Below are 72,089 nucleotides of genomic sequence, written 5' to 3'. Positions count from 1 at the left end.
CGTAGGGGGAGTGGGTCGAACCACTCAAGGGTAATTCTTGCACGAAGCCTGGCAGGAGGCCAGAACGGGCAAGAGAGCAGGAAAAAACCCCCTACAATGCGCTGGCCCCTTCTGGCCTGTGCTGCCTCAGGTGGCTGAGCCGCAGCCTGTCGCTCCTGCTAGTGCTGCTGTTGTTGTTGGTGCTGCTGTTGCTGGAGTTGCTCCAGCCTCCTCTGCTGTTGGAGATCCTCTAATGCCAGGAAGGGAAGGAACAAAAGGCCTCCCATGCTTCTGGCAGATGCCTCCGTTGAGGAGGCGCTGAGTTAGGGTGGTGAGAGTGGCTTCCCAGGAGCTCACACTGCAGAAGTGTGTGAGGCTCCAACCTTCCACAGCTGTGCCTAAGCCTTCAACAAGTTGCCCCAAGCCTTCAGCAACAAGGCCCTGCAGGCTACAAATGCTGGCTGATTAAATCTCTTCAGTCCTGATTGACTTGCAGCTGAAAGCAAGCAAGCCAACTTTGTTCATGCCAAGTTTCATCAGCAGTGTTCCCACCAGGCGTGTTTTACGTGGGGAAAGGCTGAAAATTGCAAGGGACCCTGAAAATAGGATTAAACATGCCAATAATTGATCATTAGGCTCCTGCCGACCATTCCCGCCTGCTGCGGGCGGGACTGATTCGGTTCGCGCTGAAACACGGGGGCGAAAGTTGGGCAGGGAATCGGGCGGGGGGGGGGGTCGTGACCCCCTATTTCTGCGATTTTCAGCCCCCGGCTGCCTGAAAACCCGCCCGACGGCTGGGGGAAAATCGGGGCCATGGCTGCAGGGTGACCAAGGCTGGGTGGGAGCTGAATATCCAAGGATGTTCAATATTTAGGAAGGACAGGCAAAAAGGAAAAGGAGGTGGGGTGGTGTTGTTTGTAAAGGATGAAATCCGAGCAATAGTAAGAAAGAATATTGGCTCAGAAAATCAAGATGTAGAATCAGTCTGGGTGGAGCTAAGAAACACTTCGGGGCAGCAAACATTGGTGGGAGTTGTCTATAGGCCTCCAAACAGTAGTGGTAATGTAGGGGATGGCATCAAACAGGTAATTAGAGATGCATGTAACAAGGGTATTACAGTAATCATGGGTGACTTTAATCTACATATAGACTGGCCAAACCAAATTAGCAATAATACTGTGGAGGATGAATTCCTGGAGTGTGTACGAGATAGTTTTTTAGATCAATACATTGAGGAGCCAACTCGGGAACAGGCTATCCTAGATTGGGTATTGTGCAATGAGAAGGGGTTAATTAATAATCTTGTTGTGTAGGGTCCTTTAGGGAAGAGTGACCATAACATGATAGAATTCTTCATTAAGATGGAAAGTGAAGTAGTCCAATCTGAAACTAGGGTCCTAAATCTAAACAAAGGAAACAACGAAGGTATGAGGAGTGAGTTGGCTATGATAGATTGGGGAGCTTCATTAAAAGGAACGAATGCATGAATTGCAACAGTTATACATTCCTTTCTGGCGCCAAAACACAAAAGGAAAAGCAGCCCAACCATGGCTAACAAAAGAAATTAAGGACAGTATTAGATCCAAAGAGGAGTAATATAAAGTTGCCAGAAAAAGTAGCAAGCCTGAGGATTGGGAGCAGTTTAGAGTTCAGCAAAAAAGGACCAAGAGATTGATTAAGAGGGGAAAAATAGAATATGTGAGTAAACTTGCAAGGAACATAAAATCGGACTGGTAAAAGCTTCTACAAGTATATAAAAAGAAAAAGATTAGTGAAGACAAATGTAGGTCCCTTACAGTCAGAAACGGGAGAATTTATAATGGGGAACAAGGAAGTGGCAGAGCATTAAACAAATACTTTGGTTCTGTCATCACGGAAAAAGACACAAATAACTTCCCAGAAATGCTAAGGAATCAAGGGTCCAATAAGAAGGAGGAATTAAAGGAAATTAGTATTAGTAAAAAAATAGTGCTGGAGAAATTAATGGGACTGAAAGCCGATAAATCCCCAGGGCCAGATAATCTGCATCCCAGAGTACTAAAAGAGGTAGCCATGGAAATAGTGGATGTATTGGTTGTCATCTTCCAAAATTCTACAGATTATGGAACAGTTCCTGCAGATTGGAGGGTGGCAAATGTAACCCCACTATTTAAAAAAGGAGGGAGAGAGAAAACAGGGAACGACAGACCGGTTAGCCTAATATCAGTTGTAGGGAAAATGCTAGATTCTATTATAAAGGATGTGATTACAGGACACTTAGAAAATATCAACGGGATTAGACAAAGTCAACATGGATTTATGAAAGGAAAATAGTGTTTGACAAACCTACTGGAGTTTTTTGAAGATGTAACTCGAAGAATAGATAAGGGAGAGCCAGTGGATGTGGTGTATTAAAAGGGGGTGGGAATGGCATTAAAAGGGAAATTAGAGAAGCGTGCAATAAGGGCACAGCAGTCATCATGGGTGACTTTAATCTACATATAGATTGGGCTAACCAAATTAGTAACAATACTGTGGAGGAGGAATTCCTGGAGTGTTTACGGGATGGTTTCCTGGACCAATATGTCGAGGAACCAACCAGAGATCAGGCCATCTTAGACTGGGTATTATGTAACAAGAAAGGATTAATTAGCAATCTTGTTGTACGAGGCCCCTTGGGTCGGAGCGATCATAATATGATAGGATTCTTCATTAAGATGGAGAATGAAGTAGTTGACTCAGAGACTAGGGTCCTGAATTTAAATAAAGGAAACTACGATGGTCTGAAGCGCGAGTTGGGTAGGATTGATTGGGGAATGTCATTCAAAGGGTTGACGGTGGATAGGCAATGGCAAACATTCAAAGACCGCATGGATGAACTACAGAATTTGTTCATCCCAGTTTGGTATAAAAATAAAACAAAAAAGGTGACTCAACCGTGGCTAACAAGGGAAATTAGGGATAGCATAAGATCCAAGGAGCGTATTATAAATTGGCCAGAAAAAGCAGTAAACCTGAGGATTGGGTGCAGTTTAGGATTCAACAAAGGAGGACAAAGGGATTAATTAAGAAGGGGAAAATAGAATATGAGAGTAAGCTTGCAGGGAACATAAAAACTGACTGTAAAAGCTTTTATAGATATTTGAAGAGAAAAAGATTGGTGAAGTCAAGCATAGGCCCCTTGCAGTTAGAATCAGGGGAATTTATAATGGGGAACAAAGAAATGGCAGACTGTAGGAGTCTATGCACTCCTAACAAAAACAGTGTGAACTAAACTGGTAGTTAACAAACTTAGTTTAATGCACTGAAAGTATTACAAAACAAGAAACGCAGGAGAAACTCCAAACAGGTCTGTACACTAGCTCACTCCACGAGGACTAACTGGGAACGCCCTCCAACCCTGACGTCATGACGTCATCACATTTCCCGCCATTGGGAATGTCACGTGACCCACGTGATGACGTCATCGCGTCAGATCGCGATTTTATCGATCCCACGCTGTTTAAACAGGGCAACATTAAAAGGTAACAATAATGATTAAAGACAATTGTACAAGTTACTGTGAGAGTCTCTTTGGTGGCTTTGCCACATACGCCCCCCCAGAATTGTCTTTAATGAGGAAAGTCAATCGCCGAGGAGGTCGGACAAGCCTGTTTGACCAACTCCTAAATTCCCGGAGTCGCCGATCGCCATCGTGGCCGCGGGGGACGCACCGGATCCGGTGTTCTTGACTCGCGGCGGTCTGTTCGACGGTCTGGGCATGAAACTACACGGTGGTCGGCAGCAGCGGGCCTTCGAGCCGAAACGAGTGTGGTAGTAACAGTAACCGGCCACACGGAGGCGCCGGGGGCGGGGCCGGGCCCCTCAGGGCGGGGCGTTGCGCAATGGCGCAGTATTGCTGCCGGACCGCGTAAATTTTATCTGCCTCTTTGGTGAGCGCGATGCAGTCCCCGGTGTCGGATCTGGCGAGGGCTGCCTAGATGTGTTCGGGCAGCTGCGTAAGGAACAGCTCGCGGAACAGGAAACATGGGGGTTCGGACCCCAGGAGTGTTAGCATGTGGCTCATTAGTTCCGAGGGTTTGGAGTCACCTAACCCTGGTAGTGTCAATAAGCGGCGAGCGCGCTCCGCCTTGGTAAGGCCAAATACCTGCAGCAGCCGAGTCTTGATGGCAACATACTTGTCAGCATTCGGGGTGTTCTCCAGAAGGCTGATGATCCTCGACGCCGTCGAGCTATCGAGGGCGGAGACCACGTACAAATATCGGGTCTGGTCCTGCACGATGTTGCGGAGTTCAAATTGCGCCTCGGCCTGCACAAACCAGGAGGCCGCCTGTTGTTCCCAGAATTGGGGGAGCATCAAGGCCACAGCGTTGGCATCCATCACTGGCCTGCGTTCCGTGTCCACCGCGAAAAACAATCGCGAGGATTCGGGGTCACCAATGTAGGAGTCTATGCACTCCTAACAAAAACACTGTTAACTAAACTGGTAGTTAACAAACTTAGCTCAATGCACTGAAAGTATTACAAAACAAGAAACGCAGGAGAAGCTCCAAACAGGTCTGTACACTAGCTCACTCCACGAGGACTAAATGGAAACGCCCTCCAACCCTGACGTCATCGCATTTCCCGCCGTTGGGAATGTCACGTGACCCACGTGATGACGTCATCGCGTCAGATTGCGATTTTATCGATCCCGCGCTGTTTAAACAGGGCAACATTAAAAGGTAACAATAATGATTAAAGACAATTGTACAAGTTACTGTGAGAGTCTCTTTGGTGGCTTTGCCACAAGACCAATTAAATACATATTTTGGTTCTGTCTTCACAAAGGAGGACACAAATAACCTCCCAGTGATGTCGGGGAACATAGGGTCTGATGAAAGGGAGGAACTGAAAGAAATCACTATTTGTAGGGAAATGGTGTTAGGGAAATTGATGGGATTGAAGGCTGATAAATCCCCAGGGCCTGATAATCTACATCCCAGGGTACTTAAGGAAGTGGCCCTAGAAATAGTAGATGCATTGCTGATCATCTTCCAACATTTGATGGAATCTGGAACAGTACCCATGGATTGGAGGGTAGCTAATGTTACCCCACTATTCAAAAAAGGTGGTAGAGAGAAAACGGGGAATTACAGACCGGTAAGCCTGACACCGGTAGTGGGGAAAATGCTAGAGTCCATTATAAAAGATGTAATAGCAGAGCACTTGGAAAACAGTGACAGGATCGGACAAAGTCAACATGGATTTACAAAAGGTAAATCGTGCTTGACTAATCTACTGGAATTTTTTGAGGATGTAACTGGCAAAATAGATAAGGGAGAACCAGTGGATGTGGTGTATTTGGACTTTCAGAAGGCTTTCGATAAGGTCCCGCATAAGAGCTTAGTGTGTAAAGTTAAGGCACATGGGATTGGGGGCAAGGTATTGACTTGGATAGAGAACTGGTTGGCAGACAGAAAGCAAAGAGTTGAAATAAACGGGCCTTTTTCCGAGTGGCAGGCAGTGACTAGTGGGGTACCGCAGGGGTCGGTCATTGGACCCCAGCTATTCACAATATATATTAATGATCTAGACAAAGGAACTAGATGTAATGTCTCCAAATTTGCAGACAACACAAAGCTGGGTGGGCGTGTGTGCTGTGAGGAGGATGCCGAGAAACTCCAGGATGATTTGGACAGGTTGGGTGATTGGGCAGAAGCATGGCAGATGCAATATAACGTGGATAAATGTGAGGTTATCCACTTTGGTGGCAAAAACAGGAAGGCAGATTATTATCTGAATGGCAATAGATTGGGAGAAGGGGAAGTGCAACGAGACCTGGGTGTCCTTGTGCACCAGTCGCTGAAGGTAAGCATGCAGGTGCAGCAGGCGGTTAAGAAGGCAAATGGTATGTTGGCCTTCGTAGCGAGAGGGTTTGAGTACAGGAACAAGGATGTCTTGCTGCAGTTGTACAGGGCCTTGGTGAGACCACATCTTTAGGATTGTGTGCAGTTTTGGTCGCCTTATCTGAGGAAGGATGTTCTTGCCATGGAAGGAGTTCAGCGAAGATTCACCAGGCTGATACCTGGGATGGCAGGAATGACGTATGAGGAGAGATTGGGTCGATTGGGCTTATACTCACTGGAGTTTAGAAGAATGAGAGGGGATCTCATTGAAACTTATAAAATTCTGACAGGACTGGACAGACTAGATGCAGGAAGGATGTTTCCGATGGTCGGGGTGTCCAGAACCAGGGGTCACAGTCTAAGGATAAGGGGTAGGCCATTTAGGACAGAAATGTGGAGGAATTTCTTCACCCAGAGAGTGGTGAACCTGTGGAGTTCTCTACCACAGAAGGCAGTAGAGGCCAATTCATTAAATATATTCAAGAAGGAGTTGGATATATTTCTTAAGGCTAAAGGGATCAAGGGGTATGAGGAGAAAGCAGGGACCGGGTACTGAATTTGGATGATCAGCCATGATCTCATTGAATGGCAGAGCAGGCTCGAGGGGCCGAATGGCCTACTCCTGCTCCTATCTTCTATGTTTCTATGTATTTGGATTTTTAGAAAGCATTTGATAAAGTCCCACATAAGAGGCTAGTGTGCAAAATTAAAGCATATGGGATTGAGGGTAATATACTGGTATGGATTGAAAATTGTTTAACAGACACGACACAGAGTAGGAATAAATGGGTCTTTTTCGGGGTGACAGGCAGTGACTGGTGGGGTACTGCAGGGATCAGTGCTTGGGCCCCAGCTATTCAAAATGTATATCAATGATTTGGTGAGGGAATCAAATGTAATATTTCCGAGTTTGCTGATGATACAAAACTAGGTGGGATTGTGAGTTGTGAGAAGGATGCTGATGCGCTATCAATTACTCATAAAAGACTGAGAGTTAAGAGAGTAACTAAAGGCTTTTATTAACAAAAGAATGAAGGTCTGCCTCGAGTGGTCGACCGGTCCAGAAATACAAAGGGCTGGGGAGCAGTCACCTTTATACTAGGACTTGTGGGAGGAGTCAGCCGAGGCATGTCCAGGCATGTACACAGTGGAATACAAACAGTGGTTTACCACATTCACCCCTTGTTTAAAATTGAGTCCGGCGGGGTGAAGTTTATTAAAAGTTAGTGTATTGGAGTCTCTCCGGAGGTCTTGTCTGCCGCTGTGATCGGCGTGGCGACGGCAGGGGTAGTGGAGCTTCCGGCGTCGAGTCCTGCGTGGGCTGTGGCACAGGCGTGTCGTCCTCGTAGATATCGAGCGGGTCGCGGGGCCCAGGCCTGCCGTCTGCTGGGGCTGGATATCGGATCGTGGGGGGGGGTGGTAGTGAGTAGTGGGTTACTGCGGCCCCCGAGGGTGCAAGGTCTCTTATGGAGACTGTGTCCTCCCGCCCGTCCGGGTATGCAATGTAAGCATACTGGGGGTTGGCGTGGAGGAGGTCGACCCGCTCGACCAGGGGATCCATTTTATGGGTCCTCACGTGCCTTCTCAGTAGGACCGGCCCTGGGGACGTCAGCCATGGCGGTAGCGATGTCCCCGATGTGGACTTCCTTGGGAAGACAAACATTTTCTCATGAGGGGTGGCATTAGTGGCAGTGCAGAGCAGTGACCGAATAGAGTGGAGCGCATCAGGGAGCACATCCTGCCAGCGGGAGGTTGGAAGGCCCCTAGACTTTAAGGCTAGCAGGGCGGCCTTCCAAACTGTCGCATTTTCTCTTTCCACCTATCCGTTCCCCCGGGGGTTGTAACTGGTGGTCCTGCTTGTGGCAATACCCCTAGTTAGCAGGTACTGACGGAGTTCGTCGCTCATAAACGATGAGCCCCGGTCGCTATGGATATAGCTGGGGAAATCGAACAGGGTGAAGAGGTCGTTCAGACATTTAATGACCGTGGCACTGGTCATGTCCGGGCAGGGGATGGCGAACGGGAAACGGGAGTACTCATCAATAATATTGAGGAAGTACACATTGCGGTCGGAGGAGGGGAGAGGCCCTTTAAAATCAACGCTCAGGCGCTCGAAGGGGCGAGTGGCTTTTATCAGGTGGGCCCTGTCTGGTCTATAAAAGTGCGGTTTGCACTCAGCGCAGACTTGGCAGTTCCTGGTCATGGTCCTGACCTCCTCAATAGAGTAAGGCAGGTTGTGGGCCTTGATGAAGTGGAAGAACCTGGTGACCCCCGGGTGGCAGAGGTCATTGTGGAGGGCCCGCAGTCTATCGATCTGCGCGCTGGCGCAGGTGCCACGCGATAGCGCATCCGGGGGTTCATTGAGCTTCCCGGGCCGGTACAAGATCTCGTAATTGTAGGTGGAAAGTTCGATTCTCCACCTCAAGATCTTGTCATTTTTGATTTTGCCCCTCTGCTTGTTGTTAAACATGAAAGCAACTGAACGTTGGTCAGTGAGCAGGGTAAATCGTTTTCCGGCCAGGTAGTGCCTCCAATGACGCACAGCCTCCACAATCGCCTGGGCCTCCTTCTCAACAGCGGAGTGTCTGGTCTCCGGGCCTTGGAGGGTTCGTGAAAAGAAGGCCACGGGTCTCCCCGCCTGATTGAGGGTAGCGGCCAGGGCAAAGTCGGACGCGCCGCTTTCCACCTGGAAGGGGATGGATTCGTCCACTGCGTGCATGGTGGCTTTGGCAATGTCTTCCTTGATACGGTGGAAGGCTAAGCGGGCCTCTGCCGTCAAGGGAAAAGAGGTGGACTTGATCAGCGGATGGGCCTTGTCCGCATAGTAGGGGACCCACTGGGCATAATAGGAGAAAAACCCTAGGCACCTCTTCAGGGCCTTGAGGCAGTGGGGCAGTGGGAGTTCCATAAGGGGACGCATCCGGTCGGGGTCGGGGCCGATGACTCCGTGTTCCACAACACAGCCAAGGATGGCGAGGCGGTTTGTGCGGAATATGCACTTCTCCTTGTTATATGTCAGGTTCAGGAGTTGGGCGGTGCGGAGGAATTTTTCGAGGTTTGCGTCATGGTCCTGCAAGTCACGGCCGCAGATGGTCACATTGCCCAGATATGGGAAAGTGGCCTGCAACGCATTTTGATCTACCATCCGGTCCATCTCCCTTTGGAAGACGGAGACCCCGTTGGTGACGCCAAAGGGAACCCTAAGGAAGTGGTAGAGGCGGCCGTTTGCCTCAAAGGCAGTATACTGGCGGTCCTCAGGGCGGATAGGGAGCTGGTGGTACGCTGATTTCAGGTCAATGGTCGAGAAGACGCGGTACTGCGCGATCTGGTTGACCATATCAGCTATGCGGGGGAGTGGGTAGGCGTCCAGCAGGGTGTAGCGATTTATTGTCTGGCTGTAGTCGATGACCAGGCGCTGCTTCTCGCCGGTCTTAACGACCACAACCTGGGCTCGCCAGGGGCTGATGCTGCCCTCAATAATCCCTTCCTTCAGGAGCCGCTCCACTTCGGTTTTAATGAAAACCCTGTCCCCGGCACTGTATCGCCTGCTCTTTGTGGCGATGGGCTTACAGTCGGGGGTGAGGTTAGCAAACAGTGGGGGGGGGGTGACTCTGAGTGTGGAGAGGTTGCATCTGGTGCGCGGCGGGCAATTTGGGAGCTGCTGGCTGCGGACTGTGAGTGGGGGTAGGGGTCCACCATACGCCATCGTAACACTTATAAGGTGGCACTGAAAATCTAACCCCAGCAGGACGGCAGCGCAGAGGTCGGGCAGGACCAGAAGTTTAAAATGATCGTACACGGTCCCGTCTACTACGAGTGTCACTACGCAGTAGCCGCCGATGTCCGCCGACTGGGACTCGGAGGCCATAGAAATCCGCTGGTGCGCAGGCAGGACTGGGAGAGAGCAACGCCGCACCGTGTCGGGGTGGATGAAGCTCTCCGTGCTCCCAGAGTCAAAAAGGCAGATTGTATCGTGGCCATTTACCTTAATGTCCATTGTGGAACTGGCCAGCTGGTGCGGTCTCGCTTGGTCCAGTGTAACGGATGCCAGCGTAGGGGTCGGTGTGTCGCTGCGGGTATCAGATGAGGCGGTGTTGGGGGTCTGCTGCGTTCCGGCTGTCGTCCAAGATGGCGGCGTCCATGCTCCCCATGTGGCTGGAGGCGTCCAAAATGGCTGCTGTACCGGTGGTTCGCACATGGCCGGGGAGGCCCAAGATGGCGGCCCGCATGGCCCACACGCGGCGCTGCTGGGGCTCGGGGTGGCTTTGGCCCTGCAGACGTTAGCGTAGTGTCCCTTCTTCCCGCAGCCCGAGCAGATCGCGTTTTTCGCCGGGCAGCGCGCTCTGGGGTGTTTTGCCTGGCCACAGAAGTAGCATTTCTGGCCTTGGGGCACTGCTGTCTGGCCTTGGGACACTGCTGCGGTAGTTGGGCCGTTGCTGGGATGTGGCTGGGGTGGCACGGCGCTATGAGGCGGTCCTACCGTGTCCCAGGCTGTCATTCCCCGCGGCGTCCACGGTGCAGAGGAGTAGGCATCCATGCCCCGGTAGGCTGCATCCAATGATAGTGCGAGTTCAGAGGCCTTGTTGAGGTCGAGGTCACTCTGCTCCAACAGTCGCTGTCGGGTGTAATTGGATCTGTGGCCCGCTACAAAAGCGTCCCGGATAAGTTCCTCTGTGTACACGGCGGCCTTTACATCCTTACAACCACAGGCCCGGCCAAGCACAGACAGTGCCTGAAGGTATTCCACGGTCGATTCCCCAGGTTGTTGTTTACGACTCCCCAGAAGGTGCCTGGCGTACACTTCGTTCACTGGGCGCGTGTACTGGTCCTTGAGGAGCTTGATAGCGTCCGCGTATGAGGTCGCGTCTTGGATGACCGAGTACACTCGGTGGTTCACTTTGGAGGTCAGGACATCCAGTTTGTCCTCGTCCGATTTGATTGCTGCGGAGGCGGTCAGGAATTTTTCAAAACACTTAAGCCAGTGAGTAAACTTGGTGGATGAGTCCGCCTCCCGATGATCTAAGTCCAGGCATGCTGGTGTGAGGATCTTCTCCATTATAAAAATTTTGTTAATAAAATTGATGCGCTATCAATTACTCATAAAAGACTGAGAGTTAAGAGAGTAACTAAAGGCTTTTATTAACAAAAGAATGAAGGTCTGCCTCGAGTGGTCGACCGGTCCAGAAATACAAAGGGCTGGGGAGCAGTCACCTTTATACTAGGACTTGTGGGAGGAGTCAGCCGAGGCATGTCCAGGCATGTACACAGTGGAATACAAACAGTGGTTTACCACAGATGCAAAGAGGCTTCAAGGCGATTTAGACAAGTTGAGTGAGTGGGCAAATACATGGCAGATGCAATATAAAGTGGATATATGTGAAGTTATCCACTTCGGTAGGAAAAACAGAAAGGCAGAGGTATTATTTAAATGGTGATAGATTGGGAAATGTTGATTTACAAAGGGACCTGGGTGTCCTTGTACACCAGTCACTGAAAGCAATCATGCAGCTGCAGGAAGCAGTTAGGAAGGCAAATGGTATGTTGGCCTTCATTGCAAGAGAATTTGAGTACAGGAGCAAGGATGTCTTACTACAGTTATACAGGGCCTTGATGAGGCCGCACCTGGAGTACTGTGTGCAGTTTTGGTCTCCTTACCTAAGAAAGGATATACTTGCCATAGGGGGAGTGCAGCGAAGGTTCACCAGACTGATTCCTGGGATGGTAGGACTGTCGTATGAGGAGAGATTGGATTGACTAGGCCTGTATTCACTAGAGTTTAGAAGAATGAGAGGGGATCTCATTGAAACGTATAAAATTCTGACAGGGCTAGACAGACTGGATGCAGGGAGGATGTTCCCCTGGCTAGGGGCTCTAGAACGAGGGGTCACAGTCTCAGAATACGGGGTAGGAGATTTAGGACTGAGATGAGGAGAAATTTCTTCACTCAGAGGGTGGTGAACCTGTGGAATTCTCTACCACAGAAGGTTGTGGAGGCCAAGTTACTGAATATATTTAAGAAGGAGATAGATAGATTTCTGGAAGCAAAAGGCATCAAGGGGTATGGGGAGAAAGCGGGAATATGGTATTGAGATAGAGAGTCAGCCATGATCATATTGAATGGCGGAGCAGGCTCGAAGGGCCGAATGGCCTACTCCTTCTCCTATTTTTCTATGTTTCTATGCTCCTCGGCATCATCATCTGAAAACCCAATGTCAGGTTCCGCATGTACGCTGACGACACCCAGCTCTACCTCACCACCACCACCTCTCTTGTCCCTTCCACTGTTTCTGATTTGTCAGACTTTGTGTCCAACATCCAGTACTGGATGAGCAGAAATGACCTCCAACTAAATATTGGGAAGACCGAAGCCATTGCCTTTGGTGCCCGCCACAAACTCCGTTCCTTAGCCACCGACTCCATCCTGGCAACTGCCTGAGACTGAAACAGACCGTTCTCAACCGTGGTGTCGTAACTGACCCCGACATGAGTTTCCAACCACATAACCGCTCCATCACCAAGCCCGCCTACTTCCACCTCCGTAACGTCACCCGTCTCCACCCCTACCTCAGCTTACCTGCTGCTGAAACCCTCTAGAGGCCGACATTAATGATCCGGAGACGTTAATTCAAATCCCGCCACAGGCAACTGGGGAATTTAAATTCAATTAATTAAATAAATCTGGAATTAAAAGGCTAGTATCAGTAATGGTGACCATAAAACTACTGGATTGTCGTAAAAACCCATCTGGTTCACTAATGTCCTTTAGGGAAGGAAATCTGTCGTCCTTACCCAGTCTGGCCGATATGTGACTTCAGACCTACAGCAATATGGTTGACTGTTAACTGCCCTCTGTGGTTCAAGAAGGTGGTTCACCACCTTCTCAAGGGCAATTAGGGATGGGCAATAAATGCCGGCCTTGCCAGCGACGCCCACATCCCGTGAATGAATTTAAAAAAATCTTCCTTTAAGTCGCTCCTTAAAACCTCCCTCTGTGACCAAGCTTTTGGTCATCTTTTGGCCCTAACATCTCCTTATGTGGCTCGATGTCAAATTTTGTTTGATAATCGCTCCTGTGAAGCGCTTTGAGACGCTTTACTACGTTAAAGGTGCTATATAAATGCAAGTTGTTGTTGTTGAGCCATTTCCCATACCCAATTTTTTGTAGATTTACTGTCGGTCAAAATGGGGATTTTATCTCAAAGCCAGACTGCAGTTCAATTGTGTATTCAGCAGTTGAGTTATCTGTACCTCACACAAGGTAAATATTATAAATCGTAATGCGAAACTCTTCTTTATATTCCACTCAATCAGCTGTTGTGTTTGCATAGCTTGATATTTTCCATTTAGCAGCAATTAAAGGCATCCAATTACTGAAGGACTCTTTTAAAGGAAGTATTTGCTCAAGCATGGTCTGTGTCTTATTCCTTCTGACAGAAAATCTGCAGGACGAAAAGGAACAGTGTGTACTGTGGGCAGTTGCTAAAATGTAATTAAACAAAAGCAATCGCAAGGTCGTTTAATCTTAATTAACCAACTACAATGCGACTCTGTGTGGTGAATGCCAATTAGGCTTTCTTCAAAGTGAAGGATAGTGTGAGGGACGATTCTCAGTGCAAATTACTCTCCACGCCCGAGACTTCTTCCCATCAGGTGGTTGCTCCTGTACAATATTACCAGACACGCTGCCAAGGGCTATCGATACTGTAAAACAACCTCAAAAAACACAATTTTGACCCCCTCTGTCCTTGCGAACTACTGCCCCATCTCCAACCTCCCTTTCCTCTCCAAGGATTGTGAACCTGTTGTCACCTCACAAATCTATGCCCCTCTTCCCTGCGTCTCCATGTTTCAACACCTCCAATCAGGTGTCCTCGCTTGCCACAGCACTGAAACGGCCCTTATCAAAGTCACAAACGACATCCTATATGACTGTGACCGTGGTAAGCTATTCCTCCTCATCAATACTCCTTCTAAAATAAGAACATAAGAAATAGGAGCAGGAGTAGGCCAATCGGCCCCTCGAGCCTGCTCCGCCATTCAATAAGATCATGGCTGACCTGATCCTAACCGCCAATCTACTATCACAGAACCATCTCCTGAATCTAACAGAATTAGACACACGAAATAGGAGGAGGATCGGGCTACACGGCCCCTGGGCCCGCTCCGCTACCCACAGGGCCATGACCGATCCGAACCTAGACTCATGTCCAAATTCCTGCCCGCTCCCCGTAACCCTTAATTCCCTTTACTTCTAGGAAACTGTCTATTTCTGTTTTAAATTTATGTAATGATGTAGCTTCTACAGCTTTTTGGGGCAGCATATTCCATGGACCTACCACCCTCTGAGTGAAGTAGTTCCTCCTCATCTCAGTTTTGAAAGAGCAGCCCCTTATTCTAAGACTATGCCCCCTAGTTCTAGTTTCACCCATCATCGGGAACATCCTCCCCGCATCCACCCGATCCAACCCCTTCACAATCTTATATGTTTCAATAAGATCGCCTCTCATTCTTCTGAACTCCAATGAGTAGAGTCCCAATCTACTCAACCTCTCCTCATATGTCCATCCCCTCAACCCTGGGATTAACCGAGTGAACCTTCTTTGTACTGACTCGAGAGCAAGTATGTCTTTTCTTAAGTATGGACACCAAAACTGTATGCAATATTTCAGGTGCGGTCTCACCAATACCTTGTACAACTGAAGCAATACCTCCCTATTTTTATATTCTATCCCCCTAGCAATGAAAGCCAACATTCCATTGGCCTTCTTAATCACTTGCTGCACCTGCATACTAACCTTTTGAGTTTCGTGCACCAGGACCCTCAGATCCCTTTGTACTTCAATACTTTCCAGTTTCTTGCCATTAAGATAATAACTTGCTCTACGATTTTTCCTGCCAAAGTGCATAACCTCACACTTTCCAGTATTGTATCCATCTGCCAAATCTCTGCCCACTTACTTAGCCTGTCTATGTCCCCTTGCAGGTTTTTTATGTCCTCCTCACTCACTACTTTCCCTCCCATCTTAGTATCATCTGCAAACTTTGATATGTTACACTCGGTCCCCTCCTCCAAATCATTAATATAGATTGTAAAGAGTTGGGGACCCAGCACTGGCCCCTGCGGAACACCACTAGTTACTGATTGCCAGTCTGAGAATGAACCATTTATCCCAACTCTCTGCCTTCTGTTAGATAGCCAATCCTCTATCCATGCCAGAATATTACCCCCAATCCCGTGATTTTTTATCTTAAGCAATAATCTTTTGTGTGGCACCTTGTCAAATGCCTTTTGGAAGTCTAAATACACTACGTCCACTGGTTCCCCTTTATCCACCCTATATGTTACTTCCTCAAAGAACTCCAGCAAATTTGTCAAACATGACTTCCCCTTCATAAAACCATGCTGAATTTGTCCTATTAAATTATGATTATCCAAATGTCCTGTTACTGTCTCCTTAATAATGGACTCCAATATTTTACCTACCACAGATGTTAGGCTAACCGGTCTATAGTTTCCAGCTTTCTGTCTACTGCCCTTTTTAAATAAGGGCGTTACATTAGCAGTTTTCCAGTCTGCCGGGACCTTTGCTGAGTCCAGGGAGTTTTGGAAAATTATTACCAATGCATCCACATTCCCTACCGCCACTTCCCTCAAGACCCTAGGATGTAAGCCATCAGGTCCAGGTGATTTATCCACCTTGAGTCCCATTATTTTACCGAGTACCACTTCCTTAGTGATTTTGATCGTGTTTAGCTCCTCCCCCCCTATAGCCCCCTGTTTGTCCAGTGTTGGGATATTCTTAGTGTCCTCTACTGTAAAGACTGATACAAAATATTCATTCAGTGTTTTTGCCATCTCCATATTTCCCACCATTAATTTCCCGGTCTCATCCTCTAAGGGACCAACATTTACTTTAGCCACCCTTTTTCTTTTTATATAACTATAAAAACTCTTACTATCTGTTTTTATATTTTTTGCTAATTTACTTTCATAATCTATCTTCCCTTTCTTAATCAATCTTTTTGTTATTTTTTGCTGTCTTTTAAAGTTTTCCCAATCCTCTATCCTCCCACTAGATTTGGCTACCTTATATGCCCTTGTTTTTAGTTTGTTGTTGTGCTCGGCCAGTTTTTTCAATGCGCGCTACCTTTAAACTTTTTGCGCACAGCTTCGAGGCAACATTGCTCCTCATCATTCTCGACCTCTCTGCAGCCTACGACATTGTCGACCACACCATCCTCCTCCATTGTCCAGCTGGCTGGGATGCCCTCGCCTGGTTCCATTCTTATCTATCCAGTCATTGCCAGAAAATCTCCGGGAACAGCTTCTCTACCCACTCCCGCACCGTTTCCTTGGCCCCCTCCTATTTCTCATCTACATGCTGCCCCTTGGTGACATCATCCGAAAACACGACATCAGATTCCACATGTACCCTGACGACACCCAGCTCTACCTCACCACCACCCCTCTCGATCCCTCCACTGCCTCCGATTTGAATGGGCAGAAATTTCCTCCAATTAAACATTGGGAAGATCAAAGCCATTTTGTCAAATTTTGTCTGATAATGCTCTTGTGAAGCGCCTTGGGATGTTTTACTACATTAAAGGCACTCTATAAATGCAAGTTGTTGTGGGCTGCTCTGTTGGTCCCCTAAATAAGAACATGTGAAAAGTAAGATGGATTCAAATGGGAAATGTAGGGATCTGACACTCACTCCCGAGGCTCACACATAAATAACGACCATTTGCGCGAGGGACTGGAGGGTAACCAGTAACACTGGAACCCGAACCCAAGTTTGCCTTGTGAGTGCCCCCGAACAAAGCATCAGTTTGGGGCCCTTACATTTTACTGGAGAATGTTAGATCCGTGTATCTTAATGTTGTGTCCTTCAATAATCAGACTGCAGGGAACGATTCAACAGGTGTTTACTGAATGAGGGTTACTCTAGAACTAACTGTACAGATCACTACTCAGGGTTTATATACAGGTGTGGTCACTGCCGGTACTACAGTATACAGGAGCTGTAAAAAGTAGTTCTCCCCTTAAAGGTACATACATTACAATTCCTCCCCTTTCAGATGAACAGTACCATAACACTCATTTAACAATTAAATATCAAACTAATTACAATTAACACTTTTAACATGCAACATTAGCTGAAAATAGTCTATTTATAAATTCAGTCTTTGGGGAGGCTTCCTGATCCTTTCTGGATAGCGCCTTTCCCGAGTGTCTTGCTCTTGGTGCGGAGGCGATTCTGGCACCCTGTCATCGGTGGGTTCATCAGCTTCCGATGCTACTGTTTCTGGGGTAGATGCGACCTGTACGTCGGGTTCATCACCAGGTACGTATGGGCGAGGCATGGGGTTGACTTGTTCCTGTGACTCTAGGATCTGGTCAGCATGGCGTCTCACGATGCTCTCCCCAACGTCCACTGTGTACATTAGTGGGCCCTGCCGTGTGCATATCGTTCCTGGCTGCCATTTTTCTGTTCGGTAGTCGCGGGCCAAGACTGGTTGCCCTACATTGAAGCTCCTTGTTGGCTTCTCATGGATGTGCTGGAATTGCTTACTCTCAACATCTCTTCGTATGTTTGGTCTGAGCAAATCCAGGCGAGATCTTAACCTTCGGTTAAAGAACATCATGGCTGGGGCCTGGTTGGTGACTGCATGTGTCGCATTCCGGTAGGCGAACAGGAAATTGTCCACCTTGTGCTGCAGCGGAATGTTGTCATTGTACATAGCCTTTATTGCCTTCTTAAAGGTTTGTACGAACCTCTCAGCCAATCCATTTGTGGCTGGATGATACGGGGCGGATGTGTAATGCCTTACCCCATTCCTTTTCATAAATCTTCGAAACTCTTCGGACACAAACTGTGGTCCGTTATCAGAGCAAATCTGCTCTGGCAAGCCGTTCCTAGCAAAAATGGTCCGTAGGACTGCAATAGTTTTCTCCGTGGTGGTGGAGGACATTTTGATCACCTCAGGCCATTTCGAGTGCGCATCCACGGCTATTAAAAACATTGAGTCCATGAATGGACCAGCAAAATCAATATGCACCTGTTGCCATGGAGATGAGGGCCACTCCCATGGGTGTAGAGGGGCATGTGGTGGTGCATTTTGGACCTTCTGGCATCCTGAGCAGCTCTTTGTCAGGTCCTTGATTTGCTGATCGATCCCCGGCCACCACACATAAGCCCTAGCAAGGCGTTTCATTTTCACCCCTTGCAGATGACCTTCGTGAAGCTCATTGAGCACTCTCTCCCTTAACTTGGGTGGAATTACCACTCGGGATCCACACATCAAGGTCCCCTGGCATACTGACAGCTGTTCTCTTCTGGAAGAGAATGCTGGCAACAGTGAGTCGCCATGTGCTGGCCATCCCTTCACCGTCAAATCATATACCCGAGACAGTGTCGGGTCATTTCGGGTCTCCTTCTCTACACCAGCGTTAGTTACTGGCAAGCATTCAATTATAGTCGAATGAAATATTTCGACAGGATCCACTGCTGGTGCTTCCTCCGCAGTAGGCAGTGGCAGGCGTGATAGCCCATCAGCGTTTCCATGCTGTTTCGTGCCCTTATACTCGATTTCATATTGGTGCGCCCCTAGAAAAAGGGGCCATCTTTGTAGCCGTTGCGCAGTCATCACCGGAACGCCCTTCTTTGGATTAAAGATGGAGACAAGTGGTTGGTGGTCAGTCAGCAAGGTGAACTTCTGGCCGTGCAGATAGTGATTGAACTTTTTCACTCCCCACACTAGACTGAGGGCCTCCCTGTCAATCTGGGCATTGTTACGCTCGGCTGAGGTTAGTGATCGTGACGCAAAGGCTATTGGCCTCTCTGAGCTGTCCGAGAATTTGTGCGACAGCACCGCTCCAATACCGTAGGGTGACGCATCACATGCCAACCGAATTGGTAATGCCGGGTTGTAATGGGCCAATACCTCTTTCGATGTGATTAGTGTTTTGCTCTTCTGGAAAGCTCGTCTACATTCGTCACTCCACTTCCATGGCACCCCAGTTTGCAGTAGGGTGTTCAGTGGGTGTAGTATTGTAGACAAATTTGGCAAGAACTTATGGTAGTAGTTTACCAGCCCGAGGAAGGACCTCAGTTGTGACACATTTTCCGGTGCTGGAGCCTTGACTACTGCCTCAATCTTCTCTGGGGACTTATGTAACCCCTCTTTATCGATAATGTGGCCACAATACGAGATCTGTTTTCTAAAAAACTCGCATTTGGGGCGGTTAGCTCGGAGCCCATATTCCTGCAATCTAGTGAGCACCTGCTCCAGGTTGGCAAGGTGATCACTGTCATTTTTGCCCGTGACCAGGATGTCGTCCAAATAACACTGGGTCCCTGGGATCCCTTGCAGGACTTGTTCCATTGCCCTTTGCCAAATAGCCGGAGCTGATGCTACCCCGAATACCAGCCGGTTGTATTGGTAGAGACCTCTATGGATGTTGATTGTGAGGTATTTTTTTGATGCTTCTTCTCCCTCCATTTGCAGATACGCCTGGGCCAGATCAATCTTAGTGAAGCGTTTCCCTCCAGATAGCGAGGCGAAAATATCTTCAATCCGCGGAAGCGGATATTGTACGGTGTGAAGGACCGGGTTCACTGTTACCTTAAAGTCCCCACAGATGCGAACCTTTCTTGGTTCCCCAGGTGTGCCGCTCAATGATTTTTTCATCACAGGGACGATAGGTGTAGCCCACTCGCTCCAGTCTACCTTGGACAGTACACCTGAACGTTCCAGATTCTCCAGCTCTGCTTCGACGGCTGGGCAGATCGCATAAGGTACTGGTCTGGCCTTAAAAAATTTTGGGCTTGCATTTTCTTCAATTTTAATCATCGCTGTCATGCCTTTTAGTGTTCCGAGTCCTTGCTGGAACACTTCTTTCGCGTCAGTTAGGATCTTTGACAGTCGTCCAGGTGTGATGTCGTCATCCTTTTTGTCAGCCACAGTCAGTGCCTTTATGGAATGCCAATCTAGCTGTAGCTTCCGGATCCATTCACGTCCTAGTAGTGGTGGTCCTCCATCTGGCAATACATATAGGTCCATTTTTGGTGTTTCCTTGCCGTTATATATAACGTTCACCCTTATTTTTCCTTTGGGGTAGACTTTTTGCCCCGTGTACGTCTTCAAGACAATCTTTGTATCTCTCAAGGGTATATGTGAGAATAGCTGCTTGTAGTCCCTTCGGTTTATGACTGTTAGGGCTGATCCTGTGTCCAATTCCATTTTCACTTGGACTCCTGCTATCTTGAGCGTGACCCAGATAGTTTGGTGATCCTCCGTTTTGATCACATTATGTAGTTTCAGACAACCCAGCTCCTTGCTTCCGGAGTCTGTATCACTCTTCTGTTCATCTGAACTACTCTCCGTCACCTTATGTACCTTCTTGTACTTCTCCTGTGGAGATTTCTTGCTGCTGGTTTTCTTTCCTGACCTGCAGACTCTTGCTATGTGTCCTACTTTTCCACACTGTCTGCACACTTTGTCCTTGAACCAGCAATCATTATGATCGTGTGTTGTTCTGCTGCAGCGATAGCACTTCACTGTTCCGTATGACATTTCATTTGTGCCATATTCTTGCGGTCTCTGTTGTATCTCTGCAGCGCCCCGTGCTGCTGCTTCATGTGATACTGCAATACTGAAAGCCTTGTCCAGCGTAAGATCCTTTTCTGATAGAAGCCATTTCTGGGTTCCTTCACTTTGAAGCCCACACACAAACTTGTCCCTTAAAGTATCTGCTAGTCCCGTTCCTAACTGGCAGTGTTTCGATAGCTTGCGCAGTTCCGTTAAATACTCAGCATTACTTTCATCTTTATGCTGGTTCCTTTTGTGAAACTTAAATCTTTCTGCTATCAGCAGCGGTGTGGGGTTTAAGTGGTCCTGTAGGATTGACACTATGTTTTCAAAATCCTTTTCTACTGGCTTCTCTGGGGTTACTAGGTTTCGTCGTAAGCCATATGTTTTGGCACCCATTGAATTCAACAATACCAGCGCTTTCTTGTCATCTGGCACTTCATTCGCCTTGCAGTATACTTCTATGCGTTGGACATATGTCGTCCAATCTTCGACTTCATTGTCGAACACTGTGATATTGCCACTCTTCGGCATTTTTGGGTGTGGTTAGACTGGCTTAAAATGGCATCTCCCGCGCTTTCCTTTCTTCCCCACTGCTGCTTAAAATGGCGTCTCCCGCGCTTTCCTTTCTTCCCCGCTGCGGATTAAAATGGCGTCTCCCACGCTGCTGCCAACACCGCTCTCGGCTGTCCTCGTGGCAAATGGCGACGCCCTGTGGGTTTCGTGTGCTGCTCCTGCGCTGCTGCCAACGCCGCTCTCTGCGGTCCTCATGGAAATGGCAGCGCCTCGCGTTTTCCTGCGCGCCTCTCTCCCCCATTGACGCTGCTCGGCCCTTGAACACCAGCTGCGCTCTGCTCTCGCTCGTCTCTCTCCCCCGTTGACGCTGCTCAGCCCTTGAACACCGGCTGCGCTCTGCTCTCTCTCGCCTCTCTCCCCCGTTGACACCGCTCGGTCCTGAACACCGGCTGCGCCCTGTGCGCTCTGCCTTCTCTCTCTCCCCCGTCGATGCTGCTCGGCCTTGTCCTGTGCCGCTCGGTCGGGCTCTAGCCCGTCGCTGTCCGGGAAGGGTCTGCGCAGTACCTGTTGCCAGCCCGTTTTGCTGGACCACCGTGACTGGAAAGCCAAGCCTGGCTCTCTACAGCCTCCCCTGCGATGCTCAAATCTCCGCTGGAAACTGGGCGGTTGTCCGTGGTCGACGCCCGTGCTTCTGGACTCGACCTTCTTCCACTGTTCTCCAGGAGCGAATCCCTGGGAGGTGATGCAGAGTTGCAGGTAGCTTCGAAGCTGCTCGTCGCCGATGTTAGATCCGTGTATCTTAATGTTGTGTCCTTCAATAATCAGACTGCAGGGATCGATTCAACAGGTGTTTACTGAATGAGGGTCACTCTAGAACTAACTATACAGATCACTACTCAGGGTTTATATACAGGTGTGGTCACTGCTGGTACTACAGTATACAGGAGCTGTAAAAAGTAGTTCTCCCCTTAAAGGTACATACATTACAGAGAATGACACTAAAATTTGTTACAATTGCTAAAATCAAAGATAAATGAGCGAAGGAAACTGATGCTGTTGCTGCGGTGACTGTAATTTGTATTGTAAATTGTATCTATTGATTTAAACTGTTACTCGGCGGGAAGCGCCGGCGTTACCTGGAGCGGGCTCACTGAGAGCGGGGAAACAGCGAGTGTGGGAGTCAGTGCAGATCCCGCTGGAGTACGAAGAGGTGGAAGTGATACTTCAGTTGTACAGAGCCCCCTCTGGAGCACTGCCTTCAGCTCTGGGCACCGCAGCTCAGGTAGGGAATATCGGCCTTGGAGGGGGAGCAACGCAGATTCACCAGAATGATGCTGGGGCTTAAAGGGTTAAAGCACGAGGACATGTTGCATAAACTGGGATTTTATTCGCTTGAGTTTAGAAAGTTGAGGGGTGAGCTAAATCAAGCGCTACCACTTCCCTTGGAGCGCTACAACAGGCCAGAGGGGCGATAGCGGCAGCGCGCTGCACAATGTCCAGTGCAGCGCCGCTGGGATCAGAGGCTCCTTCCCTCCCTTAAAGGGAAGGGCCATCGCTGCAGGCTCTGGAAGAAAATGAATCCTCTGATCACCGACGGTGTTAAATCCGTGAATCTTAATGTATGGTGTCCTGCAATAAATAGACAGAGACTGCAGAGGAACAATCAACGGTGTTTACTGGATGAGGGTTACTCTAAAACTAACAGCACAGATCCCTACTCAGGGTTTATATACAGGTGTGGTCACTGCCGGTACTACAGTATACAGGAGCTGTAAAAAGTAGTTCTCCCCTTAAAAGTACATACACTACAATTCCTCCCCTTTTAGATTAACAGTACCATAACATTCATTTAACAATTAACACTTTTAACATGCAACATTAACTGAAAATAGTCCATTTATAAATTCAGTCTTTGGGGCGGCTTCCTGATCCTTTCTGGATAGCGCCTTTCCTGAGTGTTTTGCTCTTGGTGCGGAGGCGATTCTGGCCCCCTGTCGTCGGTTGGTTCATCAGCTTCCGATGCTACTGTTTCTGGGGTAGATGCTACCTGTATATCGGGTTCATCACCAGGCACGCGAGACACGGGGTTGACTCATTCCTGTGACTCTAGGATCTGGTCAACATGGCGTCTCACAATGTTCTCCCCAACATCCACTGTGTACATTAGTGGCCCCTGCCGTGTGCATATCGTTCCTGGTTGCCATTTCTCTGTTCGGTAGTCGCGGGCCAAGACTGGTTGCCCTACATTGAAGCTCCTTGTCGGCTTCTCATTGATGTGCTGGAATTGCTTATTCTCAACATCTCTTCGTACATTTGGTCTGAGCAAATCCAGATGAGATCTCAACCTTCGGTTAAAGAACATCATGGCCGGGGTCTGGTTGGTGACTGCATGTGTCGCATTTCTGTGGGCTAACAGGAAATTGTCCACCTTGTGCTGCAGTGGAATGTCGTCATCGCACATGGCCCTTACTGCTTTCTTAAAGGTTTGTACGAACCTCTCAGCCAGTCCATTTGTGGCTGGATGATACGGGGCGGATGTGTAATGCTTTACCCCATTCCTCTTCATAAATCTTTGAAACTCCTCGGACACAAACTGTGGTCCGTTATCAGAGCAAATCTGCTCTGGCAAGCCGTTCCTGGCAAATATGGTCCATAGGACTGCAATAGTTTTCTCCGTGGTGGTGGAGGACATTTTGATCACCTCAGGCCATTTTGAGTGCGCATCCACGGCTATTAAAAACATTGAGTCCATGAATGGACCAGCAAAATCAATATGCACCCATTGCCATGGAGCTGAGGGCCACTCCCATGGGTGTAGAGGGGCATGTGGTGGTGCATTTTGGACCTTCTGGCATCCTGAGCAGCTCTTTGTCAGGTCCTCGATTTGCTGATCGATCCCCGGCCACCACACATAAGCCCTAGCAAGGCTTTTCATTTTCACCCCTCCCAGATGGCCTTCGTGAAGCTCATTGAGCACTCTCTCCCTTAACTTGGGTGGAATTACCACTCGGGATCCACACATCAAGGTCCCCTGGCATACTGACAGCTGTTCTCTTCTGGATGAGAATGCTGGCAACAGTGAGTCACCATGTGTTGGCCATCCCTTCACCGTCAAGTCATATACCCGAGACAGTGTCGGGTCATTTCGGGTCTCCTTCTCTATCTCAGCGTTAGTTACAGGCAAGCGTTCAATTATAGTCGAATGAAATATTTCGACAGGGTCCACTGCTGGTGCTTCCTCCGCAGTAGGCAGTGGCAGGCGTGATAGCCCATCGGCGTTTCCATGCTGCTTCGTGTCCTTATACTCGATTTCATATTGGTTCGCCCCTAGAAAAAGGGACCATCTTTGTAGCCGTTGCGCAGTCATTACCGGACCGCCCTTCTTTGGATTAAAGATGGAGACAAGTGGTTGGTGGTCAGTCAGCAAGGTGAACTTCTGCCCATGCAGATAGTGGTTGAACTTTTTCACTCCCCACACTAGGCTGAGGGCCTCCCTGTCAACCTGGGCGTAGTTACGCTCGGCTGAGGTTAGTGATCGTGACGCAAAGGCTATTGGCCACTCTGAGCCGTCCAAGAATTTGTGCTACAGCACCGCTCCAATGCCATAGGGTGATGCATCACACGCCAACCGAATTGGTAGTGCTGGGTTGAAATGAGCCAACACCTCTTTTGATGTGATCAATTCTTTGCTCTTCCGGAAAGCTCGTTTACATTTGTCATTCCACTTCTATGGTACCCCCGTTTGCAGTAGGGTGTTCAGTGGGTGTAGTACGGTAGACAAATTTGGCAAGAACTTATGGTAGTAGTTCACCAGCCCGAGGAACGACCTCAGTTGTGACACATTTTCCGGTGCTGGAGCCTTGACTACTGCCTCAATCTTTTCAGGGGACTTATGTAACCCCTCTTCATCAATAACGTGGCCACAATACGAGATCTGCTTCTGGAAAAACTGGCATTTGTGACGATTAGCTCGGAGCCCATATTCCTTCAATCTAGTGAGCACATGCTCCAGGTTGGCGAGGTGATCACTGTCATTTTCGCCCGTGACCAGGATGTCATCCAAATAACACTGGGTCCCTGGAATCCCTTGCAGGACTTGATCCATTGCCCTTTGCCAAATAGCCGGAGCTGATGCTACCCCGAACACCAGCCGGTTGTATTGGTAGAGACCTTTATGAGTGTTGATCGTGAGGTACTGTTTCGAGGCTTCTTCTACCTCCATTTGCAGGTACGCCTGGGCCAGATCAATCTTAGTGAAGCGTTTCCCTCCAGATAGCGAGGCGAAAATATCTTCAATCCGCGGAAGCGGATATTGTACCGTGTGAAGGATTGGGTTCACTGTCGCCTTAAAGTCCCCACAGATGCGAACCTTCCTTGGTTCCCCAGGCATATTACTCAATGACCTCTTCATTACAGGAACGATGGGTGTAGCCCACTCACTCCAGTCCACTTTGGACAGTACTCCTGAACGTTCCAAACCTTCCAGCTCTGCTTCGACGGCTGGGCGGATCGCATAAGGCACCGGTCTGGCCTTAAAAAACTTTGGGCTTGCATTTTCCTCTATTTTGATCATCGCTGTTATGCCTTTTAGTGTTCCGAGTTCCTCCTGGAACACTTCTTGTGCATCAGTTAGCATTTTTGACAGTCGTCCAGGTGTGACGTCGTCATCCTTTTTGGCATCTACAGTCAGTGCTTGTATGGAATGCCAATCTAGCTGTATCTTCCGGATCCATTCACGTCCTAGTAGTGGTGGTCCTCCATCTGGCAATACATATAGGTCCATTTTTGGTGTTTCCTTGCCGTTATATATAACGTTCACCCTTATTTTTCCTTTGGGGTAGACTTTTTGCCCCGTGTACATCTTCAAGACGATCTCTGTATCTCTCAAGGGTATATGTGAGAATAGTCCCTTCGGTTTATGACTGTTAGGGCTGATCCTGTGTCCAATTCCATTTTCACTTGGACTCCGGCTATCTTGAGCGTGACCCAGATAGTTTGGTGATCCTCCGTTTTGATCACATTATGTAGTTTCAGACAACCCAGCTCCTTGCTTCCGGAGTCTGTATCCCTTTTCTGTTCGTCTGAACTACTCTCCGTCACCTTATGTACCTTCTTGTACTTCTCCTGTGGAGATTTCTTGCTGCTGGTTTTCTTTTCCGACCTGCAGACTCTTGCTATGTGTCCTACTTTTACACACTGTCTGCACACTTGGTCCTTGAACCAGCAATCCTTATGGTCGTGTGTTGTTCTGCCGCAGCGATAGCACTTCACTGTTCCGTATGCCATTTCATTTGTGCCATATTCTTGCGGTCTCCATTGTATCTCCGCCGCGCCCCATGCTGCTGCTTCGTGTGATACTGCCATGCTGAAAGCCTTGTCCAGTGTAAGATCCTTTTCTGATAGAAGCCGTTTCTGGGTTCCTTCCCTTTGAAGCCCACACACGAACTTGTCCCTTAAAGTATCTGCTAGTCCCGTTCCAAACTGGCAGTGTTTCGATAGCTTGCGCAGTTCCGTTAAATACTCAGCATTACTTTCATCTTTATGCTGGTTCCTTTTGTGAAACTTAAATCTTTCTGTTATCAGCAGCGGTGTGGGGTTTAAGTGGTCCCGTAGGATTGACACTATGTTTTCAAAATCCTTTTCTACTGGCTTCTCTGGGGTTACTAGGTTTCGCAGTAAGCTATATGTTTTTGCACCCATGGAATTCAACAATACCAGTGCTTTCCTGGCATCTGGCTCTTCATTCGCCTTGCAGTACACTTCTATGCGTTCTACATATGTCGCTCAATCTTCGACTTCATTGTCGAATGCTTTGACACTGCCACTCTTCAGCATCCCTGGATGTGGTTAGACTGGCTAAAAATGGCGTCTCCCGTGCTCTCCCTTCTCCGCTGGCTCAAAATGGCATCTCCCGCGCTCTCCCTTCTTCTCTGCTGCGGCTCAAAAATGGCGTCTCCCGTACTCTCCCTTCTTCTCCACTATGGCTCAATTGGCGTCTCCCGCGCTTTCCTTTCTTCCCCCGAGGACGCTGCGCAGCCCTTGAACACCGGCCGCGCTCTGCGCGTTTTCCTGCGCGCCTCTCTTGTTAACGCCGCTCGGTCTTCAACCCCGGCTGCACCCTGTGCACTTTACCCTCTTTCTTACACTGTCGACGCTGCTCGGCCTTCCCCTGTGCCGTCGGTCGGCTCCAGCCGCCTCCGTCCGGGAAGGGTCTGCGCCGTACCTGCTGCCAGCCCATCTCGCTGGAGTCTCCGCCGGATGGTCGACGCCCGTGCCCCTGGAATCGGCCTTCTTCTGCAGAGTTGCAGGTCAGTTCGAATCGACTCGTCGCCAATGTTAAATCCGTGAATCTTGATGTATGGTGTCCTGCAATAAATAGACAGAGACTGCAAGGAACAATCAACGGTGTTTACTGGATGAGGGTTACTCTAAAACTAACAGTACAGATCTCTACTCAGGGTTTATATACAGGTGTGGTCACTGCCGGTACTACAGTATACAGGAGCTGTAAAAAGTAGTTCTCCCCTTAAAGGTACATACACTACAGATGGCACCTCCGATCAGCCCCAAGCTCTCTAACAGAGTGCAGGGCTGATCAATCGCGGCACCTGAAAAATAGAAAAAAATGCACAGAGCCTTGATGAAACATTTTTCGCCTACCTCACTGGCAATCCCGTTAACTACCGCTCCCCCAGCGGTCATCCGCGGTGACACTACCTCCTGCAGCTGCCAGTGTTGACGCCCAGCGCTGCTGCAGGGGGCGGAAGCCAAGTTCGCATCTGGGACGGTACTGGGGCGCAGCGCACCGGATGACGTCACGATCTCCGGGGCGCAGAAGATAGTGGCCTAGAGTTTACCGCCACCGCTAACCTGCAGGGGAAGTTCGCAGGCGTCGGTACTCTCGTCGCGCCCGGTCGCAAAGCCGGCAGCTCCCCGTTATCGTCTCCCAGAGGCGCCAACGGGAGGCGCAAACCAGAGGAATTTCCAGCCCTAGAACTCCCTGCCTAACAGTGCTGTGGGAGCACCTTCACCACATGGGCTTCAACGGTTCAAGAAGAAGGCCCACCACCTCAAGGGGCAACCAGGGACGGGCAATAAATGCTGGTCTTGCCAGCAATGCCCACATCCCGGGAATGAATAAAAATCAACCTTACAATCGGAGTAGCCTCACACACTGTGCTGTGTGGATGCACATGCCGAGAGCTGGGCTTTTCCCTGACTCGGGATTGGTCTGGGTGGGGCCCATCCACTGCCGCCACATAGTCCATGTAAGACCAATGCAGCATCACGCATCGTTATACCTGATGGAGCTGAGCTTGACCGGGATATTTCACGCTGCAGTCCATGGGAATGGATTGGTATAGGGGTTAGGTTGAATGTGACCTTCCCCTCTCTGACCCCGAGCGATCAGTCCTCAGGCAGCTGCAGAGTGGGAGCCTGATTTAAATATGTTAATGCGGTGAACCGGGCTCTCCCAGACAAAACACAAGCACGTCACACAACCCACCGCCGTAAAAATGGCGGCAGGCGCGTGCACAGCGGGTTGGGGTTACACCCCCGACCCTCTCCCACCCGCCGTGCGCCGTTTAGCATCGACCCCGTTAACTCTGTCTCTCGCTGTCTGCTGTCTGACCTGCTGAGTGTTTCCAGCATTTTCTGTTTCTATTTCAGATGTTCAGCCTCCCCAGTATTTTGCTTTTGATTTTTATTATTAATGCGGGAAAAGTTGCTTTTGGGCTCAATCATTCTATTGGTGTACCTTCCCGAGCAAGGCTTCTACAAATAAATAAACCTCAAATAGTTCATGAATAATGTGCATAACTATGTCTCATTTTCAAATAAATGCTGCTTTGCTTCGGAGAAATTTGCACTGACCAAAAGCGTAGCACGTTTTACAATCTTTCCTAATGACACAACACTGGCATCCAGTGATTTGACTAAATATAATCTTTTAGTGTATCGTAAGCTGTGTTGTTTAATATGATTTAGAAGCACATGAGTCAGTGTTGACTTAAACCTTGTGTTATTTGTGGGTATTCCTAATGGAGACACTTTTAACCACAGCGACTGGGGTCCTGCTTGGAGTGTTAACGTCTGCCTCGTGGGCTCTTCTGGTTCTCATCAGCCATCGTCCTACAATTTAATCCCAAAGAAAACATACCAATTTATACCTAATTACATTACATTTCGTGGGAATACCAACCATAGCTCTGCATCAAAAAGCCAGCAACACTCTGGCTGAATAACGTTAAATGATATTTCACACTAGCGCAAAGTGAGGACATTCACCATTATTTACACTAAATATTTAAAAAATATCCCGAACCTCTCTGGGAAAGGACAATTTTTTTTTTTACGTCCATTTTACTAAAGACGGAAAGTTGTGCTCCTGTATGGTTCCAGTTGTGCTCCTGTATGGTTCCAGTTGTGTTCCTGTATGGTCCCAGTTGTGTTCCTGTATGGTTCCAGTTGTGCTCCTGTATGGCCCCAGTTGTGCTCCTGTATGGTCCCAGTTGTGTTCCTGTATGGCCCCAGTTGTGTTCCTGTATGATTCCAGTTGTGTTCCTGTATGGTTCCAGTTGTGTTCCTGTATGGCCCCAGTTGTGTTCCTGTATGGCCCCAGTTGTGTTCCTGTATGATTCCAGTTGTGTTCCTGTATGGTTCCAGTTGTGTTCCTGTATGGTCCCAGTTGTGCTCCTGTATGGTTCCAGTTGTGCTCCTGTATGGTTCCAGTTGTGCTCCTGTATGGTTCCAGTTGTGCTCCTGTATGGTTCCAGTTGTGTTCCTGTTTGGTCCTAGTTGTGCTCCTGTATGGTTCCAGTTGTGCTCCTGTATGGTTCCAGTTGTGTTCCTGTATGGTTCCAGTTGTGCTCCTGTATGGTTCCAGTTGTGCTCCTGTATGGTTCCAGTTGTGCTCCTGTATGGTTCCAGTTGTGCTCCTGTATGGTTCCAGTTGTGCTCCTGTATGGTTCCAGTTGTGTTCCTGTATGGTTCCAGTCGTGTTCCTGTATGGTTCCAGTCATGTTCCTGTATGATTCCAGTTGTGTTCCTGTATGGTCCCAGTTGTGTTCCTGTATGGTCCCAGTTGTGTTCCTGTATGGTCCCAGTCGTGTTCCTGTATGGTCCCAGTCGTGTTCCTGTACGGTTCCAGTTGTGCTCCTGTACGGTTCCAGTCATGTTCCTGTATGGTCCCAGTCGTGTTCCTGTATGGTCCCAGTCGTGTTCCTGTATGGTCCCAGTTGTGTTCCTGTATGGTTCCAGTTGTGCTCCTGTATGGTTCCAGTTGTGTTCCTGTTTGGTCCTAGTTGTGTTCCTGTATGGTTCCAGTCATGTTCCTGTATGATTCCAGTTGTGTTCCTGTATGGTCCCAGTTGTGTTCCTGTATGGTCCCAGTTGTGTTCCTGTATGGTTCCAGGTGGATGTAAAAGATCCCATGGCACTGTTTCGAAGAAGAGCAGGGGAGTTCTCTCCCGTGTCCTGACCAATATTTATCCCTCAACTAACATCACTGAAACAGATTATCGCTAACTCACGCCGTATCACTTAATCCCCTGAACTTGCTGGTCGATTTGCGCATTAATAAAGGCATGCATCGTAAACACGCCTCTATATTTCCAGCAAGGTCTGGTCCATTGTTTTGTACAATAAGTAAAATTAGTGGAGGCTCCAACCAGAAGCAACAATAAGGAAGAAAGATTTGTTTTTGGGATGTGGGCAACACTGACAAGGCAGTATTTAATGCCCATCCCTGAGGGCATTAAGAGTCAACCACATAGTGTGGGACTGGAGTCACGTGTAGGTTGGGCCAGGTAGAGGGGGCCTGTCCTTTCCCTGAAGGTCATCAGTAAACTAGTTGAGGTTTGATGGCAACCTGGCAGTTTTCAGGAACATTTTATCCGCTGCTAGTCCACAAATGATCACATCTATTGACTTCACTTTCACAACTTGCTCATAGGCTTGGATTTGAAGTCCTGACGACTCACTACCGTTACCACCAGGCTACATACACACTATCTCATGAAACAGCAGCGGAAAACGCTGAAAACGCACAATGGGCCAGTCGGCCGCTGAAAGAGAAAGAGAAGTGTTTCGGCTGTGACCTTCGTCAGAATACCCGTTATTGGTTAGACTTGCCCTTGCCCGTTTAATCTCTATGATATTTCGCCCGGCAAGTTGCTGGAAGTGCAAGATGGAAATGGTGCTGCGCCCTCTACAGGGCATCTGGCATCTGAGTGAGCAGGTCAAGCGACTGTGTATCTCCTTAACCAATCAGATTGAAGAATTGTGAAATTAACAGTGGAAGGGCTGAGAAGGAAGTGTAAGTTAGAGTGGGTGAATTCAATGTCAAATCAGGTGCAGAAAGAGAAATAGAGAGTGAAAGTAAGATTGGATTAAGAGAGAGAGAAAAAAGAGACAGAAACAAAAAGCAAAGAAAAAGCATTTATTAATTAAATTTTTTATTAAATCTTCAACAACAATTAAAACCTGAAGGAATGAGACTCCACACTTGTAATAGTTAATTTTCAGTGCCAGAGAGGTTGACTGGCAGTAATTAACACTTATCACATTGTTAAAAGGGAACTTCGACTTGAAATGACTTGGCTTAACTTTCTGTGGCGAGATTAGTTCGTATCTACAGTGCAAGTACAGGAACTTCACGCTGCTCAATGGATTTGGATGGTGAGCTGGACAACGAGATGCCATTTTCACAAAGCTAATGGCGGAGTGGTGCATCTCGTACAGCAACTTTTCGATTTCCGCGTTTAATCGCGCATCTGACCTCATTTGGAGTTGCTGTGACATTTGCACATAAATAACGGCAAGCGCTATTAGCTTCGCCGTTATTTTGACAACAAATTTTGGGCAAAGTGTAAAAAGTTTGAAAAGCAAAGTGTGGTTTATATTAGATGCAGATGGAAGAGTCATTAATAGTGTGATATTGTCAGATTATAGACAGAGGTAAGGTTTCTCATATGATATTTAGGAAGTAGAGTTGGTTGGAGTGTGGGAGTTTCTCTGCAGGAAAGGCTGAAGAGTTGGGAAATGCAAAACTGTGGTACTACAGCACCACTACTGGTGGAGAGTGTAATAACAGCGTGACAAATTTTCTTGGCAGTTTACATTATAAATATGAATATAGGAATTTTTAATGGGAAAAATTGACTTAAAAGTGTAACAAAATGTGGCAAATTGAAGTAAAGTTTTGTAGGCAGGAAGTTTATGCATAGATAATACTTTTAATATATTGGAGATATATATATATAATTCAAATATTGTAATATTTCTTGGCACATCTGCACGTGAGCTAAATAGCAAATATCTGCACACTCCCGCCAACCTGCCCCTTGACCCCGCTGCCCAGACAGGTGAAGAGTCTGTCGCACCAGCTTGGGGAGCTCCAGCCAGCTGAGCTAAATGACCAATTTAATATAGAACAAAGAGAGCTCGCTGAAGACAAAATCTGTTTATATTTAAATTATATTTTTTATTAAAAGGGATTGGTAATCAATACACCTGAAGTTTCCTTCAGGAGATTAAAGGCTGGAAATGATACTGCGAATAAAACATTCATAGCCAATTCCTCACCACACTGTTTCAACAGAGTCATTAATTGCAAATTACTGCATGGCAGTTTAATTTACTTCACACACACACGCATGATTAAATAGAACAAGGATGTAGGCAGCACTTGAAACAACCAACAAATTTGGAATTAATTTTTTGTAACCTGTGTGACATATTTAGTGTCTGCAAACTCGCTGAACGTATCCAAAGAGTGAAATATCCAATTAATGCTGATCACTCATCCTGCAAAGTTAATTCTACTTTATCTACTGCAATGCTGCAGTTCAGGAATTTCAGCAAGACAGATATCTCCCTGAGAGAGAAGGACTGAGACCCCAGTCAGTGTACAGATATCTCCCTGAGAGAGAGGGACTGAGACCCCAGTCAGTGTACAGATATCTCGCTGAGAGAGAGGGACTGAGATACCAGTCAGTGTACAGATATCTCCCTGAGAGAGAAGGACTGAGACCCCAGTCAGTGCACAGATATCTCCCTGAGAGAGAAGGACCGGAGACCCCAGTCAGTGTACAGATATCTCCCTGAGAGAGAAGGACTGAGACCCCAGTCAGTGTACAGATATCTCCCTGAGAGAGAAGGACTGAGACCCCAGTCAGTGTACAGATATCTCCCTGAGAGAGAGGGGCTGAGACACCAGTCAGTGTACAGATATCTCCCTGAGAGAGGGACTGAGACCCCAGTCAGTGTACAGATATCTCCCTGAGAGAGGGACTGAGACACCAGTCAGTGTACAGATATCTCCCTGAGAGAGAAGGACTGAGACACCAGTCAGTGTAAAGATATCTCCCTGAGAGAGAGGGACTGAGACCCCAGTCTGCGTACAGATATCTCCCTGAGAGAGAAGGACTGAGACCCCAGTCAGTGTACAGATATCTCCCTGAGAGAGAAGGACTGAGACCCCAGTCAGTGTACAGATATCTCCCTGAGAGAGGGGCTGAGACCCCAGTCAGTGTACAGATATCTCCCTGAGAGAGAGGGACTGAGATACCAGTCAGTGTACAGATATCTCCCTGAGAGAGAGGGACTGAGACCCCAGTCAGTGTACAGATATCTCCCTGAGAGAGAAGGACTGAGACCCCAGTCAGTGTACAGATATCTCCCTGAGAGAGAGGGACTGAGACCCCAGTCAGTGTACAGATATCTCCCTGAGAGAGGGACTGAGATACCAGTCAGTGTACAGATATCTCCCTGAGAGAGGGACTGAGACCCCAGTCAGTGTACAGATATCTCCCTGAGAGAGAGGGACTGAGACCCCAGTCAGTGTACAGATATCTCCCTGAGAGAGAGGGACTGAGATACCAGTCAGTGTACAGATATCTCCCTGAGAGAGAAGGACTGAGACCCCAGTCAGTGTACAGATATCTCCCTGAGAGAAGGACTGAGACCCCAGTCAGTGTACAGATATCTCCCTGAGAGAGGGACTGAGACCCCAGTCAGTGTACAGATATCTCCCTGAGAGAGAGGGGCTGAGACCCCAGTCAGTGTACAGATATCTCCCTGAGAGAGAAGGACTGAGACACCAGTCAGTGTACAGATATCTCCCTGAGAGAGAAGGACTGAGACCCCAGTCAGTGTACAGATATCTCCCTGAGAGAGAGGGACTGAGAGACCCCAGTCAGTGTACAGATATCTCCCTGAGAGAGGGACTGAGACCCCAGTCAGTGCACAGATATCTCCCTGAGAGAGAAGGACTGAGACCCCAGTCAGTGTACAGATATCTCCCTGAGAGAGGGACTGAGATACCAGTCAGTGTACAGATATCTCCCTGAGAGAGAGGGACTGAGATACCAGTCAGTGTACAGATATCTCCCTGAGAGAGAAGGACTGAGACCCCAGTCAGTGTACAGATATCTCCCTGAGAGAGAGGGACTGAGATACCAGTCAGTGTACAGATATCTCCCTGAGAGAGAGGGACTGAGATACCAGTCAGTGTACAGATATCTCCCTGAGAGAGAGGGACTGAGATACCAGTCAGTGTACAGATATCTCCCTGAGAGAGAGGGACTGAGATACCAGTCAGTGTACAGATATCTCCCTGAGAAAGAGGGACTGAGATACCAGTCAGTGTACAGATATCTCCCTGAGAGAGGGACTGAGACACCAGTCAGTGTACAGATATCTATCTCAGACAGAGGGACTGGGGGACCCCAGTCAGTGTACAGATATCTCCCTGAGAGAGAGGGACTGGGGGACCCCAGTCATTACAGATATCTATCTCAGAGAGAGGGACTGGGGGACCCGAGTCAGTGTACAAATATCTCCCTGAGAGAGAGACTGAGAGACCCCAGTCAGTGTACAGATAGCTCCCTGAGAGAAGGACTGAGACACCAGTCAGTGTACAGATATCTATCTCTCTGAGAGGGACTGAGACACCCGTCAGTGCACAGATATCTCACTGAGGGAGAGGGACTGAGAGACCCTAGTCGGTGTACAGATATCTCCCTGAGAGAGAGGGACTGAGTCACCAGTCAGTGTACAGATATCTCCCTGAGAGACGGACTGAGACACCAGTCAGTGTACAGATATCTCCCTGAGAGAGGGACTGAGAGACCCCAGTCAGTGTACAGTTATCTCCCTGAGAAAGGGACTGAGAGGCCCCAGTCAGTGTACAGATATCTCCCTGAGAGAGGGACTGAGAGACCCCAGTCAGTATACAGTTATCTCCCTGAGAGAGGGACTGAGAGACCCCAGTCAGTGTACAGATATCTCCCTGGGAGAGGGACTGAGAGACACCAGTCTGTGTACAGATATCTCCCTGAGAGAGGGACTGAGAGACACCAGTCTGTGTACAGATATCTCCCTGAGAGAGGGACTGAGAGACACCAGTCTGTGTACAGATATCTCCCTGAGAGAGGGACTGAGAGACACTAGTCAGTGTACAGATATCTCCCTGAGAGAGGGACTGAGAGACCCCAGTCAGTGTACAGATATCTCCCTGAGAGAGGGACTGAGAGACCCGAGTCAGTGTACAGATATCTATCTGAGAGAGGGACTGAGACCCCAGTCAGTGTACAGATATCTCCCTGAGAGAGGGACCGGAGACCCTAGTCAGTGTACAGATATCTCCCTGAGAGAGGGGCTGAGACACCCCAGTCAGTGTACAGATATCTCCCTGAGAGAGGGGCTGAGACACCCCAGTCAGTGTACAGATATCTCCCTGAGAGAGGGGCTGAGACACCAGTCAGTGTACAGATATCTCCCTGAGAGAGGAACTGGAGACCCTGTAGTGTCCGGGTATCAATAATACTCGGACTGCAGGAGAACAATAAAACAGGTATTTACTGAACAGAGGGGAATGCAAGACTGAAATACAAAAGCCTGCTATGGCTTTATATACAGGGGTGGTCACTGTATAGAATCAGTTCTTCTCTTAAAGGTACATACACAACAATTCCTCCCCTTTTAGATAAACAGTACATAACATTCATTTAACAACTAAATAACAACTAATTACAATTACAATTTTCTCTGTACTATATACATCAACTGAAATAATCATTTATAAGTTCAGTCTTTGAGGAGGCTTCCTGATCCTGACTGGATAGCGCCTTTCTTGAGTATCCTGTTCTTGCGGCGGAGTTGATTCTGGCTCATTGTCATTGGTTGGTTCGTCAGCTTCCAATACCACTGCTTCTGAGGTAGACGCAATCTGTACTTTGGGTTGATTACCAGGTGCACCTGCTCGTGGTATGGGTTTGGCTTGTTCCTGTGACTCTAGAATCTGGTCAGCATGGCGTCTCACGATGCTCTCTCCAACGTCCACTGTGTACATTAGTGGTCCCTGCTGTGTGCATATCGTTCCTGGCTGCCATTTTTCTGTTCGGTAGTCGCGGGCCAAGACTGGTTGCCCGATCTTGAAGCTCCTGGTTGGCTTCTCATTTATGTGCTGGAATTGCTTATCCTCAACATCTCGTCTTATGTTTGGTTTGAGCAAATCCAGGCGACATCTTGGCCTTCGGTTGAAGAACATTATGGCTGGAGCTTGTTTAGTGACTGCATGTGTTGCATTCCGGTAAGCAAACAAGAAATTATCCACCTTGTGTTGTAGTGGTATGTCGTCATTATACATTGTCTTTATTGCCTTTTTAAAGGTCTGAACAAACCTCTCAGCCAATCCATTTGTGGCTGGATGATATGGGGCAGATGTGTAATGTTTCACCCCATTATTCCTCAGAAACCTCCGGAAATCCTCGGAAACAAACTGTGGCCCATTGTCGGAGCAAATCTGTTCTGGCAAGCCATTCCTGGCGAAGATGGTCAGTAGGACTGCAATAATTTTCTCCGTGGTGGTGGAGGACACTTTGATGACCTCTGGCCATTTCGAATGGGCGTCCACAACGATTAGGAACATTGAGTCCATAAATGGACCAGCAAAATCAATGTGTACCCATTGCCATGGAGATGAGGGCCACTCCCATGGATGTAGCGGGGCCTGTGGTGGAGCGTTTTGGATCTTCTGGCATCCTGTGCATCTCTTGGTCATATCCTCGATTTCTTTATCGATTCCCGGCCACCACACAAACGCCCTGGCTAGGCTCTTCATTTTTACCCCTCCCAGATGACCCTCATGAAGCTCATTGAGCACTCTATCTCTCAACTTGGGTGGAATTACCACTCGGGATCCACACATCAAGGTCTCCCGGCACACTGACAGCTGTTCTCTCCTTGGCGAGAATGCTGGCAACAGTGAGTCGCCATGTGCTGGCCATCCCTTCACCGTCAAATCATAGACCCGAGAGAGTGTCGGGTCATTTCGGGTTTCCTTCTCTATACTTGAGTTTGTAACAGGTAGACATTCGACTATGGTTGCATGGAATATCTCAACAGGGTCCACTGCAGGTGCTTCCTCTACCGTAGGCAACGGTAGGCGCGACAGCCCATCAGCGTTTCCGTGCTGTTTCGTACCCTTGTACTCTATGTCATACTGATGTGCCCCTAGAAAAAGTGACCATCTTTGCAGCCGTTGCGCTGTCATCACCGGAACGCCTTTCTTTGGGTTAAAAATGGAGACCAGGGGCTGATGATCGGTCAGTAGGGTGAATTTCTGCCCGTGCAGATAGTGATTGAACTTCTTCACCCCCCACACCAGGCTGAGGGCCTCCCTGTCAATCTGGGCGTAGTTACGCTCGGCTGTGGTTAACGAGCGCGACGCAAAGGCTATTGGCCTCTCTGAACCGTCAAGGAATTTGTGTGACAGCACCGCTCCGATGCCGTAGGGAGACGCATCACATGCTAACCGAATCGGTAGTGTTGGATTGTAGTGGGCCAATACTTCTTTTGAAGTGATTAGGCATTTACATTTCTGAAAGGCACGCTTACACTCATCACTCCATTTCCATGTTACTCCAGTTTGCAGCAGGGCGTTCAGTGGGTGCAGAATTGTAGATAAATTCGGCAAGAACTTATGGTAGTAGTTCACCAACCCGAGGAACGACCTCAGTTGTGACACATTTTCCGGTGCTGGAGCCTTGACTACAGCCTCAATCTTGTCTGGCGACTTACGCAACCCTTCCTCATCAATCATGTGGCCACAATACAAGATTTGTCTCCTGAAGAACTCGCATTTGGGGCGGTTGGCTCGTAGCCCATATTCCTGTAATCTCGTGAGCACCTGCTCCAGGTTGGCAAGGTGTTCACTGTCATTTTCGCCCGTAACCAGGATGTCGTCCAAATAACACTGGGTGCCCGGGATCCCTTGCAGGACTTGTTCCATCGCCCTCTGCCAAATAGCCGGGGCTGATGCTACCCCGAATACCAGTCGATTGTACTGGTAAAGGCCTTTGTGAGTGTTTATCGTGAGGTATTTCCTAGATGCTTCTTCCACCTCCATTTGTAGATATGCTTGGGCCAGATCACTCTTTGTAAAGCGTTTCCCTCCAGATAGTGAGGCGAAAATATCTTCTATCCGTGGAAGTGGATATTGTACTGTGTGCAGGACTGGGTTCGCAGTCACCTTGAAGTCCCCACAGATGCGAACCTTCTTCGGTTCCCCAGGCGTGCTGCTCAATGATTTCTTCATTACAGGAATGATGGGTGTGGCCCACTCGCTCCAGTCCACCTTGGACAGCACACCCGAACGCTCCAGACTCTCCAGCTCTGCTTCAACGGCTGGGCGGATCGCGTAAGGTACCGGTCTGGCCTTAAAAAATTTTGGGTTTGCATTATCTTCGATTTTTATCATTGCCGTTACTCCTTTTAGAGTCCCAAGTCCTTGTTGGAACACCTCTTTCGCGTCAGTTAGAATTTTTGACAGTCGTCCAGGTGTGACGTCATCATCCTTTTTATCAGTCACAGTTAGCGCCTGAATGGAATGCCAATCCAATTGTATTTTTCGGATCCATTCATGTCCCAATAATGGTGGTCCTCCATCTGGTAGTATATATAGATACAGTTTCTGTGTTTCCTTGCCGTTGTATTCAACTGGCACCCTTATTTTTCCTCTGGGGTAGACTTTTTGCCCCGTGTATGTCTTCAATGCAATGGACGTGTCCTTCAAGGGTATGTGTGAGAATAGCCGCTCATAGTCTCGTCGATTCATGACAGTTAGGGCTGATCCTGTGTCCAATTCCATCTTTACTGGGGACCCTGCTATCATGAGGGTGACCCAAATGGTTCGGTGATCCTCCTTTGCGATCACGTTGTGTAACTTTAGACAACTTAGTCTCCTGCTCCCGGAGTCCTTATCACTCTCCTGATCTTCCGAACTACTGTCTGTCAATTTCTTTACTTTCTTGTACTTTTCCTTAGTAGTTCTTGTAGTGCTGGTTTTCCTTCCCAACCTGCAGACTCTTGCTATGTGTCCCATTTTCCCACATTGCCTGCATACTTTGTCCTTAAACCAGCAGTCCTTCTGATCATGGGTTGTTCTGCCGCAGCGATAGCACTTTTCTGCTCCATACGCCATTTCGTTAGCGCTGTATTCTTGTGGTTTCTGTTGTATTTCCGCAGCTCCCCGTGCTGCTGCTTCGTAGGATACTGCCACGCTGAAAGCCTGTTCTAGCGTCAGGTCCTTTTCCGAAAGTAGTCGTTTCTGGGTTCCTTCACTCTGGAGCCCGCAGACAAACTTATCCCGTAAGATGTCTGCCAGTCCTGCTCCGAACTGGCAGTGCTTCGATAACTTGCGTAGTTCCGTAAGATAATCAGCATTGCTCTCATCTTTGTGCTGGTTTATGTTATGGAACTTGAATCTTTCTGCTATCAGCAGCGGTGTAGGGTTTAGGTGTTCCTGTAAGATATTAACAATCTCTTCAAAACTTTTCTCCATTGGTTTAGCTGGGGTAATTAAATTCCGCAATAGGCCGTACGTTCTCACGCCCATCATATTTAATAATACTGACGCCTTCTTTCCATCGGCCACCTCATTTGCCTCGCAGTACACTTCAATTCTTTCCACATACGTGGTCCAGTCTTCTACCTCATTGTCGAAAGCAGTGATACTGCCACTTTTCGGCATCTTGGGTGATTTAAAATGGCGCCTCCCGCGCTTTTTCTTCTTCACCAATGAATTAAAATGGCGCCTCCCACGCTTTTCCTTCTTCCCCAGTGGAATAAAATGGCGCCTCCCGCGCTTTTCCTTCTTCCCCTGGCTGCCACGCTGCTCCTAGCGTTCTACAGGGTAATGGCGGCGACCCGTGGCTTCGGCACGTATCACTTTTCCTTCCCCTCGTTCTATCCTCTCCACGCTGCCCGGTTCTTGAGCACCGACCGCGCCCTGTGCGCTCCACCCTCTCTCTCTCTCTTCCTCCCGACGACGCTGCACGGCCCCTTTGCAGAGCCGCGCGATCGAGCCCGAGCCCGCCGCAGTCCGGAAGGGTCAGCGCACTACCTGCTACCAGCACGACTTGCTGAACACCTCGACTGGGGAGCCAGGCCCAGCTCTCCACAGCCTCCCCTGCAACTCTCCGATGGATCCCTGGGCGGTTGCCCGCGGTCGACGCCCGCCGTTCTGACTTCGACCTCCAAGAAGCTTCTCTTCAGGGAAAAGATCCCCGTGAGGTGTTGCAGTGCTGCAGGTGTGTTCGAACCTGCCCGTCGCCAGTGTAGTGTCCGGGTATCAATAATACTCGGACTGCAGGAGAACAATAAAACAGGTATTTACTGAACAGAGGGGAATGCAAGACTGAAATACAGAAGCCTGCTATGGCTTTATATACAGGGGTGGTCACTGCCGGTACTGCAGTATAGAATCAGTTCTTCTCTTAAAGGTACATACACAACAACCCCAGTCAGTGTACAGATATCTCCCTGAGAGAGGGACTGAGACACCAGTCAGTGTACAGATATCTCCCTGAGAAAGGGACCGAGAGACCCCAGTCAGTGTACAGATATCTCCCTGAGAGAGGGACTGAGAGACCCCAGTCAGTGTACAGATATCTCCCTGAGAGAGGGACTGAGAGACCCCAGTCAGTGTTCAGATACCTCCCTGAGAAAGGGACCGAGAGACCCCAGTCAGTGTACAGATATCTCCCTGAGAGAGGGACTGAGAGACCCCAGTCAGTGTACAGATACCTCCCTGAGAGAGGGACTGAGAGACCCCAGTCAGTGTACAGATACCTCCCTGAGGGAGAGGGACTGAGAGACCCCAGTCAGTGTACAGATATCTCCCCGAGAGAGGGACTGAGAGACCCCAGTCAGTGTACAGATACCTCCCTGAGGGAGAGGGACTGAGAGACCCCAGTCAGTACACAGATACCTCCCTGAGAGAGGGACTGAGAGACCCCAGTCAGTGCACAGATATCTCCCTGAGAGAGGGACTGAGAGACCCCAGTCAGTGTACAGATATCTCCCTGAGAGAGGGACTGAGAGACCCCAGTCAGTGTACAGATACCTCCCTGAGAGAGGGACTGAGAGACCCCAGTCAGTGCACAGATATCTCCCTGAGAGAGAGTCTGAGAGACCCCAGTCAATGTACAGATATCTCCCCGAGAGAGGGACTGAGAGACCCCAGTCAGTGTACAGATACCTCCCTGAGAGAGGGACTGAGAGACCCCAGTCAGTGTACAGATACCTCCCTGAGAGAGGGACTGAGAGACCCCAGTCAGTGTACAGATATCTCCCTGAGAGAGGGACTGAGAGACCCCAGTCAGTACACAGATATCTCCCTGAGAGGGAGGGACCGGTGACCGTAGTCAGATTTTTTTTCGTCCCAACACATTTATGTGAAACACCTTCATTGTGCTTTCATGATAAGCATATTTGTTCGAATGCCAAGTTATGCCAAACAAAAGCTGTTTACTTTGCTTGATGTAACCTTCTGTGATTTTTCCACACTGTTGAATGACACAGAGCTGTCCCTTAGTGGCCTGAGTGCCTCGTGTAGTAATACTGGTGGAGTGCAGCCAGTCTCTCCTCTGTCTTGCCACATTATCCTTGATACATTCCCTTTTACCCCCAATCTTCCTCTTTTCTTTTAATAGGGTGCAGTGGGTAACGTTTGCAGGGAGCCCACTTTTGTTTAGAGTACTCTCCCCAGTGTCCATTTTTGGAAATAGAGCCTGGAAATGACCATGGGTGTCAGCCCGAGCACCACTGTTATTGGACGGTGGATGATGAGTCATTTTGCAAGTGTGGTGTTGTACCTATTTCCTGACCATTTAATGCTAGCTGCCCAATTGCTGTAGAGGAGGAGGCAGTAGTTAAGTTCTGCGCAAAGCTTGTTGGATATCAGCAGTGGCTCAGTGGGTAACACACTCAGCTTCTGAATCAGAAGGTTGTGGGTTCAAGCCCCACTCCAGAGACTGAGCACAGAATCCAGGCTGGCACTTTGGTGCAGTACTGAGGGAGTGCTCCACTGTCGGCGGTGCCATTGTTTGGATGAGACGTTAAATTGAGGCTCCTGCTGCCCTTTCAGTGGACAAAAAAGATCCCATGGTACTATGCCAAGAAGAGCTGGGGAATTGTCCTGGGCCAGCATTTATCCCTCAACCAACATCGCTTAAACAGATTATTTGGTTATTTATCTGATTGCAGTTTGTGGGATCTTGCTTTGTGCAAATTAGCTGCCGCATTTCTCTACAGTACAACAGTGACTACACTTCAAACGTGTTTAATTGGTTGTAAAGAGCTTTGAGGCATCAAGGTTGTGAAAGGTACGATGTAAATGCAAGTTCTTTCTTTGCTTCATTGCCATGATTATAGCTCATAAGAGGCAAGCAGACCACATTGCAAAGCTCAGGCAGCACATGCTTCCGAATGCACATGTATGGGATTGCAGATTGTTTCTGGTGATAACAACAATAACTTGCATTTATATAGCACCTTTAACATTGTGAAAAGTCCCAAGATGCTTCACAGGAGTGTTATCAAACAAAATTTGACACCGAACCACATCAGGAGATATTAGGACAGGTGACCAAAAGCTTGCTCAAAGAGGTAGGTTTTAAGGAGCATCTTAAAGGAGGATCCCAGAGTTTAGGGCCCAGGCAGCTGAAGGCATGGCCGCCAATGATGGAGCAATTAAAATCGAGGAGCGCAAGAGGTCAGAATTGGAGGAGCGCAGGGATCTTGGAGGGTTGTAGGGCCGGAGGAGGTTCCAGTGATAGACAAGAGAACTGGTGCAAATTCGAACCTCAAGATAGTGTAATCTGTCAAATGGACATTGAATTCAGTACTTCCCCGGCACTGAACTTAGGCTGACAAAGATCAGCAAGAGCAGGAAAGGGTTGCCAGAGATACTGGCCCAGAAATTCGGGTCTCCACGGGTGAGTACGCATGGAGTATTCACCCGTAAGCCCAATGGAAGTGCCAGTTTCCTGCATGCACTGCGGCACTTCCGTTCCCCTGAAAGCAGGGGTTCAGAGGTCGAACGCGTGCGCGGGAGAGGCTGCGCGTGCGCATCGAACTTAGGTTTTCTTTACAGGTTTTCCCGGGAGGGTAAGCCTCCAGAAGTTAGGCATTTAAAAAGCAGGCGTAAGGCCTGCTTTTTACAAGGTAAGTGATGAATTAATTAAAATTAAAACATTTTTTCCACAGGTTTATTATTTTTAAATACTTTAAAGCAAGGTAAGTTTATTTTTAGCCCTGTTAGAAAATAAAATTATTTTTTTCAAAAATTTAAATTATTGTTTAAAATAGTTATTTCATGTAATTTATAGTTTATTTTAAAAATGTGATGTTTTTAAAAAATGTATTTGAAGATTTAGTGATTTTTGGGGCCCGTAGTATTTCTAAGTTTTTACAGCTCTTCCTGTCAGACTTATGAATGGAGCATTCCCTGCTCCGATTGGCTCCCCATGGCCCACGTGATCCCAGGGGACGCATCGAACTAACTGCGCCCCTGGGATATGCAAGCACTACGCGCCGGCAGTTGGAGCAGGCCCCGGATCGGAATCCCACGGGGGCCCACAGCTCAACGGCTGGCGCGCAAGGTAAGTGCAGGTCGGGAGCTTACACCCGCGGGAAGCCCCCGACCCGAATTTCTGGGCCATTAAGTGACGTGCAAGGTGTAGGCCGTAACGAGCTGTTTCACCTCGTCCAGATCAGCAGAACCAGAGAACATAGCCTGCGCTTGAAGGGAGGGAGAAATTCAAAAATAATCCGTGGAAACAATGTATCAGTGAGTGAGTGGTCAATCTGTAAAAGATCCCATGATACTATTTGAAGAAGAGCAGGGGAGTTCTCCTGGTGTCCTGGGCCAATATTTATCCCTCAGCCAACATCACTGAAACAGATTATCTGGTCAATTATCTCAGTGCTGATTTTGGAAGTCATTTCTTTAATCTCGGAGAGATTGAGTGGCAAAGCAGAGTGACAGTGGCCGAGGCTTCCAGTGTAGTCCAGCAGAGCAGCTCACTGCCGAGGCAGCGGACTCCAGGAGTTCGGGAAAACAACTGTGAGCAGAGTTAAAAAGAGCACAGGGAAAATCCCACAAGAAGCGGGGCCAGGGGCAGCAGGCATTAACCATCACCATTCTGCGCTAGGGTGGTCACAGATTGATGGAGTGAAACTCCTTTCTATTTGTGTGGGTCATAGCATACTGTACAGGGGGCCGAATGGCCATGTGCGCTCAATCAGTGACCTTGTGTGCTCTTGGGAAGACGGCAGACTGGTAGAATTGTACAACTCTCATGCCCTGGTGTTTTTTGGCGGAGAATGTGATGAAGGTGATGACTCTACCAAACAATTCATCTGTCACTTCCTTCATGTATCTGGCTGACACTGCAGCCGAGTACATAATAATCGAGCACCGTGTTTGCTTTGGCGTCCGTACAGATGTCAGCTCTTGTCAGGAGGTCTTACTAGATAAGATTTGCTCAGCTCTATCTCTGCCTCGCTGCCAAGCCTCCGCTTCCCAGGGCACTGCGTTTCAGTCACTCCCAGGCCGCTGTGCCCAGTCGCGATGAGACCAGACTATACACATAGGAAAATAGGAATTGCTGGACGAAAAAAGGCCCAGGTCCATCTAGTTTTCCTTCTACCATCCAGGTAGTTGTTTGATACAATGATAATGGAGTTGTTGCCTAATCATAGCAATCAATCTCTATCAATCAGTCAACAACAGACCCAGAGATGACACAAGAAACCCCCCAGAGCTTTGGAAACCATAGGCCCAAAATCACCTGTTCCCCCCAAGCATGCTACATTTACTACATGTCCTGTCTCAAATTACTCATATATTGTATCCCAATATGTTATTTTCTAAAAGTAATGTCTAATTTGCATTTGAATCAATCAATGCTAACTGCTTCCACCATCTCCCTAGAGAATCTGTTCTATAGATACATCCAGCTGAGAGGACAGATGTGTCCTCGGTTTAATGTCATCTCCTCTGAACGACAACACTTCCAACAGTGCAGCACTCCCTCAGTTCTGCACTGGAGTGTCAGCCTAGAGTATAGGCTCCTGTCGCTGGAGTAGGTCTTGAACCCATGACTCAAATGATGCAAGATGTGCTGCCAACTAAGCCATGACTGACACCTTAAGGTTGGCCTGTTCCAGTCTATAGTGCCCACTGTCCCACCTGCTTCAGTCACCTGCTGAGCTTCAGGTCTGTACTTCAGTGCAGTGCTGGCTTCCCTGCTTTACTCTTCTGCTGTGGTCGGCCTTGGACAGAAATGCACTTTCTCTTGGGCCGAATTCCATTTTCCCACTGGGCTTTACTGTGACCACCCTCGCTTTGTACTGAGACCGTCTGGGATCGTTCTATTCCAGTGCCTGGTCTCATTCTGCCAACTCAACGTTCTGCTCCTACACTGGGACCTTATATTCTTCGCTCATCCAGCTCTCATCATTCGTGCTGGCTTCGTCCTGCGCTGGATTCTGCTCCCACGCTGCTGAATGATCCCTGCTCTGCTGCTATTCTATGACTGCTGGCTCTGCTGTTTTTCACTCGTCCTTCAGAACTGCGTCCTCACCCATCCCTGGGCTGGGTTGGACTTGCTCCTCGAGCTCCTTATCTACGTTACTGCCCCTTGGGAGACATCATCCGCAGACATGGGGGGTCAGCGACCATATGTAGGTTGATAATACCCAGCTCTGCCTCGCCACCAGAAACCGCAGCGACCTGGCACAATTGGCTGGTTTGTGGTGGGGTCCATTATTCTGCTGTCGGTATTACTGCGTGAGACCTGAGGAGTTTAGGGGGACCTACATCAACTCAGTTTGGTCCCTGTCGCGACTTGTACCACTAGGCCTTGTGTCTTAGTTTAAATTAGATTTGGATATTAATATTGATTAGCTTAATCTTGTCTCAGGGATGTTACTGTCTGCGATCTTGTGCTTAAGTTTGTTATTTTGCCATTTTCCTATCCTGCTTTGTACGGGGTAGGACATTTAGGACTGTCGTATGAGGAGAGATTGGGTCGGCTAGGCCTGTATTCACTCGAGTTTAGAAGAATGAGAGGGGATCTCATTGAAACGTATAAAATTCTGACAGGGCTAGACAGACTGGATGCAGGGAGGATGTTTCCCCTGGCTGGGGGGTCTCGAATGAGGTGTCACAGTCCCAAGATAAGGGGTAGGACATTTAGGACTGAGATGAGGAGAAATTTCTTCACTCAGAGGGTGGTGAACCTGTGGAATTCTCTACCACAGAAGGCTGTGGAGGCCAAGTTACTGAATTTATTTAAGAAGGAGATCGATAGATTTCTAGACACAAAAGGCATCAAGGGGTATGGGGAGAGAGCGGGAATATGGTATTGAGATAGAGGATCAGCCATGATCATATTGAATGGCGGTGCAGGCTCGAAGAGCCAAATGGCCGACTCCTGCTCCTATTTCTCTATGTTTCTGCAGTGTGATGTTGTCCTCCATTTTAAACTTTCCATTTCTCTCTCATGGCATCTTTGCTGGTTTATGTTCCAGCTGTTGCTACATGTTCAAAAATTCACAAAAAGCAAAATGAAGGCCAATTATGATTTTTAAAAGTCGCTGAGATAAAACAAGCATTTCAGTGATGCCTTTAGTGTACAAACAGAGCAACAAACAATTAGAGCACATTCTTTGAAAGGAAAGAAACCCGAGATGGTGAGACCTGAGTGAGAGACATACAGCGAGTGAGAGACATACAGCGAGTTTGCAAGACAAAACTAGAAGAGAGAGGGAGGTAGACAGAAAGAATTACAGAGTAATTTGGCTTCTCAGGGGCTTATTAAGAAGTAAGTAATAGTGAAAGTGTAAATGTACTTGTGTTCACATTCAAGCACATGTGGCACTTGCATTAAGACAGCAGGAGAATGTGAAAAGGTTCCGCACAAAGTGCAGCAAAAACACTTTTTAATCTTTTTGTCTGTGAACAACGCCACAACAGATTGACAAGTATCAATTAGTCAAATAAATTATAATAATGTTGTCAGCAACATGGATCACTATTAAATACATAATGATATAGATTATATATCATCATTGCTCACTTCTCATCGGTATTTGTGTCCCAGACAATGGCAAATATTCTATTTTTGTGGGTCCTTGCCCAGCTGGAGCGTATACCTGGAAATCGGCTGGATAGCATTCAACATTATAAGGACACAAGAAATAGGAGCAGGAATAGGCCATTTGGCCCCTCGAGCCTGCTCCGCCATTCAATAAGATCATGGCTGACCTTGGGCTCAAAGCCACTTCCCCGCCCGCTCCCCATAATCCTTCACTCCCTTATCTCGCAAAAATCTGTCTATCTCCACCTTAAATGTATTTAATGACCCAGCCTCCACGGCTCTCGGGGCAGAGAATTCCACAGATTTACGACCCTCTGAGAGAAGAAATTCCTCCTCATCTCAGTTCTAAAAGGGCGACCCTTTATTCTGAAACTATGCCCCTGAGTTCTAGATTCCCCCACAAGGGGAAACATCCTCTCTGCATCTACCCTGTCGAGCCCCCTCAGTATCTTATATGTTTCAATAAGATCACCTCTCATTCTTCTCAATTCCAATGAGTATAGGCCCAACCTGCTCAACCTGTCTTCATAAGTCAACCCCCTCATCTCTGGAATTAACCAAGTGAACCTTCTCTGAACTGCCTCCAATGCAAGTATACCCCTCCTTAAATAAGGAGACCAAAACTGTACGCAGTACTCAAGGTGTGGTCTCACCAATACCCTGTACATTGTAGCAGGACTTCCCTGCTTTTATACTCCAACCCCCTTGCAATAAAGGCCAACATTCCATTTGCCTTTTATCTCCTAATGGCTGGAAAATCAAAGGCTGCTTCCTCGTGATTCTCTTTCCTAGCCTCTTCACACGATCCTCCTCAATGATGCCAAGATATCTCTGTCGCCTGTGGTAGGCATGGTCCCTGAGCTGGTAGAAAGTCATACTCCTGCTATGACCTTTGACCTTCCTCTATGCTCCTTCTCCTCCTCCTCCAAGATGTCCAACTTAGTGAGGTTTGGTGATAAAGCCTGGTGTGGGATGGAGGAATTGACTCACAGTGCTTTTGCTCTGCTCTGGACTGTCTCTCTGAACGTCACATGTGCTTGAAGGCAAGCAAATTTACACAGCCAATGAAGTATGCTCACTGTTGTCGGCAATCGTGGCAGCCAATTTATGCACAGCAAGATCCCTCAAACAGCAGAGATAATTGACTGGATGAAGCCCACCTTCTGGTGTATGTGCCTTTAAGAGCCCCTGTATACTGTAATGCCGGTAATGGCCACTCGGGCTATATAAGCCTGTATAGTGTCTTGTATCTGTTAGTTCACCTCCAGACTTTGTTCAGTAAACACCTGTGAAACCTACTCCTGCATTCCGTGTCTCCATTAACACATGGATACAACAGTGGCCATTACCGGCATTACAGTATACAGGGGCTCTTAAAGGCACATACACCACAATTCGATCAGCTCTGACTGTCATAAATTGACGGGATTACGAGCGGCTATTTCCGCATATACCTTTGAAAGACACATCCATTATCTTGAAAACATATACGGGTCAGAAAGTATACCCCAAAGGGAAAATAAAGGTGCCTGTTGTATACAACGGCAAGGAAATACAGAAGTTGTATTTATACGTTCTGCAAGATGGTGGTCCACCGCTGTTGGGACGTGAATGGATCAGGAAGATACGTTTAGACTGGCACTCCATTCAGGCACTGACGGTGACCAGTAAGAAAAAAAATGATGATGACGTCATACCTGAACGATTAAAAGACATCTTGGCCAACGCCAAGGAAGTGTTTCAACAGGAACTAGGAACCTTGAAAGGCGTCACCGCCTCAATAAAAGTGGAAGATGCGGCAATTCCCAAGTTTTTTAAGGCAAGGCCGGTGCCATATGCAATTCGTCCAGTAGTCGAGGCAGAGCTGGAGAATTTGGAAAAGGCAGGCGTATTATCCAAGATAGATTGGAGCAAGTGGGCAACACCCATCGTCCCGGTCATGAAGAAAATGTTGAATAATGATAAACCTGAAGAACAGAGAAAAATTTGCATCTGTGGGGACTTCAAGGTGACTGTAAGCCCGGTCCTTCACACGGCACAGTATCCTCTTCCGAGGATAGAAGATATTTTCGCCTCACTATCCGGAGGAAAACGTTTCACCAAAATTGACTTGGCTCAGGCATATCTACAGATGGAGGTTGAAGAGGCCTCTAAAAGGTATCTCACGATAAATACACACAAAGGCCTGTACCAGTACAATCGACTGGTTTTCGGAGTAGCATCAGCTCCAGCTATCTGGCAAAGAGCTAAGGAGCAAGTCCTCCAAGGGATTCCGGGGACTCAATGCTACCTAGATGACATCCTTGTAACAGGAGAAAACGACAACGAGCACCTTGCCAATTTGGAGCAGGTGCTCACTAGGTTGAGAGAACGGGGCCTACGAGCAAATCGCCCCAAGTGCGAATTTTTCCAGAAACAAATATCATATTGTGGCCACATAATTAACGAGGAAGGGTTGCATAAGTCACCTGAAAAAATTGAAGCGGTCATAAAAGCCCCAGCACCTGAAAATGTCTCACAATTAAGGTCGTTCCTGGGATTGATAAATTACTATCATAAATTTTTACCGAACTTGTCAACTCTTCTGCACCCTCTTAATGAACTGCTACAAACGGGAGTAATTTGGAAATGGAGCGGAGACTGTAAACGTGCCTTCCATAAATGCAAAGGCTTGATCACGTCCAAGGAAGTTTTGGCTCATTACAACCCATCACTGCCAATCAGACTGGCGTGCGATGCATCCCCTTACGGCGTAGGAGCGGTATTATCGCATAGATTCCCTGATGGCTCGGAGCGGCCGATAGTTTTTGCGTCACGCTCATTGAACTCAGCTGAGCGTAACTATGCCCAGATCGACAGGGAAGCACTTAGCCTGATATGGGGAGTGAAGAAATTCAACCATTACCTACACGGACAAAAATTTACCTTGTTGACTGACCATCAACCCCTCGTCTCCATATTCAACCCTAAAAAGGGTGTTCCCATTATGACAGCGCAAAGGCTACAGAGGTGGTCCCTTTTCCTAGGGGCACACCAATATGACATAGAATACAAAGGATCAAAACAGCATGGGAATGCTGACGGTTTATCGCGCCTACCGTTGCCAACGGTAGAAGAGGCAACTACAGTGGACCCAGTGGAGATGTTGCAGTCAACCATAGTGGAATGTCTACCAGTAACAAATTCTGCCATTGAAAAGGAAACGAGGAATGACCCGACTCTCTCACAAGTCTACGATTTAACGGTGAAGGGATGGCCAGCACATGGCGAACCACTGTTGCCAGCATTCTCGCAAAGAAGAGAACAGCTGTCAGTGTGCCGAGGAACCTTGATGTGTGGATCCAGAGTGGTGATTCCACCCAAACTCCAGGATAAAGTGCTAAAGGAGCTTCACGAGGGGCATCTGGGTGGAGTGAAAATGAAGAACCTAGCCAGAGCGTTTGTGTGGTGGCCAGGTATCGATGGAGACATCGAAGAAATGACCAAGAGCTGCCTAGGATGCCAGAAGGTCCAAAACGTCCCACCACAAGCCCCTCTACATCCATGGGAGTGGCCCTCATCTCCATGGCAAAGGGTACACATCGACTTTGCTGGTCCATTTATGGACTCAATGTTCTTAATCGCGGTTGATGCACACTCCAAGTGGCCAGAGGTAATAAAGATGTCCTCCACCACCACGGAAAAAACCATCACAGTATTAAGGACCATATTTGCCAGGAATGGGCTGCCTGAACAGATCTGTTCTGATAATGGACCGCAATTTGTGTCCGAAGAATTCGGGAAGTTCTTAAAAAACAATGGGGTTAAGCACTACACGTCCGCCCCATACCATCCCGCCACCAATGGATTGGCTGAAAGGTTTGTCCAGACCTTCAAGAAGGCCATAAAGGCCATGGGTAATGAAGACATAAAACTTCAGCATAAGGTAGATAACTTCTTGTTTGCATACAGGAATGCAACACATGTGGTTACAAACCAAACTCCCGCCATGATGTTCTTCAATAGAAACCTAAGATGCCGGCTGGATTTGATCAAGCCAAACATCAGAAGGGACGTGGAGAACCGGCAATTTCAAGGCATGAATGAAAGGCCAACTAGAACCTTCCAGATAGATCAACAAGTTTTGGCCCGGGACTACCGTACCGAGAAATGGCAGCCTGGAACTATTTGCACACGACTAGGACCGCTGATGTATACCGTGGACATTGGAGAAAGCATAATAAGGTGCCATGCTGACCAGATCATAGAGTCCTTCGAAAAGGGACAACCTACACCACAACTCTATACGCCTAATGATGAAGCAGAGATACCCATAGTATCTACCTCCGATCCGGTGATACTGGAACCAGATGAACCCGACACTGGCATTCAAGCCGAATCGACCTTGCCAAAAGAATCTACTACGCCACCAAAACCTACTACACCACCGAGGCGTTATCCGGACCGAGTCAGGAAGCCTCCAGAGAGAGTGACTTATAATTGATTAACTGCAGCAAATGTGTAGATTATTGTTCTTGTAATATGTTAATTAATGATTACTTAAAATATTATGTACTGGTTGTCTAAAAGGGGAGGAATTGTGGTGTATGTGCCTTTAAGAGCCCCTGTATACTGTAATGCCGGTAATGGCCACTCGGGCTATATAAGCCTGTATAGTGTCTTGTATCTGTTAGTTCACCTCCAGACTTTGTTCAGTAAACACCTGTGAAACCTACTCCTGCCTTCCGTGTCTCCATTAACACACGGATACAACACACCTGATATTAGGCCTCAGACCTCAGGTACAGCCCCCAGCAGCTCGCCGGCATGAACATTTGAATTTGGGCCACTGCGTTGCCGGTAGGTCAGGGAGACTATTCCAATGCTCTCCTGGCCAACCTCACATCTTCCACCTTCTGTAAACTTCAGCTCATCCAAAGCTCTGCTGCGGGTATCCGAACTCGCACCAAATCCCGTTCACCCATCACACCTGTGCCTCTCTGACCTACATTGGCTCCCGGTCCAGCAACGCCTCGATTTTAAAATTCTTATCCCTCCATGGCCTTACCCCTCCCTATCTCTGTAACCTCCTCCAGCCCCATAACCCCCCCCCGAGACCTCTGCGCCCCTCCAATTCTGGCCTCTTGCAGATCCCCAATTTTAATCACTCCACCATTGGCGGCCGTGCCTTCAGCTCCTAGATTCTAAGCTCTGGAATTCGCTCCTTAAACGTCTCCACCTCGCTACCTCTCTCGCCTCTTTTAAGATGTCCCTTAAAACCTACCTCTTTGACCAAGCTGTTTGTCACTTGTACTAATATCTCTTTATGTGGCCCGGTGTCAAATTTTGTCCGATAACGCTCCTGTGACGTGCTTTAGGACATTTTACTACATTAAGGGTGTTGTATAAATGCAAGTTGTTGTTGCTGTTGAAGGGCGAGCGATCGAGGAAGTGGGGCGATCAAGAGGGGGCGATCGGGAAGGCCACAATTGGGGGGGGGTGCGGTCGAGACGGCAATCGGGCAAATCCATCATCACTTCCTCGCTTTTGTATTGAGTGCTCCATGTATAAGACCCAGCATCCCATTTTCCTTTTCTACCTGTAAGGAGAGGTAGAACGTGAATTGAAGGAGGCCCCACTTCCTAGCCCCAGGAGGAGCCAGTGCTGGGAAGTGCCCCAACCTATACCATGAACTTCAGTCAGACTGCCAGCCTTCTCCGTTCACTCCAGAAGTTGTCTCACTACTACTCAATGACATTGGGACTGGCCTTAGCAGGAAAGCGTTCGAGAGGGCCAGGAATACTGCAAAGACATCGATTTCCAGCAGGAGAGAATGTGGCCAATGTATTCCCCATGAGGTAATACTAAGGACGCCCACTAGACAGCACAAACAGTGATATGGGCAGGTTCCTCATTGCCTGTCTGAAAATAGGTGAGCTCCGGTGGCCAGTAACCAGTTAGCTGCATTGTAAGGCATCCCAAGAGAGCCCCTAAGCCCTCCTCTTCTCCGTTCCTATTTTATTCCCTACCGTGTGAATTTTATTAAAGCAGGACTTTTCAAGCCTAAGTAGGTGAAATGTGAAATCTTATTTTAGTAACAGCCAGTGTATGGGGCCTCATCAGTATTTATTTACATTGTCCGAGATACGTCATTGACAGATTTTGTTTAAGATGCGTGGTGTCAACCACAGGATGTTTGTCTGCAGAAAGATTCTTATCCTTGATGGCTACCCAGAAGTCAGGGAACAAACAGACCTAATTATAGCAGAAACAAAACACGAGGAACACATGGAAAACCCTGTACCCATCCTGTTAATTTAGGAACAACAATCTATCTTCTTTATTGAACTTAGTTTGTCCTATTTCACAATGTTTGGGGAATTTCCACTTAAGTATCAGCATAAGAAAACAGAACCATTTGGCCAAACTCAGCCGGAGCCCTCATGTTGTGTGTCTCGCTACAGGCCAGATCTTGGCCTCACCCTTGTTGCAGAATGGTTCTTGGCTTGACTGAGTACCCAACCCTTCCTTGTAGCCAGGATACAGGCTTCACCCTCAGCCTGGACCAGGTACAAATCATCTCAAATAAGAAAGGCTGTGGAGTTACATATTTTACTTGTATTTTAATTTTTTTCTGCGGTTTTTGTCCCCTTCTAGCCTAACCATACCGAGGCATCGTTCCACCAGTGTTAGCTGCCTCATTTCAGTTGTGGCTCAGTGGGCAGCACTCTTTAGGCGGGAGGGGCTAGGAGTGATGTGCCTCAATAATTCCGAGACTCGATGTTAGCGAAACAAAACAAGGCTTTTATTAACTTAGAAAGTAACACGTAAGAGAGAGAGTTATCTTCCTTCTGGAGACTGAGGCCAGACTGAGCTAGCTTACAAAAGGGGCCAGGTATGGGCGGAGCCCTACACACAGCACATTCCAGCACATTCCAATAAACAATACAATGAGGACTGGGGGAAGGGAAATGACACTGAAACCGACCACAGTCACAGGCAGTGATGAATGGAATATTTCATCACGTTCACCCCTTCTATAGATTTAGTCTGTTCGGGGGTTTGATAGTCCTCTGCGACCGACGTGGCTGTTGTGGTGCCGCGGGTGTCGGCTGGGTGTCCCCGGTAGCCTCCTGGGTCTCTGCTGGGGGTGCCGCCAGGGTTGTTGAAGGGGTAGTTGGTGGGGGTGCCGTTGGTCGATGTTCTTCCGGGGGTGATTAAAGAGTAGTGGGTGGGTAAGAATTGCTGTGATCGTTGTTGCTGCTATTGCCGTGGTTGTTGTCGATGCCGGCTGGGGCGACGTCTTTTATGGACACGGTGTCCTCCCTTCCGTCGGCGTGCTGGACATATGCGTATTGGGGGTTGGCGTGGAGTAGGTGTACTGGCTCCACGAGAGGGTCCGTCTTGTGGCCCCTCACATGCCTTCGCACGAGTACCGGACCTGGGGTGGAGAGCCATGACGGCATGGATAAGCCTGAGGTGGATTTCCGGGGAAAGACAAACATTCGTTCATGAGGCGTGGCATTAGTGGCCGTACACAATAGCGACCGTATCGAATGGAGCACATCCGAGAGGACTTCCTGCCAGCGGGAGATAGGGAGGCCCTTGGTCCTTAGAGCTAGAGTGACTGCTTTCCATACTGTCCCGTTCTCTCGCTCCACTTGGCCGTTACCCCGGGGGTTGTAGCTGGTGGTACGGCTCGTGGCGATCCCCTTGGACAGCATGTACTGGCGTAGCTCTTCACTCATGAAGGACGCCCCCCTATCCGTATGGATGCAGCTCAGCATACCGAACAGGCAGAACAGGCTGTTGAGGCATTTAATGACCGTGGCGCTGGTCATGTCTGGGCAGGGGAAGGCGAATGGGAACCGGGAGTATTCGTCCACAATGTTCAGGAAGTAAACATTGCGGTCGACGGACGGGAGGGGGCCCTTGAAATCTAAGCTGAGCCGCTCAAAGGGCCGTGTAGCTTTGATTAAGTGGGCTCTATCTGGGCGGTAGAACCGAGGCTTGCACTCAGCGCAAGTGCAGCAGTTCCTGGTCAGAGACCGAACTTCCTCAATCGAGTAGGGTAAGTTACGGGACTTTATGAAGTGGAACAGCCACGTGACCCCTGGGTGGCAGAGGTCGTTGTGGAGGGTCTGTAGCCGATCCCCGGTGGCGCTGGCACACATCCCTCATGAGAGGGCGTCAGGGGATTCGTTAAGGGCCCCTGGCCGGTAAATGATGTCGTACTCGAAGGTGGAGAGCTCGATCCGCCACCTAAGAATCTTATCATTTTTAATCTTCCCCCTCTGTTTATTATTGAACATAAACGCTACCGACCGCTGGTCGGTAAGTAGGGTGAAGCGTTTGCCGGCTAGGTAGTGGCGCCAGTGGCGCACTGCCTCCACGATGGCTTGGGCCTCCTTTTCCACGGAGGAGTGTCTGATCTCGGGCCCTTGGAGGGTCCTCGAGAAGATAGCTACGGGCCGCCCCGCCTGGTTGAGGGTGGCCGCCAAGGCGAAGTCAGACGCATCACTTTCCACTTGAAATGGAGTGTTCTCGTCCACTGCCTGCAGCGTGGCCCGCTCAATATCCTGCTTAATGCTTTTGAAGGCGGCGTGGGCCTCAGCAGAGAGCGGAAAAGAGGATGCTTTCAAGAGGGGGCGGGCTTTGTCGGAGTAGTTGGGGACCCATTGGGAATAATAAGAAAATAACCCCAGGCACCTTTTCAGGGCTTTGGGAGTGTTGGGCAGGAGCAGCTCCCGTAGGGGGCGCAATCGGTCGGGGTCTGGTCCGATTTCCCCATTCTCCACCACGCTGCCTAGTATGCAGAGGCGCGTGGTGTTGAAAAAGCACTTGTCCTCGTTGTAGGTGAGGTTGAGTTTTTGTGCGGTTTCCAGGAACCTCTCGAGGTTCGAGTTGTGATCCTGCTGATTGTGGCCGCAGATGGTGACGTTGTCGAGGTAGGGGAAGGTTGCCTGCACGTGGTGGTCATCGACCATGCGGTCCATCTCCCTCTGAAAGACCGAGACCCCATTCGTCACCCCAAAGGGGACTCTGAGGAATTGGTAGAGGCGTCCGTTCGCCTCGAAGGCGGTGTACGGGCGGTCCCCTGGTCTGATAGGGAGCTGGTGGTACGCTGACTTGAGGTCGATGGTGGAGAACACCCGGTATTGGGCGATTTGGTTCACCATTTCTGATATGCGGGGCAGCGGGTAGGCGTCTAGTTGGGTGTACCTGTTGATCGTTTGACTACAGTCGATCACCATCCGTTTCTTCTCGCTGCCCCTTACCACTACCACTTGGGCGCGCCACGGGCTGTTGCTGCGTTCAATAATGCGCTCTTTCAGGAGCCTGTCTACCTCGGTCGCGATAAACCGCCTGTCCTCCCAGCTGTACCTCCTGCTTTTGGTCGCTATTGGCCGGCAGTTAGGGGTAAGGTTCGCGAATAGCGAAGGTGGCTTTACCTTCAGGGTAGCCAGACCGCACACTGTGAGGGGCGGCTGGGACCCACCGTACTTGAGCGTGATGCTTTGGTGGTTGCACTGGAAATCCAGGCCCAAGATCACGCTCGCACATAGGTTCTTCATGATTAATATTTTAAAATTATCGTATACAGTTCCGTTAACGCCCAATTGTACCGTGCAGTAACCCAGAATGGTCGATGTCTGGGTTTTATCAGCCATAGAGATGGTACCCTGAGCAGGGACCACCTTTAGGAAGAGTTGTTGTGCCAGTTCAGGGTGGATAAAACTCTCCGTGCTTCCACTGTCAATTAAACATTTAACCCGGCACCCGTTTACCTCGATGTCCACCATTGATTTGGATAGCGGGTGCGGCCTGGTCTGGTCCACTGTGACCGATGCCACTGTAGGGCCCTGATCGATACAAGATGGCGTCCACGCTTTCTGCTCATAAGATGGCGGACCCCATGAGGTCGGGCAAGATGGCATCCAAGATGGCCGCTCCCACGGCGCACACGCGGCGGTGGCGGGTTTTCCGGCGGTTGGTTTTCCGGCGGGGTTCCCTCTGCACACCTTCCCGAAGTGCCCCTTCTTACCGCACTTAAAGCAGGTGGTGCCTTTCGCCGGGCACAGGTTTCTGGTGTGTTTTGGCTGCCCGCAGAAGTAGCAGTTGGGTCCCTGACGCGTCGCGGCTGTCGTAGGGCTTCTGGGGGGAGAGCGGGGCCCCGCCGGTGTTGGGCTGCCGGGCGGGGAAGATGCCTTCCAAGATGGCGGCGCCCTCGGTGCACACGTGGCGGCGTGGACGGCGCGGGCTGAAGAGTAGGCGTCCGAGTTTCTCTGGGCCACATCCAGGGATCGCGCGGTGTCCGCAACCTGTTTCAGGTCCAACCCTGTTTTTTCCAGCAGTCTTTGCCGGATGTAAGTGGAGCTGAGGCCTGTGATAAAGGCATCGCGAACAAGCTCGTCAGTGTACACTGCGGCTTTTACATCTCGGCACTTGCAGTCTTTGCCAAGCATTTTCAGGGTGCTTAGGAACTCCTCCACCGATTCCCCAGGTCGCTGTGCGCGAGTAGCGAGCAGATGCCTAGCATACACCTCATTCGTAGGCTGCTGGTAATGCACCTTTAAGATGTCGCAGGCGGCCAGGTACGTATCGGCGTCTTGGATGAGGGGGTAAACCCGGTGGCTTACCCAATTCCGCAGAATTCCGAGTCTCATCCTCGCAGCGTCCGTAGCGTCTTTGACGGCTGCGGAATTGTCCAGGAAGAATTCCATACACTCAAACCAGTGTCCGAAGCGTGCTGATGCGTCCGGAGCATGTTGATCCAAATCCAAACGTTCGGGTTTCAGGAGTTGATCCATAGTGTTGAAAAATAAGTTAATAAAATTGATGTGCCTCAATAATTCCGAGACTCGATGTTAGCGAAACAAAACAAGGCTTTTATTAACTTAGAAAGTAACACATAAGAGAGAGAGGTATCTTCCTTCTGGAGACTGAGGCCAGACTGAGCTAGCTTACAAAAGGGGCCAGGTATGGGCGGAGCCCTACACACAGCACATTCCAGCACATTCCAATAAACAATACAATGAGGACTGGGTGAAGGGAAATGACACTGAAACCGACCACAGTCACAGGCAGTGATGAATGGAATATTTCATCACAAGGAGTGAGCCAGGTGTTACTTGTTGCCTGATTGCAGCTGGGAGTTGGAGGGAGTTTTGTAAACAGTTGGTGGTGGGTTTTGTTTTCAGGTTTTAGGGCCTTTTTGACCTAAAAAACAGCCAGATGGCTGCTGAGGGGTCCGGAGAGCCAGGCCCCTCAGAGGACAGTGTCCCCGAGAGGAATTTAATTAGGGAAGAAACTGTGGTGGGAAAGGGAAAAAAAAGGCCCAAAGATATGGGCCGGGACCCCAGGAGGTTTGGTAAAGAAAACACAATGGTGGTGCAGTGTGAGGATAAGAAGATTCGAGCTTGGGATATTATCCACGCGGTTCATGAGGACTGTGGCGAGGGAAGCTGCTTTGCCTGCCGACCAAAGCCGAATATGGGATTCGAGGTGATGGTCAGTGGCCGTGAGGAGGTGGAAAGATTGTTACTCAGTCTGAAAGTTGGTGAGAAATTCTTGGAGGTGACTCTGCTATATTCAGAGGAGGTGGTGGTTTCATTTTTAAACTTGCCAGTTTACATTGAGGACGAAGTGCTAAGCAAAAAGTTGGAGTCGTGGGACATTAAAATCTGTTTTGCAATAAAGAGGAGGTACTATTCGGGAACATGGGTAGCAGACGGAACCCGGTATGTAAAGGTGCGGTTCCCAGGGGGGGTGAGGTCATTGCCGTACAGTATGAAGCTCGAGACACTGGAAGGAGTGCAGTACTTTTGTGTGCTGCATGATAACCAAGTAAAGGTGTGCTAGTATTGTCTTGGACATGACCATCTCGTAAGAAACTGTCCAGACCTGTATTGTTACAATTGCGGTGAGTCGGGACACATCGCTCGGAGCTGCAAGGCGGAGAGCTGTGGGGTGTGTCATAAAGGCCCCACCCGCTGTGAGTGTGTGGCAGAAGGGAGCGATATGAGTGATGAGGTGATAGAGAAGGAGCAGGAGATGAGAGTGGAATGGCTGGAGGAGCGGTGCAGTCGGAGGACACAGCCGGTAAAATGAAGGAGAAAGGAACACAGGAAGAGGCAGAGGATGGCGGAGCGGAGAACAGGATGGAGATGGCGGAAAACATGCCGAGTGCTGTGGAGGGGAACAAAGACAGCAGCGGGCAGCGAGGGTCGAGTGCAGACTCGAGCCTTAGTGCGGTTCGGCTCCCCCTGGGGAGTCTGGTGTCTGTGGGGGGAGAGGATGCGGGAGCGGGGTGTGTGGTGGATGTGGGTGCTCCGGGGAGAGGCGGGGAGTCGGATTTCTTGGTGAGCGGGAGGGGGCAGGGTGGGGAGAGGGTGCAAGAGGCAGGAGCCTTAAAGGGACAGCAGGATGGGATCGGCGAGATAGAGACGTCAGAATGGAACAATTTAGGTGCGCCATTGTCCCATAGAGAGAGGGAACAGGGTGCAAGGGTCAGAGGTGGAGATGTGGTGGAAGGGAGCGGCACAGTGGGAGAAACTGCGATAGCAGGACGACTCTCTATGGGAGATGAAGTATCTGACGGGGAGCAGGTTTATGTATCGGACGGGGAGCAGGCACAGGGGGTTACAGAAGAGCTTGAGTGTGAGGAATTAGAGGGGGACAGAGACATGGAAGTCGGGGGTGGGGTGGCATCATGTGAAAAGGGAAAGGTTAGTGAGGGGCAGAAGGAGGGAGGAAGGGCAGCTCCTGGGCCCAAACTTAATGCAAGGAAGAGGCTGAAACAGCAGGGAAAGTTTAAACAGGAGGTGAAAAAGAGTCGGAGGCTGCAGGAAAAATCAACAGCTGCCCGAAAAGTTGGGAAGGAGCATGTGAGGAGGGAAGGGCCAGAGATTAAATGATGGGGAGGCTATCAGGCATACTTCCCTTCTTTGGAGCCATGATTTCATTGGTCTCGATTAATGTGAACGGACTGAGGGGTGAGAAGAAATTGCAGCAGTTGTTGCAGGGTTTTAAAGGCACGGACTTGTTGTGTCTGCAAGAAACCTTTTGGGATGAGGATATCCTAGAAAGAGTTCAGAAGGTTTGGAAGGGAGATGTGTTTGCAAGTTGTGCAAACAATAACCGTAGAGGGGTGGCTGTTTTGGTGAGTCCGTCCATAGAAGAGAACATTGCCTTGGTGGACAAGGACACTGAGGGGAGATTTTTACGGCTAAGGGTAAAAGTGGAGGGATTGAATTGTGATCTCTTTAATATCTATGCACCGAACGACCATTGCAAGCGTCGCGAGTTTTTTCGATGGTTATTCACTGAAGTGGCAGAGGTGGAAAATCCTTGTATAGTGGGGGATTTCAATGTATTTTTATCTCGGATGGATATTTCAGCCCAGATGACCTTTAAGGATGATAACTCCAGAGGGATGATTGTAAAAATGATGGCAACTTTAAATTTGAGAGACCGGAACCCCATAAAAAGGGAGTTTTCCAGATCAGGTTGGGTGGGTGATGTTTTAAAACAGAGCCGAATAGATTTTGTGTTAATGCGGGAAGGGTTAAGTTCTGAGGTGATAGAGATTTATTATAAAAAAGTATTTTTTAGTGACCACTCGGCTTTGGTTCTTAGAATTAGGAACAGCAGAGTTAAGATCGGTTCAGGGGTGTGGATTTTAAACAATCAATACCTGAAAGAAATTGCTTATAAAGAAGGGATTATAAATATAATAAAGAATGTGCAGAAGGAACCTTTGTTCTTGAAAGAAAGAAGAGTTTGGTGGGACAATTTCAAATATGAGGTAAAAGTTTTTTCGGTATGTTATGGGAAAAAGAGGGCGGCAGCTAACCAGCGCCGAGAAGAGAATATAAACAAAAGGTTTACGGATGTCTGTAAAGCAGTTGACGGAGGGGATAAGGGAGCGGAGACTAAGTTCCGGGTGCTAAAGGAAGAGTGGGAATTATTGCAAGCTGAAAAATGCAAGGGGGCCATTCTCCGTGCAAAGGCTAGAGATACATTGGAGGGCAAAAGATGCATTAGATATTTTCCAGAGCAAGAGAAGCTGCGACAGAGATTATCATTAATTGAAGAGTTGAAGGTCGGGGAGAAGATTATTCATGAAAGTGGGGAGATTTTAGAGGCAGCTAGCAGCTTTTATCAAGAGTTATATACAAAAGAAGACATTTCCAATTTGGCGATGGAGAAGGTTACTGCTTTTATTGAAGAGGGTTTAAAGGAGGATGAGAGAAGCATGCGTGACAAAGAAGTAGGATTAGCAGAAATAAAAGTAGCAATAAGTGGAATGAAGGGGGGGAAAAGCCCAGGGTCCGATGGACTAAGTGCAGAATTTTATAAAGAATTTTTTGAGATTTTAAGTCCATTGCTCTTAGAAGTTTTTAAGGAAATTAAAATTGAGGGAAGCCTGGCCCCATCTATGAGGAGAGGTATCATAAGCTTTGCTTATATAAAAATAAAGGGGATAGACGGGATCTGAAGAATTGGAGGCCCATCACATTAGTAAATGTGGATTATAAGATCTTGGTGAGGGTTATGGCAAATTGTTTGAAGGAGGTGTTGCCGCAGATAGTTTGGCCCTCTCAGTCCTATGGGGTCATAGGCCGGGACATCGCAGACTCTGTGGTATCAATCCGAGATGCGATAAAGCTCATGGAAGAGAGTGGGAGGGAGGCTTATGTATTAAAGATAGATCAAGAGAAAGCCTTTGATAGGGTCTCTCATGAGTTTTTATTGAAGGTTTTGGAAGCATTTGGTTTCAGGGAAAATTTCATTCAGTGGAGAAGGATTATTTATTCAAACATATTTAGCTGTGTTAAATGTAATGGTTTTTTATCCAAGTACTTTCCGGTACAGAGCTCAGTGAGACAGGGTTGTCCCCTGTCTCCATTGTCGTACACGTTGGTTGCAGAACCATTAGGTTACATGATGCGAAAGAAACAAGGTGTAGTTGGGATTGTGGTCCCCAGTTCTGGGCTGGTGTCGGTGATACACCAATATGCAGATGACACAACCTTAACATTGAGAAATAGGGAGTCAGTGAGGAAAGCTATGGATGTAGTGGAGGAATATTGTAGAGCTTCAGGAGCCAGAGTGAATTATAGTAAGTCCCAATGCCTGGTTGCTGGGAGGGGTAGGGAGGAAGGGTTGGGGGAATGTCCCTTTAAGGTGGTGGAGGTTTTGGAAGTTCTGGGGGTGCATATTGGGTGGAAGAAAGACAGGGATGAAGTGGATCGATTAAATTGGGAACCAAAGGTTACGAAAATTAAAAAGATTTTGGGAAGATGGGAAAGAAGGTGGTTGAAAGTGCAAGGAAGAGCGACAGTGGTGTCTGCTCTCCTGCTATCTAAGCTATGGTACTTATTGACGGTGGAGGATATTCCCGAGTGGGCGGAAAAGTCCATTCGAGAGGCTTGTGTGAGGTTTTTATGGGAAGGGAAACCAGCCTTGGTGGCTTACAATACCATCATTGGACGGAGAAATCAGGGAGGACTCAATTTCCCAGATATTGATTTGAAGAAAAAATCCTTTAGAATGAAATGGGTGAAGAGATTTCTTCAGAAGTCAAATACAAGTTTTTGGAAGAGTTGTTTTGAGCATTTTTAAAAACAAAGTGAGATAGGAGGGCAGGGAATATTGTATATGGAATACAATAATATGTTTTTGAAATCGATTAAACTTCTCCCGAGGTTTTATAAGGGGGTTGTAGAGACTTGGGCCCAATTTTTAAAAAGTGTGCAGTTTATGCCCAAGGGGGCTGAGGAATTTCTAGAACAGCCCATATTTTTGAGCGGTGGGTCAACATCGAAGGAGAGGTTTTATTTAATCAAGCTTTTATAAAAGCTGGGATTATATCGGTGAAAGATGTATTGTACAAGGTAATTCCAGGTTGGTTGCCGGAAGCGATAGTAAGGGACATGATGTGGGAGGAGGATCAGGAGGTAGAGGAAAAAGCAATAGGTATCATGTATGAGAAGATTGTGAGGGCAATGCCACAGGATTGGATGTGAGAAATAAATGCGGAAATCTCCAAAGGAAGTAAAATGCGTCCTGCTTTTCCAAGCTTTGTACTGGAGAAAGGGGGAGAGTTGGTCCAATTTGACAACTGTAATACCCGAGATTTCTATGAGGTATTTAGAGAATGGAGATTCAAGACACCTGCTGGTCAGGAGTTTTGGCAGAGTATATACCCACAGTTGGACTTGAACAGGATTTGGAAGGGAGTGTGGGCGAGTTTTAAATGTCCTGAATGGATTGAACTGGATTTCAAATTGGCTCATAACCGGATTTTTACCATGACGGTCTTGTGCAAGATTGGACGAGTGGAGGCGGCAACTTGCCCAGTGTGTGGGACACGGGATGAGACTTTGTCCCATTTACTGGTGTTATGTCCGCAGTTAAATGATTTTAAGTACTATGTTCGACAGTTGTGTGAAGCTTTTCTGCTGGGTGGGGACCGAAGAGCGAGAATGGGAATCCCGTGGGACTCAATTTTGAGATGGGGATTGCAGTAGAGTCTGCCCGAGTCTAGCGGAGTGGCAATTAATTTAATGTCCAGTTTGGCTAGATTCGTGATTGTGCAAAGAAGGAATGCACTGTTTTTTAAGGGGAGGAGAATCAATCTAAAAGAGTGTTTTAAATATAAGCTAAAAGATCATTATAAGGCTCTGTGGTTGTTTTATACAGAAAGGAATTTAAGGATAGTATTTTACAACCAATTTTTAAAGTACAATCGATTAATATATGTTACAGGTGACAAATTAAACTTCAGGTTTTGATGTTAAAATGTGGTGGCGGAATGTCTGTGCTGAGCGGCGGAATTGATTGGTATCATACAATGTAATGATCACGATGTTGTAAATGTTCTTAATGTTCAATAAAGTATAATATTAAAAAAAAGTGGGTAGCACACTTGCCTCTGAGTCAGAAGGTCGTGGGTTCAAGTTCCACTCTGGAGACTTTGAGCACAAAATCCAGGCTGACATTTGTGAAGGGTGCAAGTCTTACCTCTTGCACATTGTCCAAGTGGTCACTGCGAAAGCGTTCTCTATGAATGGGTGAACTGTAATAAGAACATAACATAAGAACATAAGAAATAGGAGCAGGAGTAGGCCAATCGGCCCCTCGAGCCTGCTCTGCCATTCAATAAGATCATGGCTGATCTGATCCTAACCGCCAATCCACTATCACAGAACCATCTCCTGAATCTAACAGAATTAGACACACGAAATAGGAGCAGGATCAGGCTACACGGCCCCTGGGCCCGCTCCGCTACCCACAGGGCCATGACCGATCCGAACCTAGACTCATGTCCAAATTCCTGCCCGCTCCCCGTAACCCTTAATTCCCTTTACTTCTAGGAAACTGTCTATTTCTGTTTTAAATTTATGTAATGATGTAGCTTCTACAGCTTTTTGGGGCAGCATATTCCATGGACCTACCACCCTCTGAGTGAAGTAGTTCCTCCTCATCTCAGTTTTGAAAGAGCAGCCCCTTATTCTAAGACTATGCCCCCTAGTTCTAGTTTCACCCATCATCGGGAACATCTTCCCCGCATCCACCCGATCCAACCCCTTCACAATCTTATATGTTTCAATAAGATCGCCTCTCATTCTTCTGAACTCCAATGAGTAGAGTCCCAATCTACTCAACCTCTCCTCATATGTCCATCCCCTCATCCCCGGGATTAACCGAGTGAACCTTCTTTGTACTGACTCGAGAGCAAGTATGTCCTTTCTTAAGTATGGACACCAAAACTGTACGCAGTATTCCAGGTGCGGTCTCACCAATACCTTGTACAACTGAAGCAATACCTCCCTATTTTTATATTCTATCCCCCTAGCAATGAAAGCCAACATTCCATTGGCCTTCTTAACCACTTGCTGCACCTGCATACTAACCTTTTGAGTTTCGTGCACCAGGACCCCCAGATCCCTTTGTACTTCAGTACTTTCCAGTTTCTTGCCATTAAGATAATAACATGCTCTACGATTTTTCCTGCCAAAGTGCATAACCTCACACTTTCCAGTATTGTATTCCATCTGCCAAATCTCTGCCCACTTACTTAGTCTGTCGATGTCCCCTTGCAGGTTTTTTATGTCCTCCTCACTCACTACTTTCCCTCCCATCTTAGTATCGTCTGCAAACTTTGATATGTTACACTCGGTCCCCTCCTCCAAATCGTTAATATAGATTGTAAAGAGTTGGGGACCCAGCACTGGCCCCTGCGGAACACCACTAGTTACTGATTGCCAGTCTGAGAATGAACCATTTATCCCAACTCTCTGCCTTCTGTTAGATAGCCAATCCTCTATCCATGCCAGAATATTACCCCCAATCCCGTGATTTTTTATCTTAAGCAATAATCTTTTGTGTGGCACCTTGTCAAATGCCTTTTGGAAGTCTAAATACACTACGTCCACTGGTTCCCCTTTATCCACCCTATACGTTACTTCCTCAAAGAACTCCAGCAAATTTGTCAAACATGACTTCCCCTTCATAAAACCATGCTGACTTTGTCCTATTAAATTATGATTATCCAAATGTCCTGTTACTGTCTCCTTGATAATGGACTCTAAAATTTTACCTACCACAGATGTTAGGCTAACCGGTCTATAGTTTCCAGCCTTCTGTCTACTGCCCTTTTTAAATAAGGGTGTTACATTAGCAGTTTTCCAGTCTGCCGGGACCTTTGCCGAGTCCAGGGAGTTTTGGAAAATTATTACCAATTCATCCACAATCCCTACCGCCACTTCCCTCAAGACCCTAGGATGTAAGCCATCAGGTCCAGGTGATTTATCTGCCTTGAGTCCCATTATTTTACCGAGTACCACCTCCTTCGTGATTTTGATCGTGTTTAGCTCCTCCCCCCCTTTAGCCCCCTGTTTGTCCAGTGTTGGGATATTCTTAGTGTCTTCTACTGTAAAGACTGATGTAAAATATTCATTCAGTGTTTTTGCCATCTCCATATATCCCACCATTAATTTCCCGGTCTCATCCTCTAAGGGACCAACATTTATTTAGCCACCCTTTTTCTTTTTATATAACTATAAAAACTCTTACTATCTGTTTTTATATTTTTTGCTAATTTACTTTCATAATCTATCTTCCCTTTCTTAATCAATCTTTTTGTTATTTTTTGCTGTCTTTTAAAGTTTTCCCAATCCTCTATCCTCCCACTAGTTTTGGCTACCTTATATGCCCTTGTTTTTAGTCGAATACTATCCTTAATTTCTTTACATAGCCACGGATGGCTGTCTTTTCTTTTACACCCTTTTCTTCTCAGTGGAATATATATTTTTTGGAAGTTGTAAAATAACTCCTTAAATGTACACCACTGATCATGTATCGTCTTATCCTTTAATCTATTTCCCCAATCCACTCTACTCAATTCCGCTCTCATACCTTCATAGTCTCCTTTATTCAAGCTTAGCACGCTTGTTTGAGATCCAAACTTCTCACCCTCTAATTGAATATGGAATTCAACCATGTTATGGTCACTTATTCCAAGGGGATCCTTTACTAGGACATTTTTAATTAATCCCGTCTCGTTACACAGGACCAGATCTAAGGTTGCTTGCCCCCTGGTCGGTTCAGTTACATACTGCTCAAGAAACCCATCCCTAATACACTCAATGAACTCATCCTCAAGGCAGCCCTGCCCAATTTGATTTGTCCAATTAATATGATAGTTAAAATCCCCCATAATTATAGATGTTCCCTTATTGCAAGCCTCAACTATTTCCTGATTGATACTCCGTCCAACAGAGTTGCCACTGTTCGGAGGCCTATAGACTACACCCACTAGTGTTTTTTTCCCCTTATTATTCCTTACCTCCACCCAAACTGTTTCATTATCCTGATCTTTTGACCCAATATCATTTCTCTGTATTACAGTGATTCCTTCCTTTATTAACATAGCCACCCCACCTCCCCTTCCTTCCTGCCTGTCCTTCCTGATCGTTAAATAACCTGGTATGCTTAATTCCCAGGCATTGTCACCCAGCAGCCATGTTTCTGTAATGGCCACAAGATCATATCCATATGTAATCATTTGTGCCATTAACTCGTCTATTTTGTTACGAATACTACGTGCATTCAGATAGAGAACTTTCAAATATGTTTTGTGACACTTAGTTCCTGCTTTTGCCCTTTTTATTACTTTACCTTTTACTCCATACCTTCTGCCCCTTCCTGACACGCTCTGGTTTTTAATTTCCCCACTGCTACCTAAGTCTATGACCTTCTCTGTTGTCATTTTTATTATTTGCTCTCTAGGAACCTCCCCCCCACTAGATAGTTTAAAGCCCTCTCTGAGAGTGCTAGCTAATGGTCAATCTGTGCCTGCTTCAGTGAAGGGTCACAGTAGTTGAACATTTAGCTAATCACCGACTGTTGCATCGGCAATGTGTGCAGCAGCCTAGAACTAGTGACGACTTTGGAATGACCCCTTCACACCACAGCAACACTCCTGGGTATATGTGGGAGCCAATATCATCATATTTGACAGCTTAATTGCAAGTGCAGCCATCAATCACTGATGGGTTCTCCTGATTTATTCTGCAACCAGGAGTTAACCCAACAGAAATCCACCTTTCATGATATCACTGGTTTCACTACAGAAATGACAGCTGACTTCTACTGTAGGAGGCTGTGTTTGGGTCGAACAATGGATCAGCGATATTCAAACAAAAAGAGCAACGTGTATTTGTAAAGTGCCTTTAACATCGTAAAACGTCCCAAGGTGCTTAATGAGTGGGGAACAAGTGCTGAGAAAGTGTGCTGGGGGCAGATGCAACACTTGGTGCCAGATGAAGTTTGAAATGTTATGCTTGGATTGCAAGCTATGCGCAGTGAGACTGAATAGAAATGGATTGGACTGCCTGAAATTCTGTGTTTGAATCAGCTTCATATCTTTGGATCACTTGGGTGTTTGTGCAGAGTGGGCTAAACAGGACCACTGTATGAAAAAGTCTGCTGTCGTTTTGTGTTTGACTTTGAAGAGATTTATTAAGAGTGTTTTCACCTTGATAAACCGTTTACAACGGCTGTCATTATGTACACTGACAGGAGAGGGTGCGAAGTGATTGTAAAAGGCCTCTTGTTGTTAATCATTTCATGCGTTATAAATGTGTTTTCAGACAGTGCTGTTATTTTCGTATCTTCTCATTCTTCCCTTGGAGAACAATGTCAGGATTCGTCGGCTGATTAACGGGCTGACAGGCCGTGACTTTGACGCTTCTTCCATGACCGATTAGACCAGCAGATTAGGGTTACTCTGAAACAGCGGAGGAGTTTTATGGGCCGCTGTGATTATTTGCACAAACACCTTTGCAGCTTTCTGCACGTGTGCGCGGTATATCGGAGCCATGTGTGTGCAGTAACCAACCATTGTGGCCTGCACCGTGGGCCAGGCTTTCTTCAGATCTGTGCGGAGAAGGTCAGAGGATCTGTTGGTGGCCGGGGTGGGGGGTGGGGGAGATTCAGGATCGAAAGGGGAGAGGATCGAAGGGGGGGGTGGTGAGAGAATCTGGGGGAGAGAGAGAGCTGGAGAGAAAGACAGAGAGAGAGAGCTGGGGAGAGAGAGAGAGACTGGGGAGAGAGAGAGAGAGAGACTGGGGAGAGAGAGAGAGGGAGACTGGGGAGAGAGAGAGACTGGGGGAGAGAGAGAGGGAGACTGGGGAGAGAGCGAGAGAGACTGGGGAGAGAGAGAGAGAGAGAGAGAGAGACTGGGGTGAGAGAGAGAGACTGGGGAGAGAGAGAGAGGGAGACTGGGGAGTGAGACTGGGAGAGAGAGAGAGGGAGACTGGGGAGAGAGAGAGAGAGACTGGGGAGAGAGAGAGAGAGAGAGACTGGGGAGAGAGAGAGACTGGGGAGAGAGAGAGAGAGGGAGACTGGGGAGAGAGACTGGGAGAGAGAGCTGGCAGTCAGTATGAATGGCTCGAATTACACATTGCAAAGTAATTGATTACTTAGGCAGGCAGGATTTAATTACACCTTCCCAGATAAACTGCTGGGTGTGTCTTGTCCTTCAAGGTGACCAATTGGAAATCTAAAATAAAAACAGAAAATGCTGGAGATACTCAGCAGGTCAGGCAGCATCTGTGAAGAGAGAAACAGAGGCAACGTTTCAGGTCGATGACCTTTCGTCAGAACTGGAAAAAAGCAGGAAATGGAACAGATTTTTAAGCAAGTGTAGGAGCTGGGATAGGGGGGAGGGGATGAATGGACAAAAGGGAAGGTCTGTGATAGGATAGAAGGGCAGGAGAGGTTAAGAGACATTAAGAGATATTCAAGGCGAGCGGAGATGATAATGGGACAGGTTAAGAAACAAAGGATGGCTCGAGATGAAGTGTAAATTGCGCTGGCAGAATGAAAGACATCTAGTCTTGTCCTCCAAGGGGACTAATCAGAAATCTGGTATTGCAATTAGATGTAGCTGATTTCAGCTCGCACCCGCTGATTCTGAAATGGTGATATTAACAGATGAACGATTCAAACATTGGGATCGCATTCCTCTGTCTGCTATATTAATGATCTAGACGAGGGAATTGGATGTAATATCTCCAAGTTTGCAGATGACACAAAGCTGGGTGGCAGTGTGTGCTGTAAGGAGGATGCCGAGAAACTCCAGTATGATTTGGACAGGTTGGGTGATTGGGCAGAAGTATGGCAGATGCAGTATAATGTGGATAAATACGAGGTTATCCACTTTGGTGTCAAAAACAAGAAGGCAGATTATTATCTGAATGCAGTTTTGGTCGCCTTATCTGAGGAAGGATGTTCTTGCCATGGAGGGAGTTCAGCAAAGATTCACCAGGCTGATACCTGGGATGGCAGGAATGATGTATGAGGAGAGATTGGGTCGATTGGGATTATACTCGCTGGAGTTTAGAAGAATGAGAGGGGATCTCATTGAAACTTATAAAATTCTAACAGGGCTAGATAGACTGGATGCAGGAAGGATGTTCCCGATGGCTGGGGAGTCCAGAACCAGGGGTCACAGTCTAAGGATAAGGGGTAAGCCATTTAGGACTGAGATGAGGAGGAATTTCTTCACCCAGAGAGTGGTGAACCTGTGGAATTCTCTGCAACAGAAGGCAGTAGAGGCCAATTCATTAAATATATTCAAGAAGGAGTCAGATATATTTCTTAAGGCTAAAGGGATCAAGGGATATGGAGAGAAGGCAGGGACAGGGTACTGAATTTGGATGATCAGCCATGATCTCATTGAATGGCGGAGCAGGCTCGAGGGGCCGAATGGCCTACTCCTGCTCCTACCTTCTATGTTTCTATGTTTCTTTTAAAGAAGCATTAATGTTTGTTAAAGTAGCAGAGGGATATCATATGAAAGCCTTAAATTACGAAAGTTATTGCTTCTATATCTAGCCTATAATAGTAATAAAGTGACATAACTAGTTTTATTCCGGTAATGTTGATCCAAAATGATCTATATTTAAGACTAGAACTCAATTTTGTATTAAGTAACAACAAATGCTTTCCCTATATTCCTGTTATCCCTTTTTACTCTTCTTCGCTCATCTTTCCTGCTCTCTGTGCTAAAATTGTCAACGCCAATTCTACTCTTTCTGTTCTATTCCTACTTCCTGATACACGGTTGAAACCTACTACCCTCTGCCTAGTTTGTGTTTAGAATATGCAACTGAACTTTCTTTTCCTGTTTCTCTACAGCTTCGGTCCAGTTTGGAAGCAGGAGAAACTTTTTTTAAAAAAGCTTTCTTTGGCTATAAACCATTTAAGACTGGAAATGCAAAGCTCAGATTGGAAAGGTTGATACAGTCACAGCACAGGTCAACCTATCAAAACCAGGCAATGTTTGCTTCAGATGAATGTTGTTGAGTACTGCAGCATGAAAATGCCAGAACAAATAAAGTCGTTCGACATAAAAGGTTTAATTTTTGGCGTAACTCCAACTTTCTGCAAAGGAAATATACATTGCGGAACTGTGCACCCTCAGCGTTTCCAGAACCTGTGTTTTCATCAAATTTACATAGCACAATTTAAATAAAAATTAAAATTGGAGCTTACTGTTGTTTTTAACAGAAAGCATGATGTAAAATTACTCACAGCAGTGGGCCAAGAGAATTTGGAGATAGGATCGAAATGGGTTTAAGGCACTTGTTCTAGAGAGAGTTCATGTGGGGCTGTGACACTCGTTCTAGAATAAGATCACATACTGTGTGTGGCTGGGACACTCATTCTACATAGAAACATAGAAACATAGAAGATAGGAGCAGGAGTAGGCCATTCGGCCCTTCGAGCCTGCTCCGCCATTCAATGAGATCATGGCTGATCATCCAAATTCAGTACCCTGTCCCTGCCTTCTCTCAATATCCCTTGATCCCTTTAGCCTTAAGAAATATATCCAACTCTTTCTTGAATATACTGTAGCATTTTGTAATCTACATTTTTAGACTTCTGCTGCGGGCTTTCTGACATCAGGGAACCCCGCCAGGGTAAGTGAGGTGTGCTGTGGGCCTGTTGATATGTTGGTGTATAGATGACAGCTGCAGAAGTGGTGTGAAAGATCCAATGGGACACTGGTGAGTATCAGAAATAAGGAAATGTTGTGAAAGTAATTTTTAATATGTTTAGATTTTTCTGTCGGTGACAAGCTTTGAAGTGTTTGTGTGGACTCACCTAAACTGGGGAAGTGACAGAT

Source organism: Somniosus microcephalus, chromosome 25 (genome assembly GCF_052327205.1).
Source record: "Somniosus microcephalus isolate GS21.2 chromosome 25, FLI_Smic_1.0, whole genome shotgun sequence".
Classification (NCBI taxonomy): Eukaryota; Metazoa; Chordata; class Chondrichthyes; order Squaliformes; family Somniosidae; genus Somniosus; species Somniosus microcephalus.
Note: the sequence above shows the minus strand (reverse complement) of the source record.